The sequence below is a fragment of the Musa acuminata genome, chromosome BXJ1-3, assembly GCF_036884655.1.
Source record: "Musa acuminata AAA Group cultivar baxijiao chromosome BXJ1-3, Cavendish_Baxijiao_AAA, whole genome shotgun sequence".
Classification (NCBI taxonomy): Eukaryota; Viridiplantae; Streptophyta; class Magnoliopsida; order Zingiberales; family Musaceae; genus Musa; species Musa acuminata.
The window spans coordinates 28,856,792-28,928,880 of record NC_088329.1 but is presented as its reverse complement, the minus strand read 5'-3'; the positions used below and the strand labels follow the sequence as shown (position 1 = coordinate 28,928,880).

The following is a 72,089-nucleotide window of genomic DNA, read 5'->3' as shown; positions in this document are numbered from 1 at the left end:
TGGTTGCACCGCTCAGCCAGTGCTCGGAGACCGAGCCCAGGCGGTGCCACCTCCTGTCAGGGGAGGTTGCACCGCCTAGTCTCGCTCGGAGACTGAGCCCAGGCGGTGCCACCGCTTGGCTAGAGCGGTTGCACCGCCCAGTCTCGCTCGGAGACTTAGCCCAGGCGGTGCCACCTCCTAGCTTGGGCGGTTACACCTCCTGCCAGAAATCAGGGTCCGAATGGGTTGATCCATTCGGCCCAATTTGGGTTTTTCAAGGGCCCAATTGCCCCAAGATTAAGTTAATGGGATCACCTCCCATTTCCAACTTAATCATTGTGCTAACTACGATATTTCCTAAGACATTTACTGCAACTTGCTCTTGTGCGTCAATCGCTTCTTCCGGCGAGCTTCCGGCGAACTTCCGTCGATCATCCGATGAACCCTCGGTGATGCTCCTGCGGACTTCCGGCAAACTCCTGGACTTGTGACGATCCACTTGGCAAGTTCCGACGAGCTTCTTTGGCCAGCTCATGGACTTCTCGGATTTGTTCCCGTAGAACCTCCGATGACTGTCCGAACTTCCGTCGAACTCTCGAACTCCCAACGTGATCATTGTCTTGACTCCGGCGCAACTCCTACTGCATGTCTTACTTTCATCGTAGTTAATCCTACACACTTATCTCAACATATAGATTAGATAACAAATGACAATTGACTTCATCATCAAAATCCGAGATTCAACAATCTCCCTCTTTTTTACGATGACAATCAATTGATAATGGAGTTAACCTTAACTCCCCCTATCTATATGCCATACTTGAGATAAGTCATTTTAGAATTCAAAACCTTTGAATTCAAGAGACATATTGATAAGTTAAAATCATTTAAACTTATCAATACTCTCATCATGATTCCCATCATGATGTATCTCTCTGAAGATGATGTCAAGGCTTGACATTCATTTTCAAATTTTACATGACAGGTTTGAATGATGGTAATAGTAGCAATTCATCAAATTATAAGATATCAACATGTAAAACTGTGAAGTAAGATTTTGATATCATTACAAGATACAAACAAGGCATTATGCAAATTATAGCAATCATAGCATCAATCCATATATCTCTTGGTGATGCAAGCATGGCATTAATACTTATATATTTCTCGGTGATGCAAGTATGGCATTAATACTCATATATTTCTCCCCCTTTGTCATCAACAAAAAGCATGGTAATTGTGATAGCAGGAGAACAATAAGCGAATTTTGAGCATAAGTGTGATAGTCGTTCATGCCTTTACTAGGTTCAAGTTATTTTCCAATAGTAAGTGATAGGAAATCAATTGTACAAGCATGATATGTAGATCACTTTGAATACTTCTTCCTTTTTATTTGTTATAATCTTTTTACATGAAGGAGGAAGGTCATTTGTGATACCAGCTATTTGTGAGTTTACTCTGAGTGAAGTTAAAACCGATGAGAGATTAAATCATGCTTCAGATATCAAGATACGTATGTGAAGCAAATCTTTGCAAGTAAAAGCACTATCATCCATATTTCAAGATGGAATTCATAAGCAGGAATCATTTCATCAAATCCATTTCAGAAAAATATTTTTCACATATAAGTGTATGAGAAAATCTGATTTTTAGGATACCAATTGTTAAGCGAATCCAAACATGAAATGAGCACTTTCATGCATTCGGACAAGACTATGCTACAGATTTTCAAATACAATCAAAACATGCTTATTGTTATGGAAATTTTTGTATTCAGCACATAATTTCCAACATGTTATTTTGGCATGTAATGGAAATCAAGTGATTTGATCATTCAATTAAGTCCGAAAGATAATTTTAACTAGTTTATGTACTCGGACACATCAACATTCCTAACTCTCTTCTTATGAAATCAAATTGTTCTTCACTTAGAGGTTTTGTAAAAACATGACGCATCAACTGCATTGGTATATCATTTTCACAAATCATATTTATCATGGAAATCAAGACACAAGGTTTTCAAAAACATTTAGTTTCGATGTAAAATCCGATAGTGAGTAACGAGATTAAACAATGAGTGATGTTTGTGACTCTGCTCACAAATAAATACATCAGGTAACCAGATCAAGGATCAAGGCACAAGGCATTGTGATCATAGTGAGTAACATAAAGAGTTTACAATACACAAACAAGCTCATTCAGGAGGTGGAAAATTAAAATGCCTAAATAAAGAGTCAAATTGTCGATGAATTTGCTGTAGCTCAGATAGGATTTGATCTTGTCGATGTTCAAGCCGTTCTTGTCTTTGTTCAAATCAGTCCATCCGAATCCCAATATCTTCGACAGATGATGTATGAGCTGGCTCAAATGAATGTGTTTCCTCAAAGGGATAGATCGAAGGAGATTGAGTACCCCTAAAGACTGGTGTTTCCGGTTCTGGTTCAGGTTGAGAGGGATCGGTTCTTCTAGGCATTCTAACCCAGTTACCGTTTCTATAAACACATCTTAATCAGTGAAGTAGATTTTTATTTATTATGCTAAACCTATCTACTTTTATTACTTCTTCCGGTGGTATTAGAATATCGTAGGCTTTCAGTATTCTGGTGATTATACCACCATATGGAAGCATCATGTCTTTCTTAGATAGTTCTAACATGTTTTGTTGGATAAGATAATCAAGACAGATGTCATGTCCTTTCATGATCAAATACATAGTTCCTAATTCTAATTGGCTTACTTCATCATGATGGTATTGTTTAGGGAGAATGATGCTAGTTAGGATATGATGAAGTACCTTAGTGTTTAGTGGTAGTAGATGTTCACAACTTTTAGGAACAAATGTTAAGTTGGGATTGGCGAAAATAGTTCCTAAGGCTTCAACATATGTTGTCCCAACAGTTTCATCATCCCATGATCCTCTAAAGTAAAGTCCTCTACTTTTTATCGGAATGCCTATCATGTCGCAAATGAATTTATCCGTAATGGAGATGTGTTGTCCTAAGAGATAGGTAGACATTCTTCCTTCTTCATCTACTTGTATGTTGTTGTAAAACAATCTAACTAGTCTTGGATAGATGGGTTCATTAATTTGTAAAATAGGGAGTAGATCTAAGTTTGCAAACCATTGGATTGTCTCTAAGTATCTTAGTTCATTTAAATCAACATGTTTTCCCTTATTGACACTCCTAAGTTCGAAAGAGGAAAACTTTTCAACATGATATTTTGAATCGAAAAGGGTAAGATCAAAATCTTCCACTAATCTCCTCTTCTCTTTGTCCCTTGAGGATCTTCTAGACCCCATAACTACTACTGTTTAGGAGGATAGTAATGAGCAAGAGTAAATGAATCAAAAACAGAATTTAAGGGCTTCTTAGAGAATACCTTAGTGAGATCTTCAAGAGGGGGAAAGATTGTTGATCTTTTGCTTCGAAATGAGGAGTATTTGGTATGCTATGAGAGGAGAAATGGAGGTGGAGAAGCTTTGGAAGAGTAAAGAGGGGAAAGGAGTGAGTTGGGGTCGGTTCCACCGCCGGCCCTAGCTCGGTTTAAAAAGGGGCAGAGTTGCGGGCGGTTGCACCTCTAGTTGGGGCAGTGCAACTGCTTGCAACACGTGGCAGTCGGAGGTGCTACCTCCAGCTAGGGCAGTGCCACCACCTGCAGGCGGTGAGCACTTGTTCTGACCGCAGTGTGATATGATTTGAAAGTTTTTGACTTGAGAAGAATTTTCATTCAACGCAATCAACTTTACATAATTACTTACGTAATTATGTAAGAATTTTCATTGTAAGATAAGAAATTTTGCATGATCAAGATAGATCTTGTGACGTGCCTACATGTTTGTGACGGATTGTTCAGATTGGTAAGCTTTCCAAGTTCATGACAACCTTAGTAAGTTCATGATATAGTTGGAATTGAAAGTAACGAACGAATGAAATCAATGAGTTTGAAAATCTACAGGATATGTGAAGTGAGAATCAAGGGTTTCCAATTCTGAGAGATCAAATAGGATTATATCTATATCACATTTGTAATTTTAACTTTCTAATCCTCTTCTGTTATTTAGGCTAGAGAGCATCGCGAGTTCTTTTTGGATCTCGTGTCATGAATATCGAGAATCCAAAGAGCGGGATATTATTTCTTGCTCTCAACTTAAGATGTTTTATGTCTTTACAAGAAAGGATGATCTTTAGGTACCCATTTGCTCTTGGGTGCCTCAAAAATAGATCTACATTGTTTATCATGTTGCATAGAATTTATCATGGTTCCTTTAGGAACCCAAATTAATTTGTTCGGACTAATTTTCTTGAATGGACAATAATGCGTTTTGTGTCCAAGTTTGCAACAAAAGTTGCATTTGCTTTGATGTCGAACATGTAAGATGGGGCCTTTTATGAAGGTGGTTGGATTTTGGTGAGGACTTCTCACAAATCCGATTCCACTTCTTTTGGGAATGTGACCCTTGTTTGCAAGGATCATGTTCAATGACTTGCTACCAACCTCGAATTTCTTCAAGGTGTCCTTAAGTAGCAAGTTTTCATTTTGGAGAGTTTCTAGATCATGGCATTTTATGCATGAACTTAAACTATCATGATATTCAGTTTTTAACTTATCAAAATTACAAGTAAGACTATTATGCTCCTTTTTTAGCAATTTATATTTTCTACTAATAATCTTGCATTCATCAAATAAGTCATGGAAGGCATTTAATAATTCATCAAATGATAAATCTGTATCTATTAAATTTGTTACCTCCTCTCCGATGGCCATTAAGGCGTAATGAGCAACTTGCTCGGTGTTGGACTCCTCTTCTTCGGACGCGTTCGAGTCATCCCATGTTGCTTTGAGCGTCTTCTTCTTTGATGTTCTCTTTTTGACTTGGGGACAATCACTCTTGTAGTATCTTGGCTTTTTGCACTCATAGCAAATAACTTGGTCCTTCTTGGGTTCAAGTTTGTTTTTTGTGTCATTCTTAAACTTGTTTCTTTTAATGAATTTTTTAAATTTTCTTGTTAGAAGTGCCAAGTTATCGTCACAGTCCTCATCACTTGAGTTTTCTCTCAAGTGGTCTTCTGAAGTTCTAAGTGTCATATCCTTCCTGTTCTTTGGAAGGATGTCTTCTTGCTCTTCATGAGCTTTGAAAGTCATCTCGTAGGTCATTAATGACCCGATTAGTTCTTCAAGAGGGAAGTTGTTTAGATCTTTCGCCTCTTGAATAGCAGTGACTTTAGGATCCCAACTCTTAGGAAGGGATCTTAGAATCTTATTTACGAGCTCAAAATCCGAAAAGCTTTTTCCGAGTCCTTTTAGACCGTTGACAACATCCGTGAAACGGGTAAACATGTCGCCAATAGTCTCACTCGGTTTCATCCAGAAAAGTTCGAAAGAGTGTAACAAAAGATTGATTTTTGACTCTTTCACTCTACCTGTGCCTTTGTGAGTCACTTCGAGTGTGTGCCAAATATCAAATGCGGTTTCACAAACCGAAACACGGTTGAACTCATTTTTATCAAGCGTAGAAAATAAGGCATTCATAGCCTTTGCATTAAGAGCGAAAGCCTTCTTCTCTAATTCATTCCAATCGATCATTGGAAGAGAAGACTTCGAAAATCCATTTTCGACAAGATTCCAAAGTTCAAAATCCATAGAAATAAGAAAGATCCTCCTTCGGGTCTTCCAATAGGTGTAGTCCGTCCCATTGAACATGGGTAGATGTGTAATAGAGTGGCCCTCTTGGTTTCTGGCATATGCCATCTCTCTTGGGTTTTAATCCGTTTGAGAGTTAACCCCGCTCTGATACCAATTGTTAGGATCAAGAGCACTAAGAGGGGGGGGGGGGGTGAATTAGTGCAGCGAAAATCTTTTAACGATAAAAAAATGTTCGAACGATAAAAACGATTTCGGTGTGAAAGCCGATTCTAAGATTACTTTAACTTAAGATCAAGCGAGATGACGTTAAAGTCAATCTATGAAGGCAGTTTGCAGTTATGATGAAAACCAGAATATAAGCGCAAACTGAAATACGACGTTCGTCCGAAGAAACTGATTTACGTCTAAATATTGATTCATAAATCACTTGATTAGGCGAGATGCCGTTTAAGCAAGGATATAAAGGTAGTTTGCAGTTATGATAGAAATCAAAACGTAAACGCAAACTGAAATATGATGATCGTACGAAAAAATAGATTTACGTCTAAACGCTGATTCGGAAAGTGCAAAGCTTGAAACCCGATCGTATATGCGCAGAAAGCAGTAAGCTTTAGAGGAGGTTTGCAGTAAAGATAATATGCTCAAAGTAAATGCAAACCGAGATTTAGAGTGGTTCAGTCAATCTTGACCTACTCCACTTTTGGCTTCCCCCACCGACGAGGTCACCGACGTCAACTAGAGGCCTTCCTTCAATAGGCGAAGGCCAACCTGTAACATCCCATTAGTCCCACATTAGAAGTGGGCAATATGTATGATTAGCTTATAAGGGCCTGATGCGTGTACTACGTTAACTCCCGCTTAAGCATTTTGGTCCGTGGTTGAAGGACCAAAATAGGAGTTATTGGCCAGTTGGCTCATCAGACTCGGGTCGTGACATTTGGTATCAAAGCCGACCTAGCATTTGGGCAGGGTGAGAGGGCTCGAGTAGGAAAGAGTTACCTGTGGATGGAGTCAAAGAACTCATCACGGCGTGAAGCCACCACTGAGTTAATCCTCACATGCACTATGCTAGGGTTCAATCTGGGAGCATTTTGGTCCATGGTTGAAGGACCAAAATAGGAGTTATTGGCCAGTTGGCTCATCAGACTCGGGTCATGACATTTGAGATATAGCATAAACGTTACACAATATGTTCAGGAATGGTAATAATTTATAGACAAGAGCAAACGAGAATTCAAATATTAATATAAGCCACAATTGAGTGAAGGGAACTGAACAAAATCTATTTCCAAACGAACGAAACGAAATCGATCAAATCTTGATTTCTGATAGAATTCGAGAGGCTCATTGGATAAATACTTCAGATTGTCAATTATGCTCCAATACCCTCAAGAAGGCTATTATCGAAAGATATATCAATCTATTTTCTATTGAAACAAGTTTCGTACGAATCATGGTTTCCAACTTATTGTAACATCCCATTAGTCCCACATCAGAAGTGGGCAATGTGTATGATTAGCTTATAAGGGCCTGATGAGTGTACTACGTTAACTCGCGCTTAAGCATTTTGGTCCGTGGTTGAAGGACCAAAATGGAGTTATTGGCCAGTTGGCTCATCAGACTCGGGTCATGACACAACCACCCTTTTATAGTTTCACTCTTTTTGACGGGCTTAGGAGACAACCCTTACAGAATTTTCTCTCCTCTCTTTACAGCTCAGAACTTGGAAGAAAAGAGGGAGAAGAACTTTTGGCCTTTACAACAATTTTGAGCTCTAAAAATCACAGAACAAGATCAAGATTTTGGTGTATGTTTAGTGCTCTTTCAGTGCTGAATGGGTGGGGTATTTATAGGCCCCAACCCAGTTCAAATTTGGAGCTCAAAACTGTCAATTCCTGGAATTCCGGGATCGGGCGGTTGCACCTCCTGACTGGAGCGGTTGCACCGCCTGGCAGAGCTCGAAGACTGAGCCTCTAGGCGGTGCCACCTCTTTTCAGGGGCGGTTGCACCTCCTGCCAGAGCTCGAAGACCGAGCTCAGGCGGTGCAACCTCCTGACTGAGGTGGATGCACCGCTCAGCCAGTGCTCTGAGACCGAGCCCAGGCGGTGCCACCTCCTGTCAGGGGAGGTTGCACCGCCCAGTCTCGCTCGGAGACTGAGCCCAGGCGGTGCCACCGCTTGGCTAGAGCGGTTGCACCACCCAATCTCGCTCGGAGACTTAGCCCAGGCGGTGCCACCTCCTAGCTTGGGCGGTTGCACCTCCTGCCAGAAATCAGGGTCCGAATGGGTTGATCCATTCGGCCCAATTTGGATTTTTCAGGGGCCCAATTGCCCCAAGATTAAGTTAATGGGATAACCTCCCATTTCCAACTTAATCATTGTGCTAACTATGATATTTCCTAAGACATTTACTGCAACTTGCTCCGGTGCGTCAATCGCTTCTTCCGGCGAGCTTCCGGCGAACTTCCGTCGATCATCCGATGAACCCTCGGTGATGCTCCTGCGGACTTCCGGCAAACTCTTGGACTTGCGACGATCCACTTGGCAAGTTCCGACGAGCTTCTTTGGCAAGCTCATGGACTTCTCGGATTTGTTCCCGCAGAACCTCCAACGACTGTCCGAACTTCCGTCGAACTCTCGAACTCCCAACGTGATCATTGTCTTGACTCCGGCGCAACTCCTGCTGCATGTCTTACTTTCATCGTAGTTAATCCTGCACACTTATCTCAACATATAGATTAAATAACAAATGACAATTGACTTCATCATCAAAATCCGAGATTCAACAAAGAACACACTGGAATTTATAGTGGTTCAGTCGTAGTGACCTACATCGACTTCCGATTACTCCTCCGTTGAGGTCACCAACATCCACTATAGATCTTTCTTCAATAGGCGAAGACCAACCACCTCTATATAGCACTTTCTTCTTTTCAGGGGTTTAGTAGATAACCTTTACAAGTCACTCTTTTACAATTATTCTCTCACACACCTCCCTTAGGATTAACTCTAAGCACTAGGAGGAGGGAACTCAAAGTTTTGGCAGAGTTTACTCAGTTTTTTCCTCAAGAATTCTTGCTTCTTTCTTGTTACCTAAGTGGGGTATTTATAGGCCCCAAATGGTTTAAAAAATGGAGACAAAAATTTAAATTTTTTGGTCTTTCGAGTACGGGCGGTACAACTACCTGCACTGGACGGTACCACCACCTATAGCCTGACATTGGGCGGTACCACTGCTTGACACAATGTCACTAGGTTGTACCACAGCCCTATCTAGCGGTACCACCGCCTGACAGACTCAAAGACTGGGTTTTCAAGTTTTCCAACTTACAATCAGTTCCACCGCTTGTTCTAGCGGTACCACCGCTTAACCCAACTTTTGGGTCACTAAATGGGCCTCCCAATGAGCCCAAATCAGTCCCAATTAGGGGCCAATTGGCCCCTAATTGAGTTAGTATGATTACACCAAAAGCTAACTCAATTAGCCCCCTAAACTACTTCTATCCTAGACAAATGATTACAAAGCATGAATCCTTTGTCCGACATGTCATTGGTTCATCCGGCGCTCAACCGATCCTTTGGCGCATCATCCTCTCCCTCGGCGTATTGCCCAATCGGCATGTTGACTCCCGTAACTTCCGATCTCCTTGGCATAATGTCCAATCCTTTGGCTCAATGCCCAAATTTATGGCACGAGCCTTCTGCCAACACGTCGACCGATCCTTCGGCCCGATGTCCAATCTTCTAACATGTTCACTCCGGTCCAATGTCCGATTCCTCTTGCTTTAATCAATTTATCTCTCCTTGATCGAAGCTAGTCCTACATTACTCAAAATGCAAATTAGATCACAAAATCATCAATTGATTTCAACATCAAAATCCGAGATTCAACAATCTCCCCATTTTTTATGATGACAACCAATTAATTGATGATAAAGTTTAAACTAAACTCCCCCTATCAATATGCCATATTGAAATAAGGCATAAATGATGACCTTTTATGTTAGGATCAAGAGCACTAAGAGGGGGGGTGAATTAGTGCAGCGGAAAACCTTCTGCGATTAAAATCGAAAACTGCTTTCGTTCGATAGAAGTGATTTTGGTAAGAAAGCCGATTCGTAAATCACTTCAACTTTTGACTAGGAGAGATGCTGCAAAGATATGAACGCAGTTTGCAGTTATGATGGAAATCAGAATATAAGCGCAAACTGAAATACGACGTTCGTACGATAAAAGCGATTTCGGTATAAAAGCTTATTCGTAAACCACTTTAACTTAAGATAAGGTGAGATGCAGTTAAGGCAAAGATATAAAGTCAGTTTGCAGTTATAATGGAAATCAGAACGTAAGCGCAAACTGAAATACGATGTTCGTACGATAAAACTGATTTGCATCTTAAATCCTGATTCGGAAAGCACTAAACTTTGAAACACGTTCGTAAAAACACAGAAGGCAGTAAGCTATTGAGGAGGTTTGCAGTAAAGATAAGATACTCAAATTAAATGCAAACCGAGATTTAGAGTGGTTCGGTCAATCTTGACCTACTCCACTTTTGGCTTCCTCCACCGAAGAGGTCACCGACGTCAACTAGAGGCCTTCCTTCAATAGGCGAAGGCTAACCACCCTTTTACAGTTTCACTCCTTTTGACGGGCTTAGGAGACAACCCTTACAGAATTTTCTCTCCTCTCTTTACAACTCAGAACTTGGAAGAATAGAGGGAGAAGAACTTTTGGCCTTTACAACAATTTTCAGCTCTAAGAATCACAGAAAAGGATCAAGATTTCGGTGTCAGTTCATACCCTTTCAGTGCTGAATGGGTGGGGTATTTATAGGCCCCAACCCAGTTCAAATTTGGAGCTCAAAACTGTCAATTCCCGAAATTCCAGGATCAGGCGGTTGCACCTCCTGACTGGAGCGGTTGCACCACCTGGTAGAGCTCGAAGACTGAGCCTCTAGGCGGTGCTACCTCCTGTCAGGGGCGGTTGCACCTCCTGACAGAGCTCGAAGACCGAGCTCAGGCGGTTGCACCTCCTGACTGAGGCGGTTGCACCGCCTGGCAGAGCTCGAAGACTGAGCTCAGGCGGTGCCACCTCCTGTCAGGGGAGGTTGCACCGCCCAGTCTCGCTCGGAGACTAAGCCCCAAGCGGTGCCACCGCTTGGCTGGAGTGGTTGCACCTCCCAGTCTCGCTCGGAGACTGAGTCCAGGCGGTGCAACCTCCTGCCTTGGGCGGTTCAACCGTATGGCAGAAATCAGGGTCCGAATGGGTTGATCCATTCGGCCCAATTTGGGTTTTTCAGGGGCCCAATTGCCCCAAGATTAAGTTAATGGGATCACCTCCCATTTCCAACTTAATCACTGTGCTAACTACGAGTTTTCATAAGACATTTACTGCAACTTGCTCCGGTGCGTCAATCGCTTCTTCCGGCGAGCTTCCGGCGAACTTCCGTCGATCATCCGATGAACCCTTGGTGATTCTCCTACGGACTTCCGGCAAACTCCTGGACTTGTGACGATTCACTTGGCGAGTTCCGATGAGCTTCTTTGGCAAGCTTATGGACTTCTCGGATTTGTTCCCGCAGAACTTCCGACGACTATCCGAACTTCCATCGAACTCTCGAACTCCCAACGTGATCATTGTCTTGACTCCGGCGCAACTCCTGCTGCATGTGTCACTTTCATCGTAGTTAATCCTGCACACTTATCTCAACATATGGATTAGATAACAAATGAAAATTGACTTCATCATCAAAATCCGAGATTCAACAATCTCCCCCTTTTTGATGATGACAATCAATTGATAATGGAGTTAACCTTAACTCCCCCTATCTATATGCTATACTTGAGATAAGTCATTCTTGAATTCAAAACCTAAGAATTCAAGAGACATATTGATAAGTTAAAATCATTTGAACTTATCAATACTCCCATCATGATTCCCATCATGATGTATCTCTCTGAAGATGATGTCAAGGCTTGACATTCATTTTCAAATATTACAAAAACAAGTTTGAATGATGGTAATTGTAGCAATTCATCATATCAACATGTAAAGCTGTGAAGTAAGATTTTGATATCATTACATGATGTACACATTTCAAATATTTTAGCAAGTATTGCATTTCTTCACATGGTAAGATATCAACTCAAGGCATAATGCAAATTAATGCATGGCATCTGTTCATATATCTCTTGGTGATGCAAGCATGGCATAATCATAGCATCAGTGTTTATAGCATCAATTCATATATTTCTCCCCCTTTATCATCAACAAAAAGCATGGTAGTTGTGATACCAGCAAATTATCAAGCATATAAGGGAAGCATGATACGTAGATTGCGTTGAATACTTCTTCCTCTTTTTTTGTTATAATCCTTTTTGCATGAAGGAGGAAAGCCATTTGTGATACCAGCTATTTGTGAGTTTACTTTCAGTCAAGATATGTGTGTGAAACAGCTTTTTGCAAGTAAACATACTATCATCCATATTTCAAGATGGAATTCATAAGCAGGAATCATTTCATCAAATCCATTTCAGAATTCAAATTGTTAAGCGAATCCGAAATATGAAATGAACTCTTTCATGCATTCAGACAAGACTATGCTACAGATTTTCAAATACAATCATGAAGACAAAACTTTTTTGTATTCAACACATAATTTCCAACATGTTATTTAGGCATGTAATGGCAATCAAGTGATTTGAGCATTTAATAAAGTCCGAAAAATAATTTTAACTAGTTTATGTATTCGGACACATCAATATTCCTAATTCTCTTCTTATGAAATCAAATTGCTCTTCACTCAGAGGTTTTGTAAAAATATCAGCTAGTTGATGTTTAGTATCAATGAACTCTATGGTTACGTCATGATTAGTAACATGATCTCGTATAAAGTGATGTCTAATATCAATATGTTTTGTTCTTGAGTGTTGTATAGGATTTTTGGTTAAGCATATTGCACTTATGTTATCACATTTAATGGGAATATTTTTAAGATGAACTTTGTAATCTTCTAAGGTGTTTTTCATCCATACAACTTGTACACAGCATGCACTTGCTGCAATATATTTAGCTTCGGTTGTTGATAGTGCAACCGAGTTTTGTTTCTTAGATGACCAGGAGACAAGAGCATGTCCTAAAAATTGACATGATCCTGATGTACTTTTTCTATCTAGTCTACAGCCAGCAAAGTCTGCATCAGCATAAGCAATTAACTCAAGATTCTCTAATTTCGGGTACCATAATCCTAGATTTGTGGTACCATTAAGATATCTAAGTATTCTTTTAACTGCTTTGAGATGAGATATCTTAGGGTTTGATTGAAATCTAGCACAAAGTCCTATACTGAACATGATGTCTGGTCTAGTTGTAGTGAGGTAAAGTAAACTTCCTATCATACCCCTATAAGTTTTTTGATCGAAGCTTTCTCCACTTTCATCAATTTCTAACTTAGTGGAGGTGCTCATAGGAGTGTTAAGAGCCTTTGAGCTATTCATATTAAACTTTTTTAATAAATTCATAGCATATTTAGTTTGACTAATAAAGATGCCATTGCTTAGTTGTTTGATTTGTAAGCCTAAGAAGAATGTTAATTCTCCCATTAAACTCATTTCGAATTCAAGACTCATAGTTTTAGCAAACGATTCACAAAGAGATTCATTCGTGGAACCAAAGATAATATCATCAACATAAATCTGAACAATGAGAAAATTATTTTCAAAATTCTTGATGAATAATGTAGTATCAACCTTGCCTTTTGTGAAATTATTTTCAATAAGAAAAGAACTAAGTCTCTCATACCAAGCCCTTGGGGCTTGTTTTAAACCATAGAGAGCTTTAGTTAATCTAAACACATGATTAGGGAGGCTATTATTTTCAAATCCAGGAGGTTGTTCAACATAAACTTCTTCGGAAATAAAGCCATTAAGAAAAGCGCTTATTACATCCATTTGAAACAACTTAAAATTATTACTACTAGCGTAGACAAGGAGCATCCTTATGGCTTCCAATCGAGCCACAGGAGCGAAGGTTTCTTCGTAATCGATACCTTCTTCTTGGTTGAAACCTTTGGCCACTAATCTAGCCTTGTTTCTAACCACGATACCATTTTCATCTTGCTTGTTTCTAAAGACCCATTTAGTACCAATAACTAAATGGTCATTTGGCCTAGGAACAAGCTTCCACACCTCATTTCTCTCAAATTGATTCAATTCATCTTGCATTGCGATAATCCATGAATCATCTTTCATGGCTTCGTCAACACATTTGGGTTCAGCTTCGCACAAAAATTTTTAAGAGAAGATCGTGTTTGAACTCCCTTTAATGTGTCTCCTAAGATTAGCTCCTTGGGATGAGCATCTACATACTTCCAATCCTTGGGTAAGGATGTTTCGAAAGTGGATGCATCCAAGTTGCTAGTTGGAGATGGGGTTTCATTTAAATTTAAGGAATCAAAATTAACATCATCATCAAAATCGTTTTTCCTGATTTCGGAAATCTCATTGAAAACAACATGAATGGATTCTTCAATAATTAAGGTTCTTTTATTGAAGATACGAAAAGCTTTAGAAACCGAAGAATAACCAAGAAAGATTCCTTCATCGGATTTAGCATCAAATTTTCCTAAGTTATCCTTTTCATTCAAGATAAAACACTTACACCCAAAGACTTTGAAATATGAAACATTGGGTTTTTTGTTGTTCCATAACTCATAAGGAGTTTTGGTGAGTAAGGGTCTTACCAGAACTCTATTCAAAATATAGCATGCAGTGTTTACGGCTTCGGCCCAAAAATATTTGGGTAAGCTATGTTCATTTAACATGGTTCTTGCCATTTCTTGTAAATTTCGATTTTTTCTTTCTACTACTCCATTTTGTTGAGGATTTCTTGGAGTAGAGAAATTATGGTTGTATCCATTGAGTTCACAAAATTCTTGGAAATCATGGTTTTGAAATTCTCCACCGTGATCACTTCTAATTGACGAAATCATAGATCCCTTCTCATTCTGAACAAGTTTACAAAACTTGGTAAAGTATCTAAAGCATTCATTTTTCTGTTTTAAGAAGTAAGTCCATGTATATCTACTATAGTCATCCACAATGACGAAGGTGTATTTGCTACCTCCTAGGCTTGATGTAGAGATTGGTCCGAACAAGTCCATATGGATCAATTATAAGGGCCTAGAGGTGCTTATTTGATTCTTAGATTTGAAACTACCCTTAATTTGTTTACCTAATTGGCAAGCATCACATACATTATCTTTGATGAACTTGATATGAGGAATTCCTCTTACAAGTTCTTTAGATGATATTTGAGTGATTAGTTTCATGCTAGCATGACCTAATCTTCTATGTCATAGCCAAGCATCCTCATTCAAAATCGAAAAACACATTTCATTACACAAATCATTGATGCCAATAGTGTATACGTTATTTTGTTTTAATACAATCATAGACATGTTTTTGTGTGATTTTTCAATGATGCAAGCATTAGATTCGAATCTGACAATGTATACTTTATCACATAGTTGACTAATGCTCAAGAGGTTATGTTTTAAACCATTAACTAACAAAACATCTTCAATAAAGAAGTTGGATTTGTTACTTATGGTTCCTTTGCCAATGATTTTACCTTTCTTGCTGTCTCCGAAGGTGACATAGCCTTCGTCTATGCAAGTGAGCTTAGAGAATTGAGATGGATCTCCGGTCATATGCCTTGAGCATCCACTATCAAGGTACCATCTCTTGCTCCTAGCTTGCGATGGTATAGGTTTCTATAAGAAAGGATGATTTTTAGGAACCCATTTGCTTTTGGGTGCCTCAAAAATATATCTACATTATTTATCATGTTGCATAGAATTTATTATGGTTCCTTTAGGAACCCAAATTAATTTATTTGGACTAATTTTCTTGAATGGACAATAATATGTTTTGTGTCCAAATTTGTAACAAAAATTGCATTTGCTTTGGTGTCAAACATGTAAGATGGAGCCTTTTATGAAGGTGGTTGGATTTTGGTGAGGACTTCTCACAAATCTAATTCCACTTCTTTTGGGAACGTGACCCTTGTTTGGAAGGATCATGTTCAATGACTTGCTACCAACCTCGAATTTCTTCAAGGTGTCCTTAAGTAGCAAGTTTTCCTTTTGGAGAGTTTCTAGATCATGGCATTTTGTGCATGAACTTAAACTATCATGATATTCAGTCTTTAACTTATCAAAATTACAAGTAAGATTATCATGCTCCTTTTTTTGCAATTTATATTTTCTACTAATAATCTTGCATTCAGCAAATAAGTCATGGAAGGCATTTAATAATTCATCAAATGATAAATCTGCATCCATTAAATTCGTTACCTCCACTTCGATGGCCATTAAGGCGTAGTGAGCAACTTGCTCGGTGTTGGACTCCTCTTCTTCGGACGCGCTCGAGTCCTCCCACGTTGCTTTGAGCACCTTCTTCTTTGATGTTCTCTTTTTGGCTTAGGGACAATCACTCTTGTAGTGTCCCGGCTTTTTGCATTCATAGCAAATAACTTGGTCCTTCTTGGGTTCAAGTTTATTTTTTACGTCATTCTTAAACTTGTTTCTTTTAATGAATATTTTAAATTTTCTTGTTAGACGTGCCAAGTCATCATCATAGTCCTCATCACTTGAGTTTTCTCTCAAGTGGCCTTCTGAAGTTTTAAGTGACATATCCTTCCTGTTCTTTGGAAGGATGTCTTCTTGCTCTTCATGAGCTTTGCAAGTCATCTCATAGGTCATTAATAACCCGATTAGTTCTTCAAGAGGGAAGTTGCTTAGATCTTTCACCTCTTGAATAGCAGTTACTTTAGGATCCCAACTCTTAGGAAGGGATCTTAGAATCTTATTTACGAGCTCAAAATCCGAAAAACTTTTTCCGAGTCCTTTTAGACCGTTGACGACATCCGTGAAACGGGTAAACATGTCGCCAATGGTTTCACTCGGTTTTATCCGGAAAAGTTCGAAAGAATGTAACAGAAGATTGATTTTTGACTCTTTCACTCTACTTGTGCCTTTGTGAGTCACTTCGAGTGTGTGCCAAATATCAAATGCGGTTTCACAAGTCGAAACACGGTTAAACTCGTTTTTATCAAGTGCACAAAATAAGGCATTCATAGCCTTTGCATTAAGAGCGAAAGCCTTCTTCTCCAATTCATTCCAATCGATTACTAGAAGAGAAGGCTTCGAAAATCATTTTTCGACAAGATTCCAAAGTTCAAAATCCATATAAATAAGAAAGATCCTCATTCGGGTCTTCCAATTGGTGTAGTCCGTCCCACTGAACATGGGTGGACGTGTAATAGAATGGCCCTCTTGGTTTCCGGCGTATGCCATCTCTCTTGGGTTTTAATCCGTTAGAGAGTTAACCCCACTCTGATACCAATTGTTAGGATCAAGAGCACTAAGAGGGGGGTGACTTAGTGCAGCGGAAAACCTTCTACGATTAAAATCGAAAACTGCTTTCGTTTGATAGAAGTGATTTTGGTAAGAAAGCCGATTCGTAAATCACTTCAACTTTTGACTAGGAGAGATGCAGCAAAGATATGAACGCAGTTTGCAGTTATGATGGAAATCAGAATATAAGCGCAAACTGAAATACGATGTTCGTACGATAAAAGTGATTTCGGTATAAAAGCTGATTTGTAAACCACTTTAACTTAAGATAAGGTAAGATGCAGTTAAAGCAAAGATATAAAGTCAGTTTGTAGTTATAATGGAAATCAGAATGTAAGCGCAAACTGAAATACGACGTTCGTACGATAAAACTGATTTACGTCTTAAATCTCGATTCGGAAAGCACTGAACTTTAAAACACGTTCGTAAAAACACAGAAGGCAGTAAGCTATTGAGGAGGTTTGTAGTAAAGATAAGATGCTCAAAGTAAATGCAAACCGAGATTTAGAGTGGTTCGGTCAATCTTGACCTACTCCACTTTTGGCTTCCTCCACCGACGAGGTCACCGACGTCGACTAGAGGCCTTCCTTCAATAGGCGAAGGCCAACCACCCTTTTATAGTTTCACTCCTTTTGATGGGCTTAGGAGACAACCCTTACAGAATTTTCTCTCCTCTCTTTACAACTCAGAACTTGGAAGAACAGAGGGAGAAGAACTTTTGGCCTTTACAATAATTTTGAGCTCTAAGAATCACAGAAAAGGATCAAGATTTCGGTGTCAGTACATACCCTTTCAGTACTGAATGGGTGGGGTATTTATAGGCCCCAACCCAGTTCAAATTTGGAGCTCAAAACTATCAATTCCCGGAATTCCGGGATCAGGCGGTTGCACCTCCTGACTGGAGCGGTTGCACCGCCTGGCAGAGCTCGAAGACTGAGCCTCTGGGCGGTGCTACCTCCTGTCAGGGGCGATTGCACCTCCTGACAGAGCTCGAAGACCGAGCTCAGGCGGTTGCACCTCCTGACTGAGGCGGTTGCACCGCTTGGCAGAGCTCGAAGACTGAGCTCAGGCGGTGCCACCTCTTGTCAGGGGAGGTTGCACCGCCCAGTCTCGCTCGGAGACTGAGCCCCAGGCGGTGCCACCGCCTGGCTGGAGCGGTTGCACCTCCCAGTCTCGCTCGGAGACTGAGCCCAAGCGGTGCAACCTCCTGCCTTGGGCGGTTCAACCGCTTGGCAGAAATCAGGGTCCGAATGGGTTGATCCATTCGGCCCAATTTGGGTTTTTCAGGGGCCCAATTGCCCCAAGATTAAGTTAATGGGATCACCTCCCATTTCCAACTTAATCAATGTGCGAACTATGAGTTTTCCTAAGACATTTACTACAACTTGCTCCGGTGCGTCAATCGCTTCTTCCGGCGAGCTTCCGGCGAACTTCTGTCGATCATCCAATGAACCCTCGGTGATGCTCCTTCGGACTTCCGGCAAACTCCTGGACTTGCGACGATTCACTTGGCGAGTTCCAACGAGCTTCTTTGGCAAGCTTATGGACTTCTCGGATTTGTTCCTGCAGAACTTTTGACGACTGTCCGAACTTCCGTCGAACTCTCGAACTCCCAACGTGATCATTGTCTTGACTCCGGCCCAACTCATGCTGCATGTCTCACTTTCATCATAGTTAATCCTGCACACTTATCTCAATATATAGATTAGATAACAAATGATAATCGACTTCATCATCAAAATCCGAGATTCAACATTTTAGTCCAAGTTGAAACTATTTTAATCACATCATATGCAATACATCATATACATCATCGTAATAAAATCATGAGTATTGCATGCATCATTCTAAAAGATAATATATATTTTTAAAATCATCATTACATGCATGATCATCATACATAATTTTAAATTATTATTTTAGGCATAATATGCATGATTATCATCATACTTTCTCTCCCTTTGTCATCAACAGAAATGAGAAGTGCAACAAGCAAATTTTTAGATATGCAAGCTAGTAAGATGGCAAGTTAGAATATACAAGCTAGCAAGTTTTAGAAATTGCAAGTTTAGCAATTCTTTGCTTCTTGAGATGGGCAAGATAATGTTTTTTACTTCTCTTTTAAGATATGCAAGCTAGCAATTTTGGTTTTTTTTGCAATGTTCAAGCTAGCAAATTTAGCAAGTTTTATATCATTTTCGAACATAAAAGCTAGCAATTTTGTTTTTTCTTGAATTGTGTAAGGTAATAATTTTTTGTTCTCTTTTGAGATGTGCACACTAGCAACAATTTTGTTTTTTTTCGATGCGCAAGCTAGCAAAGTTTTTCTCCCCTTATGTCATTGTCACAAGGAAAGGGAAGGATATAATAGTGTAAAATATTTCAATCATTACAAGGCATACAAGCCATAAATACAAAGAAATCATGTCATGAAAGATATAATATTAAAGATCATGAAGGATTAAGTCATGAATACTAAATGACATAATTTATTTTGACAAATCTCTCTTTTAGTAAATAACAAAAAGAAACATGGGAGTTCAAAAATAAGATCTTGATTCATAGAAAAATCTCATATATCAAATATCGAGAAATCAAGATCATAATTTGGATAAAAAATAAATGTTAACCAATAAAGTTTTCTCATAAGAAATGCCAAGTCATCATCATTATCACGTTGTGCATGATACTAAATCAATAAATTTTCAAATCAATATTATTTGGGCATGCATGATACCAAAACATAGTTTCAAGTCTTCAATATATAACATGCATAATTTTAAACCATAACATTTCATCCTTGCTTCATGCATGATATCAAAAATAAATCATTACTATGGGCATATCATACATGATACTCGAGTATTCATGATACATCATTTTGGGCATAACATTCATGATTCTAAGACAATAAAATTTTTAAGCATTTATCACTTCATGCATTAAATCAATATTTTGATCATGATATCAAGCATTTATCACTTCATGCATTAAATTAACATTTTGATCATGATACCAAACATTCATAATATGCATAATATGAATGTTTTAGGTATAATATACCAAACATTAAATCAATAGATCGCCTCAAATTATCATTTTAGGCATAATATGCATGATAATATACCAAACATTGATAATATACCAAACATTAAATCAATATATCGACTCAAATTATCGTTTTATGCATAATATGTATGATTATCATCATACCTTCTCCCCCTTTGTCATCAACAAAAAGGAGAAGTACAACTAGTAAATTTTTAGATATTCAAGCTAGTAAGATAGCAAGTTAGAACATGCAAGCTAGCAAGTTTTAGAGATGTGTAAGTTTAGCAATTCTTTGTTTCTTAAGATGGGCAAATTTAAAGATAGGCAAGATAGCACTTTTTGCTTCTCTTTTGAGATATACAAGCTAACAATTTTTGCTTCCTTTGCAATGTTCAAGCTAGCAAATTTAGCAAGTTTTATATCATTTTCAAATATACAAGTTAGCAATTTTGCTTTTTGTTGAATTATGTAAGCTAGCAAATTTTGGTTCTCTTTTGAGATGTGCACACTAGCAACAATTTTGTTTTTCTTTACGATGTACATGCTAGAAAGTTTTTCTCCCCCGATGTCTTTCGTTCAATTAAAACTGATTTTGGAAAAGATGTTAACTTGAAACACATTTGTAAGAGTGTGCAGCAAAAGTAATGAGGAGGTAAAGCAGTTTACAGTAAAGGTAAATTGCTTAAAACGAAATGCAAACCAGTTTATAGTGGTTCAGTCGTCGTGACCTACATTTACTCTACTGATTTCTCTTCCGTTGAGGCCACAGGCATCCACTAATGATCTTCTTTCAATGGGCGAAGATCAACTACCCTTTTACACCCCTCTTCTCCTTTTCACAAGTTTAGGAGACAACCTTTTACAAGCACTCACTCCTCCCTAAACAGAATTCTAAACTCAGAACTAGATGAGGGGATTACTCAAGTGATTGCAATAGTGTTTTCTTACTTTTAATCTCTCTATGCATATGTGTGTTAACAAGGGATGAGAGGGGTATTTATAGGCCTCAAGCGAATTCAAACTTTGAGCCTAAAAAGGTCTTATCTCGGGTCCTGGCGGTACCACCGCCTAGTCTAGCGGTACCACCGCCCAGTCTGGTGGTACCACCGCCTGATATCCTGCCACTGGATGGTACCACTGCCTAGTCTAGCAGTACCATCACCTAATAGTCTCTGGAAGATTGTGTTTGGGTGGTACCATCGCCTAACATAGTCTTGGAGATTGTGCCATGATGTTTCCACCTATTGGGTCACTATTTGGGCCTTTTCACTTGGGCCAACATAGCCTAAACTTAGTCCCAATTAGCCCCTAATTGAGTTGGCCCAATTCCAACCCAATTATGTACTAACTATAAATTTGAAGGCATACACTAAGTTAAGTTTGGTAAGTCTAGGTTTTATCCGGCGAGCTTACAGCGATCTTCCGGTGAACTTCTAACAATCTCTCGGCAATGTTCCAGCAGACTCCCGATAAGCTCCTGGACTTCACGACGATCTTCTTGGTGAGTTCTGATGAGCTTCTTTGGCAAGCTCCTGGACTTCTCGGTTAATTATGACAAAACTTCCAACGAACGTTCAAACTTCCGACGAACTCTTGAACTCCCAAAGAAGTCTCGTTCTTGCCTCCGGGACTTTATTTTGCTTTATGCCTTGATCACTATTGTAGTTAATCCTGCACACTTAAAACCTACTTTGATCTAGACAATTATTACAAAGTTTGAATTAAATGTTGTTCGACATGTTATTGGTTCATCGACGCTTAGTCTGTTTCTTCGACGCATCGTCATCTCTTGCGGCCTATTGCATAATCGACAAGTTAGCCTCTACAACTCTAATTTTCTTGGCACAATTTTTGCTCTTCTTGGCCTGATGCCCGAACCCAAGGCCCGAAACTTTCTACCAATCCTTCGGCTCGACGTCCAATCTTCTGATATGTTTCTCTTCCACCCAACATGATTCTTCCTGCTTTTAATTATCTCTCCCTGATCAACACTTCCTATGTCACTCAAAACACGGATCAAATTATAAATACTATCAATTGGTTTCATCATCAAAATCTGAGATTTAACAATCTCCCCCTTTTTTATAATGATAACCAATTGATGACGGAGTTAACCTTAACTCTCCCTATCAATATGTCATATTGATATAACTTTGAATTTAAAATGAATTCAAGTCAAGGAAATTTTAATCATTAATATTCATAATATGTCATCATAAAATCATGCATAATCAAAATTTCAAAATATCATTCCATGCGTGATTGTCATCATAACTTCTCCCCCTTTGTCATCAGCAAAAACGAGAAGTGCATCTAGCCAATTTTTGAGATATGCAAGTTTTACAACCTACAAGCTAGCAAATTTTTTCATCACTTTACAACATGCATAATTACGAAATCATCATTAATTTTAAAGATGTGTAAGATGACAAATTTTGTAACTTTGCATTTTTAATTCTTAAGATAGGCAAGATAGCACTTTTGCTTTTCTTGATATTGCAAGCTAGTAATTCTTAGTGATGTTCAAGATAGAAAGTTCTTTCTTCACTTTTGAGAAGTATAATTTTTTGCTTCCCTTGCAAAGTACAAGCTAGCAAAATTTTACATCATTTTACAACATGCAAGCTAGCAATTTGGCAAGTGTTACTTCTCTTTGAAGTATGAAGGCTAGCATGTTTTTGAAAAAGAATACAAGATAACAAGCTAGTAAGATAGTAATGCATCATTTTAGAATATGCAAGCTAGCAAATTTTACTCCCCCCTTTGTCATTGTCAAATACAATGTTGTAATTCTTTTCCCTTTACTTCAATCTTCAAATCATGACAAAGATAAAGTATCATTCTTAATTCAATATGTTTGTTCATCATTATAGTTTCAAATTAAAATGTGCACAATTTCAAAATCTTACATTTCATCTTTACTTCATGCATGATACAACAAATAAATCAATCATCACTATAGGCATATCATACATGATACTCAAGCATTCATGATACAACATTTTATCAAAAAAATCATAGTATTACATATATCATTCCAAATCATAAGTATTTCATGCATAATTTCATATCATTACATTAAGAATATCAAGAAAAATTTGGTGATAAGATATACTTCATGAATACAAAAAAATCATATTATGAAATATAAGATCACGTGAGATAAAAAAAAATGATTTATTTTAATAAATCTCTTTTTAAATAATCAAAAGAAAATCTTAGGAGATCAAATAGTAAAAGATCTTCAAAAGAAAGTTTAAGTCATGAATTCTGAAAAAGATATTCTCTTTAGTAAATCGTAAAAAGAAACATAGGAGAAAAAGATTTCAATTCATGCATAAGAAATTTTATGATTCATATAGAAAATATCCTCTTTAGTAAATGATAAAAAGAAACATAGTAGAATAAAAAAGAGATCTTGATTCACATAAAAAAGAAGATATCCCAAGGGAAGATTCATGATTCGATTGGAAAAATCTCATTTAGATTCAAATAATCAAAATTTTTTTCATAGTCTAAGAGATTCATACAAATAGACTCATCAATCTTTTTTTGAAAACTCAATAAGATACGGATTGAGAAGTTTTCAAGGGAAAAATGTATTTCCTTTTTTTGTTTCAACTTATGCGATTGATGCCCTTTTCTTTTATGCCAAATCCATTCATCATTGATGACAAGCGAAACATAAATTTTATCATCAAAATCATCATGACCAATCACATTAAACATAAGGCTTCTTTTAAACAAGCGATTTGATTTATCATGTTGATTCCAATGATACTATATTTTTCTTTTTATGTGTTTCATTTTATGTGATTGATTTCACATAAGTGTGCTCAAGTTTTTTTCGTATAAAAACCATCTATCATATTTAAAACCAAAAAGCAATACAAAATCATCAAGATACACATAATTGTTTCTTATAACATACAAGGAATTAATCTTATTTGATGTATAAGTATTATTACAAAACGTGCAATTATCATGATCTATCTATATATATATATATATATATATATATATATATATATTGATCATGACAAGCACTAAGTAATTTCATGGTAAGGAAAATGAGATTTGATTGAGTTGCTTACCTTATTGACGAAAGTCGTCAAAGTGCAGTTCGCCACCTTGCCATTGTTGGTTTTCTCCTCGTCTTCAGATGAACTCGATTCGTCCTTTGGCAACTTCTTTAGTTTTATGTACTCATCTTTGGAGTGACCCGGCTTCTTACATTCATAGCAAGTAATTGTATTCTTTTTACGTTTGCTTTTATTCTTTGATTCTTGTTTTAAGAACTTTTTAAGTTTCATTATGAGAAGTTCAAGTTCATCATCACTTGAGTTTTCGCTCTAGTGGTCTTCTTTTGTTCTAAGTGCAAAATCTTTTCTGTTCTTTGGAAGATTGTTCTCAAGTTCGTCATGTGCCATATAAGTTATTTCATAGGTCATCAATGACCCAATAAGTTCTTCAATTGGAAACTAGTTCAAATCCTTGGCTTCTTGAATTGTTGTTACTTTAGAGTCCCAACTATTTGGAAAGGATCTCAATATTTTATTAACAAGTTCAAAATTTGAAAATTATTTGTCAAGAGCTTTTAAGCCATTGACGATATCCGTAAAATGGGTATATATGTCAACAATGGTTTCACTTGTCTTTATTCAAAATAGTTTAAAATCATACATTAAAAGATTAACTTTTGAGCCTTTAACTCTACTAGTGCCTTTGTATATGATTTCGAATGTGTGCCAAATGTCAAAAGTCATTTCGCAAGTAGAAACCCGATTGAATTCATTTTTGTCTAAGGCGCAAAATAGAGCATTCATAGCTCTAGCATTTAAAGAAGAAGTCTTCTTCTCTAACTTATTCTAATTGTTCATTGGAAGAGAAGACTTTTGAAAACCAAATTCGACTATATTCCATAAATCGAGATTCAACGAAAGCTAGAAAACTCCCATTCGAGTTTTCCAATATGTGTAGTCCATCCCATTGAACATGGGAGGATGAATGTTAGAAAAGCCCTCTTGAAAGCCGAAAAGAGTTATTTCTCATGGGTGTTAAACCAAATGAGAAATAACATGGCTCTGATACCAACTGTTAGGAATGAGTCGGCACTAAGATGGGGGGGGGGGGTGAATTAGTGCAGCGGATAAAAACGTCGGTTCAAAAAAAATTTTCATTCGATTAAAATCGATTTTGGAAAAAATGTTAACTTGAAACATGTTCGTAAGAGTGTGCAGAAAAAGTAACGAGAAGGTAAAGCAGTTTGCAGTAAAGGTAAATTGCTCAAAACAAAATGCAAACTAGTTTATAGTGGTTCGATCGTCGTGACCTACGTCCACTCCACCGATTACTCTTCCGTTGAGGCCATCGGCATCCACTAATGATCTTCTTTTAATGGATAAAGATCAACTACCCTTTTACACTCATCTTCTCCTTTTCACGGGTTTAGGAGACAACCTTTTATAAGCACTCACTCCTCCCTAAACAGAATTCTAAACTTAGAACTAGAGGAGGGGATCTCTTAAGTGATTGCAATAGCATTTTCCCACTTTTAAGCTCTCTATGCATGTGTATTTTAACCAGGGATGAGAGGCATATTTATAGGCCTCAAGTGGATTTAAACTTAGAGCCTAAAAAGGTCTCATCCCAGGTTTCCTGGGTCCTAGCAGTACCATCGCCTATACTGGGCGGTACCATTGCCTACAGCACTGACACTATGTGGTATCATCGCTCAGTCTGTTAGTACCTCCGCCTAACATAGTCTCGGAGACTGTGCCACGATGGTTCCACTTGTTGGGTCACTATTTGGACCTTTTCACTTGGCCCAACATAGCCCAAACATGGGCCCAATTGGCCCCTAATTGAGTTGGCCCAATTCCGACCCAATTATGTTCTAACTATGAATTTTAAGGCATACACTAAGCTAAGTCTAACAAGTCTAGGTTTCTTTCGGAGAGCTTTCGACGAACTTTTGACGAACTTTCGACGATCTTTCGATAATGTTCTAACGGACTCCCGACAAGCTCCTAGACTTCACAATGATCTTCTTAGTGAGTTCCGACGAGCTTCTTTGGCAAGCTCCTAGACTTCTCGGTCAATTCTAACAGAACTTTTGACGAATGTCCGGACTTCTGATGAACTCTAGAACTCCCAACGAAGTCTCATTCTTAACTCTGGGACTTCATTTTGCTTTATGCCTTGATCACTATCATAGTTAATCCTGTAAACTTAAAACCTACATCGATCTAGACAATTATTACAAAGCTTGAATCAAATATTAACTACCATATTATTGGTTCATCGACGCTTCGTCCGATTCTTCAGCGCATCATCCTCTCTTGCGGCCTATTACCCAATCTGCTAATTGACCCGATTTTCTTAGGTACAATTTTCACTCTTCTTGGCCCGATGCCCGAACCCATAGCTCGAAGCCTTCTGCCGATACGTCGACCGATCCTTCGGCTCGACGTCCAATCTTCTGACATGTTTCTCTCTAGCCCAACATGATTCTTCCTACTTTTAATTATCTCTTCCTGATCGAAGCTTCCTGTATCACTCAAAATGTAGATTGAATCATAAATACTATCAATTGGTTGCATCATCAAAATCCGAGATTCAACAAAGGGAAGGATACAATAGTGCAAAATATTTCAATCATTACAAGACATACAAGCCGTAAATACAAAGATATGATGTCATGAAAGATATAATATCAAATATCATGAAGGATTAAGTCATGAATACTAAAGGATATGATTTATTTTGATAAATATCCCTTTTAGTAAATAACAAAAAGAAACATGGGAGTTCAAAAATAAGATCTTGATTCATAGAAAAATCTCATGAATCAAATATCGAGAAATTAATATCATGATTTGGATAAAAAATAAATCTTAACCCATAAAGTTTTCTTGTACGAAATGCCAAGTCATCATCATTATCACGTTGGGCATGATACTAAATCAATAAATTTTTAAATCAATATTACTTGGGTATGCATGATGCCAAAACATGGTTTGAAGTCTTCAATATATAACATGCATAATTTCAAACCATTATATTTCATCCTTGCCTCATGCATGATACCAAAAATAGATCATTAATATGGGTATATCATATATGATACTCAAGCATTCATGATAAATCATTTTAGGCACAACATTCATTATCCTAAGATATTAAAATTTTTAAATATTTATCACTTCATGCATTAAATCAACATTTTGATCATGATACCAAATATTAAATCAATATTTTTAAACATTTATCACTTCATGCATTAAACAAAGAGGGAGATAAAAATTTGTTAACTTGCATGATGTAAAACTTGTTAAAAGTGCTATCTTGCAAATCTCAAGAGAAGTAATGTTTGCTAGCTTACACATTTCAAGAAGATACAAAAACATGATATCTTGCACTTCTCAAAAGAGAAGAAAGAATTCACTAGCTTGCATGTTCTAAAGTGATGAAAAATTTGCTAAATAGCTAGGCTTTCATATCTCTAAAACTTGATAGTTGTACTTCTTCTTTTTGTTGATGACAAAGGGGGAGAATATATGATGATATGAGAATCATACATGGTAGGATGTAATATATTTTGATATTTTTAATATCATGATGATTTGAAATATTTATGATGATGACAGTCTCGGAGATTGAGTTTTTCGAGTTTTCCAACTCACAAGCGGTTCCACCACCTGTTCTAGCGATGCCACCACCTGACCCAACTTTTGGGTCACTGAATGAGCCTCCCAATGAGCTCAAATCAGTCCCAATTGGCCCCTAATCGAGTTAACATGATTACACCAAAAGCTAACTCAATTAGCCCCCTAAACTACTTCGATCTTAGGCAAATGATTACAAAGCATGAATCCTTTGTCCGGCATGTCATTGGTTCATACAACGCTCGTCCAATCTTTCGACGCATCATCCTCTCCTTAGGCATATTGCCCAATCGGCATGTTGACTCCCGCAACTTCTAATCTCCTTAGTGCAATGTTCGATACTTCGGCCTGATGCCCGAATTTACGGCATGAAGCCTGCTGCCAACACGTCGATCGATCCTCCGGCTCGACGTCCAATCTTCTGACATGTTCACTCCGGCCCAATATCCGATTCCTCCTGCTTTAATCAATTTGTCTCTCCTTGATCGAAGCTAGTCCTACATTACTCAAAACACAGATTAGATCAAAACTCATTAACTGAGTTCATCATCAAAATTGAAAATTCAACAGTAATAACATTCCTTATCCTTGTGACACCATCTATATGAATCTCAAAATATTTATAAATCTTTCTTGTGGACTTATTCTCATGGCAATATTTCTTATCCCGGTGACAATAGTTTTTGAAATTTTAAAATGCTCACTAGAAATGAGACAACGCTTGTGCAAGTGTTTGATTTTGCTCTTTCTTATTAAGACCTTTTTTTTTACTTAAAAAAAAAAAAAGAGATTTACTCGACGTAGAAGATGAGAACAATAGTTTCAAATCGAGTGCTGCCACGTGTAATAAAAGAGCTATCCCGCAACAACGTTGCAGATGCACCGACCTCATTCAATTCGTGGGGAAGAAGAGGAGACGAGAGGAGGAGCAGAGACCGGTCAACCTCAACTTAATCCAGCGTCATCGTGATGGGCCGAATCAAGCGGCGAATCAATCGTTTTCCACGCGGCGGTGCACTTGCGTCCGATGCTCCTCATCTATCATCCGTCCGTCGATCCAAGTACCGAGTACGGATCCCATCCCCTCCCCATCTGCGCAACTTCGTCGACGTAACTGCCCATATTGATGAGTCTCTTCCGACCGATGGAGTACCTGCCTGAGCTAATTTACAGACAACGGATGTTCTTTCCTCCCTTGGCTCGCTACCCCTCACAACCGCAGAAATCCCATCCCGACCCGAAGTTGTGGTGGTGGTGGCCATGGTGGATGATCAATATGTTATTTTTGTCCGGAACAGATCATCTAGCAAAGACGCCACCTCTCGATCTGTTATTGCCGCAATCCTCCTCTTGTTGTACCCAATCATGATCGGTCGCGCAAAAGGACTACCGGAGTCGTCCTCGCTCATACAACTTCCCCGCTCGGCAGACCACAAGACAAAGGTCGTCATCTCTGTGAATGAATTCGGAGCCAAAGGCAATGGATTCGACGACGACACCCTGGTATGTATGTTCTTATCTAAAATCTAGAATGATGCGTTTAATCTGAAACTCAACCTAGCTAGACAATCGATAGATTTCACAGAAATTATTGATCGATTGTTTTCTTTTACGCCGATTCTCCAGCTATTGTTTTCCTATAGATTAATATATAGGTAGCTTTGGTAGTTCGGAGGAGTGAAAAGGAAAATGCCCAATTCTGTGAGTTCTACTAAAAAGGACTTCCATTCGTTCGTTCATTCGTCGACAGTCAGTAAGGAACCGACGATTGATTCAGGAAGCAGCAATACGCAAGAAATTTACTAATGCCATGATTGGATGGTAAGCCAAGATGATGCCCCACTGCGTGAATGGTGGAAAAAAGAAGGGTAGGCTACACGCGATAACAGGAAAAACCATTACATTGAATCTCGCTCAACACAGTACGAAAAACAGAGGAAGTCCTTACATCAATTTGAACATCTTATTCTGACAATGCGCACACTAAGACAATAAATAAGACAAGTTTGATATTTTGTCTTCTTTAAGATGAAAGAGGATATGGGAGCTCCTCTATATGCATTTCAGGTGTTTGATGAAACTAAACTGAATCAGTTCTGCAAAGCTCATATATTCTCATTAAAATGTTCTTCAATAAGTTTTTGGTCTCTTGTCATCTTTACTTGAGATTCCAAATACATTCAAATGGCTTTTATTAATTACACTTTCTGTTGAATATTAGGCCTTCAAGTATGCATGGGACTATGCTTGTTCTTCACCACTGCATGTAGAAATTAAGTTTCCTGCAAGAAGAGTTTATTTGATCAAGCCAATTAACTTAGCCGGCCCTTGTAACTCAAAGATTACAGTGTCGGTAGGTCTCTGGGTTTGGAAAGTGGTACTGCCGCAGGGTTTTCTTTTCTTTCTTTTGTTTTTTGTTTTTTGTTTTTTTTGTTTTTCCTTGTTGAATGACTTGACTAATTTGGTGCCTTCTGTAAGTAGATCTCAGGAACTATAATTGCTCCTTCAGATCCTGACATTTGGGATGGGCTGGATCCTCGTAAGTGGATTTACTTCCATGGGATTAAACAAATAGTAGTACGCGGTGGTGGAACCCTTGACGGCAAGGGACACAACTGGTGGTCACGATCTTGCAAAAGGAACACCACATATGTAACATATACATTCCTTTCTCGCTCATAATATTAGTTATCATGCATTTGTTACTTAGACAAGAGAACCTAAATCTATTTCATATTATATATGCAGCCTTGCCGACACGCCCCAACGGTTAGTTCCTCTTCGATTCCATTGGATTTGCGAAGTTGGTAGCATCCCTTGCGCTAATTCGCTTACCTTTTTCACTAGAAAAGAGCAATCACATTTATGATGATGCAGGCAATTACTTTTCATCGGAGCAAGCACGTTGCCATCCGTGATTTGACTGTATTGAATGGTCAACAGATGCATATTGCATTCACCTCATGTTCTCATGTTCGTGCATCTAGGTTGAAGGTGACTGCACCTGCTGAGAGCCCTAACACTGATGGAATCCATATAAGTGGATCCATTGCCACCTTGGTTGAGGACAGCACTATAAGGGCAGGTCCGTTCCACTGTGTCTATTTGCAGTGTTACCTTCTTCTGCTTTTTTTTTTTTCCCTTTCCTTTTTCTGTTCATCTTCGAGTTTCTCGCCTTTCAGATGGTACATCGAAAGACCAAACATTTTCAATAACATATATTCCATTTTTTTTATTCTGGGTTAAAATTGATCGGACATATTATTGTTCTGTTATGAATAATTAACATGATATTCCATCCAGATCTTTGAACGGCGCATCTGTCTTGAGTTGCGTGCATTGGGCTGTCCTATACTGTCTTGAATAGCTTAGCTTTCGTGCTCTGATTCATCCATTGTTGTAGTTTTGTGTTGATCCTAAGTTGAGTTTTGCTAATTCACAAGCCATCACCATGCATTAGGTGTAAAGGAGAAAAATCATAAGTTGAATATTGTCAACTGATATAAGTACTGATCGATAAACAAATTATCAACTACTAGGAGTCAGTGTAAACAGAACATTTATCGTGCTCATTGGCGAACTCACGGCCTCAGTGAACCTTTTATCTTAATCTTCTTTTCCAATAATGAGTTATGTTATATTTTCAACCAACAATTATTGTCCGTAGTATTATCGTGTTTATTTTCTTTTAAACATCATGTCATTGACCACCCGCTGGCAAACGCAGCACTTATATTTTCATTTCAGGGGATGACTGCATCTCCATCGTCGGCAATTCTTCCAATATCCGAGTGATAAATATCATCTGTGGACCTGGTCATGGTATTAGGTAAGATCAGAAAAAGTAGCTTGCCATATTTCAGTGTCAAACATTTCATTGTTACTTGCTACTTGCCATCAGTATCGGAAGTCTTGGCAAATCAAATTCTTATTCCCAAGTACATGATGTAAAAGTGGAGAATAGCTTGATTTCAAACACCGAAAATGGTGTAAGGATCAAGACATGGCAGGTAGCCTCCTGGTCCTTCTGACTTGTATGCAAATAAGTATTCAGCAGCATTCAAACATGTATTACGTTACTGAATAGGGTGGTAGTGGTTATGCTCGCAAAATAGTTTTCCGTGGTATCCGGATGAGCAATGTTTCCAACCCAATAATAATTGATCAGTACTACTGCGATTCTTCACGTCAGTGCCAAAATCAGGTATGGGAATCTGAGTTTCAAATTTTTTGCATATTATGATTCAAAGAAACTAGTGATGAAGATTGATGTTCGATGAATGCAGACGTCTGCTGTGAAGGTGCATCAGATTTCTTTCATTGAAATTAAGGGAACATCGACAACAAAGGATGCAATAAAATTTTCTTGCAGCGACAGTTCTCCATGTGAGAAAATATATCTACAGGACATTAACATGTCACTGGAATCCGGCGGCAATGCATCGGCTTATTGTTGGAAAGCATCAGGCTTCAGTTCTGGTTTGGTGAATCCACCTTCTTGTCTGACGAGAGCTGTCGTCGGTCTCATCAATCAGAATGTTGGTTCGAGCAAGAAAGTGGAGGTTGCATAGGGAATGTTTTGATCATTACAGCATTGAAGGGAAAATCTAATTCATCCATATATGTTTGTTTATAAAAAGAAAAACACATTTAATTTGCTGTAAAAGTCCTCAAAGAAAAGAATACACATGGAATGCACCCCAAATAACTTGACCATTCAAGCAAACGAATTCTTCATTCTTTCTCTTTTTCTGGTTATATATATCAGAGCAGTTGGTCGGGAGTTATTTCTTGTGTATTTAAATGCTACAGTGACATGTATTTTATCAACTCTAAATATAGGAGGCAGAGAAAGCGGATCTAATTTGGCTGCATCTCGTAATTTGGACAGAATAACGAGGTTTGATTTCGATGGGAAAGTATTAACACCTAACAATGTATCAAGAGCTATGAGCTTTTCATTCTGTATAACGGAGGGATCAAACCATTCCATTTTTTTTTCTTTTAGAAAATGGTAATCATAATGAAAGAACCTTTTTTGTATTTCGTATACTAATAGATTTCACTTTTTATATAGAGAGAAAAAAAAAAAAGAGGGTCATAAATGAGGCATTTGCTGTGGAAGAGAAAGGTGTGGCTGGAGAAAGTGAACGAACTAGTTCTCCGACCTCATAGAAATTTCAACGTCAGTATATAACGAGGATCTACATGGTTGACCAACGAATAAAAAAAAAAGATCATGTTTTTTTTATTATGATCTCATATAAAGAATTTAAATTATTTACCTTGACTTACATGTTTCATTATGCATTTAAATAATAAATAATTTGATTTGATAGTGATATATCTATTAAAGATTAAAAGTTTAAAATCTCATTTCATATATTTTAAAAATATTAAATAGTCTAATCTCATTTAATTTTTTTTTTAATCATAAATAATTTAAATCTACTTACCACATTGAGTTTTTGGTTGACGAGGATTTTTGAATTTTTGTAAGATCATATTTAATTTTGTGGATTCAACGTACACATCGTTACACGAGGTGTATCCACGTGATCTTGGATTCACACATCCACGCCATTCCCGTGGGATGCCCCTCCCCGTCAAACAGCTACCTCACGTGCAAGTGCAGCCTGTCCAAGGCGGCAAGCCCGCGCGGGCATGTGGAGATGAACGGTGGACCGTATGATCTCCAACGCGGTGAATAAAGGAGCTGTGGTTGCGCTGGAGAAACCATAGAAAAAAGATCAAAGAGAGGAAACCATATCGTGAGCGGTGTGTTGATGCTGACGGCAGGGGTCGGTCACCGTACCACACATCTCGAAACATCGACACCACACACTTGTGCTTACTCCCTTCCCCCTCCTTTCCTGTTTTCTGGATCATATAATTGATCGTCTGGTGAGTAGATATTCTAACCCACCCCCCCCCCCCCCACCCCTTGCGCTTCTGAATCCATAGCCACCTCCCGACACGCTTGCTCGCGCCATGGTGGCGATAGTTGGAGAGAGATTTTGCAGCGAGGAGGAACGGGAGTTGACGGTCCGGAAGACATCCCTCTTCTTTCCTGGAGACGGATTCGCCGTCTACGACCACATAACCGGAGATTTGGTCTTCCGGGTGGACACCTATGCCCGAGGCGGACCCGCTTTCGCCGACCAGCCGCTTCTGCTCATGGATCCATCCGGTGATCCCATCCTTACTCTCCGCCGCAAGGTAGGTGCACGGGTAATCAATCCCCTCGATTAACTCTTCGCCCTCACTCCTCCTCTACTTCTTGTGTGCGATCATATGGGGGTTTCTTCTTGCGAGACGCCTGCAGTGGCCGAGCTTGCATCACCGGTGGGAGGCATTCCTGGGGGAGAGGAGCGAGGGGCAGAAGCCGCTGTTCGCGGTGCGGAGGTCCTCCATTTTCGGCAGCGACCGAAGTGGCTTTGCGGTGGAGGTGCACTCCTGCGGCGGTTCGGAGGAGGAGGGGGAGGACGAGGAAGAGGAGTACCGCATCGAAGGGTCCTTCCCGAAGCGGTGCTGCCGCGTGTTCTACGAGAGTGGTGGAGGGGGGAAAGGAGCGGTGGTGATGGTGGCGGAGATTAAGCGTAAGGTAGACGCATGCTCCCACGTTGTGCTGGGGAGGGATGTGTTCTCTCTCTGCCTTGGGCCTCGCTGCGACGCAGCGTTTGCTATGGGTCTCATCATAGTACTCGACCGGATAAGCGGCGACGATGACGACGTAATCGACGATGCAATGGCCAGCCCGTCGCCATGATAAAGCAGCCAAAGCCAGCCGAGCATTAACGAGCTATAATTATTAGAGTGGGCGTAATAAATTCCTGATTGATTTCTCCGAAACTCCGTTGTTAGTGCTATTTTGATTTCTGTCGCAAACATATGTGAAACAAACTTAAGACTTTTTTCTCTTTCTCCTCTATAATAGTCGGTTAATATTATCTTTTTTGGTCTGTTATATATATATATATATATATATATATATATATATATATATATATATATATATATATATATATATATATATATATATATAGGTAGATAGATAATTGGTGTAAGAGGTAGTCAAGGCAATCCATAGGCACTAGTAGCCGACCTGACGTGTCGCTGAAGGTAGCCAAGTGATACCAATTATGTCAAATGTAGTTACGGGATGGACAGATGATATCGACCGCATGGGTTGATTAGAAGAGTCTCGCTCGTACAAACCAGTTACGTCAACGTCTGCACTCGTAAATAATACTTACTTATTTCTTGTGTTGAATGCCAACGTGTGCATGCATCGAAGAGTCTCCAAAATGGGTCATAAGCCCGATGTGCATATATACATATGTATATATGTACATATATACATATGTATGTATATATGTATGTATATATGTATATATGTATGTATATATGTATATATGTATATATGTATGTATATATGTATATATGTATATATGTATGTATATATGTATATATATATGTATATATACATATATACATATGTATATATACATATACATATATATATATGTATATTCATAAATTGAGATTCAACGAAAGCAAGAAAACTCTTATTCGAGTTTTCCAATATGTGTAGCCCGTCCCATTGAACATAGGAGGACGAATGAGAAAGTGACCCTCTTGAAAGCCAAAAAGAGTTATTTCTCTTGGGTGTTAAACCAAATGAGAAAAACACGCATATTTTACAAACTATTAGGAATGAGTCGATACTAAGAGGTGAGGGTGAATTAGTGCAGCCGTAAAAACGTCAGTTCTGAAATTTTTTCGTTTCGTACGATAAAATCGATTTCGAAAACTTGAAAGCATATGCCAGTATAGGCATAGTAAAAGCATAGTAAGGATGGGAGGCAATGCTTATAAAAGTAAATTGCTCAAAATAAAGGCAAACCGGATTTTTATAGTGATTCGATCGTCGTGACCTACATCCACTCCACCGATTCCTCTTCCGTCGAAGCCACCGGCATCCACTATCGATCTTCCTTTAATAGGCGAAGATCAACCTCCATTTTACACCCCTCTTCTCCTTTTCACAGGTTTAGGAGATAACCTTTACAAGCACTCACTCCTCTCTCAAACTATTTTAATACTTAGACTAGAAGAGAATGATTCTCACAAGAGATTACAACAACATTTTTCCCTTTTTAAATTCTCTGTGCTTGTGTAGTTTAATCAGGGATGAGATGGATATTTATAGGCCTCAAATTGATTCAAACATGGAGTCTAAAAACATCTCATCCCGGGTTTCCTGGGTATAGGCGATATCACCGCTTGGGCTGGGTGGTACCATCGCTAGTGTCAATCTGACACTGGGTGGTACCATTGCTTGACAAGGGCGGTGCCATCGCTTGGCACCCTACCACTGGGCGATACCACCGCCTAGAATTCCTAGGGTGCTGTTCCCCAGGTGGTGCCACCGTCGGCCATAGTGGTGCCACTATTGGCTAGGCTTTTAGCATCTTAGTTGGGCCTTGAATCCAACCCAAACTAGCCCAACTTCGGGCTCAGTTGGCCCCTAATAGAGTTGATGGGATTATCTCCCAATTCCAACTGCTAACTATGATTCCTAAGACATATACTAAGCAAAATAAGTCTGGTTTCTTCCAACGATCTTCTGGCGAACTTCCGACGATCTCTTGGCAATGTTCCGGTGGACTCCCGGTAAGCTCCTGGACTTCACAACGATCTTCTTGGTGAGTTCCAACGAGCTTTTTTGGCAAGTTCCAGGACTTCTCGGTCAATTCTGGCAGAACTTTTGATGAACGTCCGGACTTCCGACGAACTCTAGAACTCCCAACAAAATCGTGTTCTTAACTCCGGGACTTCATTTTGCTTTATGCGTTGCTATCGTAGTTAATCCTGCATACATAAAAACACACTTCGATCTAGACAATTATTACTAAGCATGAATCATGTCATCCGACATGTCATTGGTCCATCGACGCTTCGTCCGATTCTTCGGCATATTGTACTCTCTTGCGGCCTATTGCCCAATCGGCCAGTTGACCTTCGCAAATTATCAGTCTCTGCTTGTTAGAATTTTATGATAGGTATTGGATATCAATAATACTTATTATATATGTATTTCATTACAGGTTCTAATAAGACCTTGGAGCTTGACGAGAGATAAGATGTACCTCAAGTTGAGCAATGAAGCAAAAGTTATTGTAGTGGCTATTAGCAAGGTCACCATACATCTATCTGGTGGAGCTATTATTGCATTGGATGCATATTATTTTATTACTTCTATTATCAAAAATATTATTTTCATTTCATATTTATAATTAGTGGATATAAATTAGTTTTTAAGAATAATGGTTGTTCAATATTATTAGATAATAAGATCATCACGAAAGGAATTATTGCATAATAATTTGTTTATACTAGACACCGCTCCATATATCCTGAATGTAAGTGAGTCTAAGAGAAAACTTGATGAGATTAATAATGCATATCTATGACATTGTAAGTTAGGTCATATCCATGAGGAAATGATTCAAAAGTTACTAAAAGATAGATACCTAGATCTATTCAACTACGAGTCATATGCAACTTGCGAGTTTTACCTTCGTGGGAAACTAAGCAACTCTCAATTTAGTGATACTGGAGAGAGAGCCACAGAGTTGTTGGAACTCATACATAGTAATATATATGATCCCATGTCAACTCATAACATAGGTGGTTACTCCTATATTCTTCCCTTCTCTTTGACGATAATAAAGGGGGAGAAAGTCTTGCTAACTTATATATTTCAAGGAAAGAAAACTTGCTAGCTTACAAAAGGAAGCAAAAATTGCTAGCTTGCAATCTTAAGAGAAGCAAAGTGCTATCTTGCCTATCTCAAGAAGCAAAGAATTACTGAACTTGCACATATCTAAAACTTGCTAGCTTGTAAGTTCTAAAATGATGTAAAACTTGCTATTTACTATCTTGCATTCTTTTATGAAACTTACTGGCTTGAACATCACAAAGAAAAGTAAATATGCTATCTTGCACATCTCAAGAGAAGTAAAATTTTACTAATTTTTATATCTTAAAAACTGACTAGTTGCATTTCTCCTTTTTGTTGATTACAAAGGGGGAGAAGCTATGATGATAATCATGTATGGTATAATGAAATTTTATTATATATGATGGTTTGGATGCACTACTTGAACTTATGATGTAAGTAATGATATGATGTATTGCATATAATTCATGATTGAAATTATGACATATTGATAGAGGGAGTTTAGTTTAAACTCCATCATCAATTGGCTATCATCATCAGAAAGGGGGATATTATTGAATCTCAGATTTTGATGATGAAATAAATTGATAAGTTTATGATCTAATCTGTAGTTTAAGTGACGCAAGACTAACTTGGATTAAAAAAGAAAAATCAATTAAAGTAGGAGAAATGAGATGTTGGGTCGAAGTGAAACATGTAAAGAGATTGAACGTTGAGCCGGAGGATCGATCGACGTACCGGTAGAAGGACTTCGTGCCATAAGTTCGGGTATCAAGCCGAATGATCAGACATTATACTAAGGAGATTGAAAGTTACGGGAGTGAATATACCAATTGGGCAATATACCGAAAAAGAGGACGATGCGCCCAAGGATCGGATGAAGCGTAGGATGAACCAATGACATGCCGGACAATATAGGATTCATGCTTATAATCATGTGTCTAGATTAAGTTATTTTAGGTCTAATTGAGTCGGTTTTGGGGTGAAACAATATTAATTCAATTAGGGGCCAATTGGGCCTGAATTCTGGTTGTTTTAGGCCAAGTGAAAGACTCATTCAGTGACCCAAAAGTTGGGTTAAGCGGTGGCATCGTCGGTCCAGGCTCTGGAACCACCAACGGCTCAGTCTCCAAGACATAGTCTCCAAGACTATATCAGGTGATGGAACCACCTAGTGTCAAGCGATGGTATTGCTCAATGTCAGAGAGTACTAGCAATGGTACCACCTAGCATAGGCGGTGGTACCACTAGTATCCCAAAATCTCAATGATTTGAATTTTGGTTCTAATTTTTGAAGTCATTTGGGGTCTATAAATACCCCAATCTTTCATACTTAAGGCAACAAGAAAGTAGAACAAAACTCTATGATTCTAAAGTTGTAAACCCTTGTAAGGTGTAGAGTCTCTCCTCGTAAAATTTAGATGATATTCTAAGGGAGAGTGTGAGGGAAATTTTGTAAAAAGGGCTGTAAAGGAAATTTAGAGGCTATTCTCCTAAACCTATTTAAAAGAGAAAAGAGTTATAAAAGGATAGTTGATCTTTGCCCATTAAAGGAAGACTGTTAGTGGATGCCAGTGGCCTCAACGGAGGAGAAATCGAGAGTGGATGTAGGTCACGATGACCAAACAACTATAAATCTGGTGTGCTCTTTTTGTTTGCTATTTACCTTTATTGCTTACTTATTTTATTACTCATTATATTCTACGAACATTTTCAAGTTAAGCATCTTTCCGATACGAGATTTATCGAATGAGGTTTTCCTAAATCATTATTTTTACAAAAGCACTAATTCACCCCTCCCCCCCCTCTTAGTGTCGATTTCGGCCCTAACAAACATGTCAGAAGATTGATTATCGAGCCAGAGGATCGGTTGACGTGCTGGCAGAATGACTTCGTGCCATGAGTTCGGGCATCATGCCGAATGATCAAACATTGCGCCAAGGAGATCAGATGTTGCTCAAGATCAATATACCGATTGAGCAATGGGTCGAAGGAGAGGATGATGCGTCGAAGGATCGGACAAAGCGCCGGATGAACCAATGACATGCCGAACAATATAGGATCCATGCTTATAATCATTTATCTAGATTGAAATAGTTTAGGGGGCTTATTGAGTTAGTTTTTAGTGTAATCATGCTAGCTCAATTATGGGCCAATTAGGCATAAATTAAGACTATTTTGGGCCAAAATGAAGGCTCATTCAGTGACCCAAAAGTTGTGTCAAGCAATGGCACCGCCAAACTGGTGGTGGAACCGCCTATGAGCTAGAAAAGTCAAAAGCCCTATCTCCGATGCAGTCAAGTGGTGGTACCACCAGTACCCCGAAAACTCAAGGATTTGAATTTTGGTTCTAATTTTTTATGTCATTTGGGGTCTATAAAACCCCACAAATTTTTGCTTGGGTATAATAAGAAATTGGAATAAAAACTTTATACTTCTAAGGTTGTAAACTCTTTTAAAGTATAGAGTTTCTCCTCCTAGAGCTTAGAGATAATCCTAAGGGAGGTGTGTGAGGAAATACTTATAAAAGAGGGGTGTAAAGGTTCTCTCCTAAGCCTGTGAAAAGGAGAAAGAGTTGTAAAGGTATTTGATCTTTACTTATTAGAAAGAAGATCGATATTGGAAGCCGGTAGCCTCGAGTGAAGAGAAATCGGGAGTGGACATAGGTCACGATGGTTGAACCATTATAAATCTAGTGTGCTCTTTTCCTTTGTTGTTTACCCTTATTGCTTACTGATTTTATTACTCACTCTACTTTACACTTACTTTTAGTCAAGCTCACTTTCATTATCGATTTTTGTTGAATATAATTTTTCAAATCGATGTGATTTATCGAAAGCATTAATTCACTCCCTCTCTTAGTGCTGATACGGTCCTAACAGCAGTAAACTTAGTAGCCCCATTTTGGTTAACTTTTTATATCCGTTTTAGTCTTGTAAACTTAGATTATGTATAATTATTATGCAGAGACAAAACTACCTAAAAATAGATCCTTCAAACAATCATTTTAGGGATTAATAAGCTCCACATATTAGTACGGAGTATCAGCAATGGAGCACCTTAGAGCTCGAGTGATATATAACTAAATGAGCTTTTGGGATAATGTTTAGGATATTCGGTGATAATAATACATGAGGGCTTGAACAACAGTTTAGAACTTATAAAGTTTATGTTTATAATTTATATTTTCTATCAAGTGCTTATTGAAATATCTGCTTCTAAGATCTTAAGTTAAATGCTTCATCTATTTTTTTTTTTTTTTAATCCTAAGGAACTATACAAACTTTCGAAGAAATTAATTTTTTAGGAATAAATATGCAAGAGTACCATTGATGTCATATCACGCAATTGTTTCTGAAGATGCAAAAGCGCCTTATACGCGAACAACAGGTACATAAAACATCGATGGATGGTTTTAAGTTCAAAACCAATAGGTCGTCTTAATGGACGACTCCTACGAAGCATGGCTTAGAACGCTAAAGAAGTAGGAGATCAAAGATGTAATGCCGACATGTAGCATGGCTTGTTTATTTTTCTGAATTAAGAGGATAGAAACGAGACTAGAAACGGGTCACATGAGATGCATAGGATTGAGCCGAGAGCGAAGGTTATTGCAACGCAACTGAGAACATGACCCACCCAAGAGACCACATCAGAACGTAGAACAGAAGTGGAAGCCGAACTGGTTGCGTAATACCCTCGTTGATGTACTACTTGGCTTGGCATAACTTCGAGACATAATCGAGTAAGCACGTCAAGTTCTCCTGAGACGATCCGCCCTCTTCGTCTACAGCCTTCCTTGCTTTCTTCCCCAGTTCCTGGGCTCTCTTTCTCCTGCCTTCCCCTTCCTCCCCTCCATCCATCACGCTGCGAACCGCCTTGCTCACGTCTTCCCGCTTCACTAGCGCCACAGCCTTGTCGAAGACATAGGTTATGGGCGCTTCAACCCCGATGGGCACAGCAGTCTTCAGCACCTGCACCAGCAGCTTCTCGTTGAGGAACTGGTCGGCGAAGTGGGGCCACGTGATCATGGGCACGCCGGCGCTGACGCCCTCCAACGCGGAGTTCCATCCGCAGTGCGTCACGAAGCCCCCGATGGCTGGGTGCGACAGGATCAGGGCCTGCGGCGCCCACCCCGTGATCACCAGTCCCCTCCCCTTGGTCCTCCCCTCTAATCCCGACAGCCACGTTTCCGTCGCGGGGGTTCTCTCCCTGTCCTTGATCACCCAGATGAACGGGCTTCCGGACTCCTCCAGGCCTTCCCCGATCTCCGCTAGTTGCGAAGGCTGCGTCTGGGTCAGGCTGCCGAAGCTCACGTACACCACGGACCGCGGCTGCATGGAGTCCAACCAGACCATGCACCCGTCCCCGTCGACCGACGCCTGGCTCCCTCTTACCGCCTTGCTCGCCCTGTCCCTGTTGCCGAGGCAGAAGGGGCCGATGGCCCAAACCTTCTTCCCCGTCGCCTCCCGGTACTTGTCGATGTATGACGGCTCCAGGTCGTCGAAGCTGTTGAGCACCAGCCCGTCGGCCGTCTCCTCTGCCTCCACCGACTGCGCATAAATATCATCCCACCCGAAGGCGTCGAAAAAGCCGGGCGCCTGCGCCCTCGTCGTCACGATCCGATCGGGTAAGCCGGGCACCACGAAGGGTTCCGAGTCGTCAGATATGCTCTCGCGTACCCTCTGCCGGCGGATGTTGTGGTAGCAGAGCACCGCGAAGCTGGATATCCAGTGGCAGACCAGCCTGGGGACTCGGAGTGCTCTAGCCACCTCCATGGTCCACGGAAGCCACACGTCGGCGACTATGCAGCTCGGGCGGGGGTGGTGATCCCGGAGATAGGATTCCAGAGGGAGGCGGAGCAAGGCAGTGGCTCGGAAGAAGTTGGCGAAAAGGTGGGGCGGCACCACGTCGACGTGCTCGCAGCCCTCGGGCAGGCCCACTTGGGCGCAGGGGAAGGGCAGCTCCACGAACCGGATGGGAAGGCCGGATTCGTCGATGCCGCGGATTACAGCCCTGATGCGGGACGCGTTGACGGGGGTGGTGACGACGCTGACCAGGATTCCGCGCTCCGCGAAGAGGCGGGCCATGTCGATGGCGGGAATCAGGTGTCCATGGGCCATCAGCGGCACCACCACCAGGTGTAGCCCGCTGTCGCCGTTCATGGTGGTAGGACGAACGATTGTTGCAGACCACGGAGCACTAACCAAATTCAGGAAGGAGAGGCGGAGTCTTCGTTTTTGTATCAGGTGGGTATTTCCAAGGGGAAGAAGACTTTGCAGGCTCACTGCTGCACGTGAGTTCACGGGTAAGAGTAGCAGACAAGGCAAAGGGCCGACAACCCACGTGGCCACCTCGATTCTCCAACCGATAAATGGCTCTTCTTTTTTATCACGTTTGAAACAAACAATAATAAAATGTTTTGTAGCTGCTGTTACCGTTAGAGGCGCGTCGGGCACTCCTGTATACTCGCAAGACCAGCATCATACCACGCTTCGCTTTATCATCATCGATTAGCACAAACGCAATAATGCTCCAAATTATTATTATTATTATTAATATATATATATATATATATACATATTTTAAGTATTCTTTAAAGAAAACCCTCTGTATTGGGTTTTTCGTATAACATTCCCAATTTAAAGCAGGAGATTTCTGAGGACCTTTCCTTTCTTTCATAATACTTTAATATTTTTTCAGAAAGAAAAGGCAGTCTGAATGAGAACAAAGTGAAATGGGAGTGCATTCTACGGGGAAAAAAATAGAATCGAAATAAAAATATTTTTCAAAGGAATTAGTCCTTAGAAATTAAGTGAAGATTCGTTAAGCAGAATCGACTATTAATGCTTGACAACTTATCCTGCCGCGTTGATATCATAACCATCCTCACAAGCGTTACATGCAAGACGCTAAGATCAAGAATGTGCGAGCTCCAGCAACCCTGAGCATTGGGTCCGGCTCCAAGCTAAACACCATGAACATGAAAATGGCGTCAACCCCACCCACAACCAAAGAAGAAAATCCCAAACAGAAAAAAAAAAAAACGAAAACAAAAACAAAAAGAAACAAAGAAAAGCCCCAACGGGTTAGATCTCTAATCCTCGTAATAAAAAGAGAAAAATGAGGGAGACAATATTTGATTGAAGGCATCAGACGAAAACTAGATGCTACCGGCCGTGCAATGCAAATGGCGAGGATAGCAGTCTAGTTATAAAAGGTGAGAGAGCCGCGAGTAACGCTTTGGGGCACTCCTCGTGGGGTAGATGTCCACAGCTTGATATTGCGACAAGTCTCTGCAAAGCAGCACCAAAGAGGAAAAGGGAATTAACCAAACTGTCTGAAAATCGTTCAAAAGCCCACAAAACAGTTCATGGCGCAAAAGAAATTGCCTAACAAATGAGCAATTCCTTATATATCCAATTGCAGACAAATTGCCATAAAAGATAGGTCTGTTAGGTGTTCCCTGATGTACCAGTTTCTTTTTTTTTTCTTTTCTTCCTGAACTTGCAAACCAGATAGGCATGATATGAGAATGTGTAGATCCAACCAATAAAATTTTCCATTGCTTCAAATTGGGACAAGGAATGTTATAAGGAAGTGGCTCAAGAACATCAAATAAGAAAATGTTCAATTCTCTTTCTAGAACAATATTTCCAATAAGAACTAGTTCAAGATTTAAAAGCTAACTGCAGTGCATCACCATTCTTCATTAGTTATAGGCCCATGCACTAAACACTGTATTTTCGAAATACTATTTAGATTTTACATCTCAAGTAAGCATTTAATTATTGTCAAAAAGAAATATTAATGAAACAAATGATTAACTTAAGAATTCCATTTTAGATAATTAAAAATTTACAATTGAGATGGAAAGCTACATATTTTTCTCTACCATGTCTAAACCCTTCAATCTCATACTACAATTAGCTACCATTTCTTTTCACCTCAACTTTCTTTTAACTTCTTGCCCAAAAACAACAAAGGAAATGACAAATCTGCAGTTTATATCTTGATAAAGGGCATACAATTAACACAAAAATATAGCATAACAAAATGTAAATTCATTAATTTATTTCTTTAGAAGCAATAATTATTTTGGCTTATCAATCTACTAATATGGTGATTTGAAGTTTTAATTGTTCAAAATATATTAAGATGGTGATTTGAGTTTTATGGACAACCTTCAAAAGCTTATTATTTAATTGGTCTACAGCAATTATTTGGATAGGTAAATTGATGCTGCCTCTCATAAATATACTAGCTTTAAGAAACTTCAAAAAGGTATAAAAGGATAAGCATGCATATCTATGGTACAAAGACTATTATGTTAAGGAAAATCATCACTTAAGCACCATTTCGATCGAGAGAAACATTATTTATCATGAAACAGAGGCAGTAAATTTCTTTAAAACAAAGGTATTCAACTTTCTACATCTAAATGGAGAACTAAAGTAGGGATAACCCAGGCCACCTACCGAATTTACAAACTTTGACGCCATAGCTTGAGAAGACTTCAGAGGCACGAGTGCATCCTCAGCACCAGCTACTACAAGAATTGGGAAGTCTTCAACTGATTTCAGCAATGCTGCTGCATTCTGTGGAGAGAGGACTGTTGCAAAGGATAGTCGCCCTATTTCATGTAGTGCTTCATCCCATCCTTCAACAAATAACGGTGCCTGCATATAGACCAACAATGGCTCTAAATAACATGCATACAGAAGTTTATAATTACATCAAATACCAGAAAAATTCAGTTCTGACAACTAAAAGATGGACAAAAAAAAAGCACGAGAGAATTTTCCTTATGGTTGTTTTGTTTAACTACATAGATAAGCATGCATTTGGGATTTTTCACTTGTTCTTTGGAATAACACATTATTCTTTGGAATCTAAGAACAAGGTTGTCAAAGGAGACATGAACTTCTAAAAGGCAAGGAACCACCCATAATAATTCAATCGACAGATGCCATAGCATATATAAGTTATTCACAATTAAGCATGAAATATGGATGATACCTTATAGAGGTTCGTAACTTCAGGTGTCAACTTGGTAGCATCATACCATGCATGGCGGTTAATGACTTGAGTAATTTCAGTACGTAGCAAAGGGCGGACCAAGTGTTTCTTCCCTAGTGAAGTATGCAGGAGGATTCGAGCAAAGGCAGGAACAACTTCTCTTGATAAACTGACACTAACAAGTACCACTCCCTTGACTTCAACCTAAATATTGCACACATCAAGTGAAAATCAAAATCACAAAAGGGACTTTCATAGACATGGAACTTTCAAAAGGAACATCAAACCAAACCAAAATTTGAGAAGATTGATCAAATTTGACCATCAAGAAGAGGCAAATACATGGAATGTTAACATAGGATACAAGCTAACGAAAATACAAACACACACACAAATTATATATGTTTAGATAAAAAAAGTTCTCATGTGCTCTACAGCAAAAGAGTTTGCAATAATAGAAATTACAGACAGTTCCTCACATTAGCAGAACCATTGGATGCCCGGATCTTCTCTGCTGCTTTTAGAACAAGGAGGCCGCCATCATCATGACCAACAAAGATGACAGATGAAAAGCCCATCTCCAAACAAAATGCGATAAGAAGATCCACCTGCAAGACTTTGCAAAAACTTCTTCAAATGTTCTAAGATCAGTCAAATAAAACTGGCCGAATCAAAGACCAAAAAACCATTAAAAAACAGGAGATGCATGGTTTTTTCCTCGACAAGGTGTAATTGAATATTTGAGTAGAGAGGATCTTGAGTATGTCAGCAAGCATGTGGACTAAGCAAGTGTGATGCATCCCCTGGTTAGCTTTTCTTAACATATATCTGATTGCCCAAGTGAAAAATAACATGCATGGCTCTGATTAATCAAAGTACAAGCAGAACAGTTGGCCATTCAACCATGATGTCTGCTTTTTTGGAATTGCAATGAAACATAAAAAATGTGGTTCTTCTTGTTGCATGAGCCAGCAGATGAAATGTCACCAATTTGCACTAGAGCTACAATCAACCAGTTAAATATGCATGTAAAATACATCATGGCTCCAACACTAGTTCACATGGCTTCAGGAGCATCACATTAATTTTTTTTTTGAAAAAACAGCCAATGGCCAACCTGAGAACAATATTCCTGGTTGTCTGTCATGCAAATTAGGGTTACAAAGGCAACATATCATGATTATGAATGCAATATATGCAATACTACAAATAATTTCAATGATTAGTTAATGATAAACATGCAAGAAATTTGAAGAGCTCTTGTTCCTCTATATACAACATAAACATATATTGGCAGAAAAACCAAGGTGCATCTGATAAGCCAAGAAATCTTTAGGAATTGGATAATCCTAAAACTAATTTTCTTCAACTGGATTATATATTGCAAGTTAAAATTAAAAAAAAACAAGAATTTTTTCTTTAGTAACTAATATGTAATTTAGGCACTGGATAACCTTTGACTTACATAGAAAATAAAATATCCATCAGAAGCATTATGAAGAAGAAGCATTTACAAATTGTGGGGGGAAAAAGATTGTTCTACCTATCCAATAAAAAAAAACAAAGGGATCTAATTGAAGTTCTAGCATAAGACAAAGAATCCTCAAAAATTAAAAGTTATGTCTGTTATCAATATCGGTAATAAGAAGACGATTGAGCAATGCTCCAAAAAGACCACTTCCATGAAAACCATACAAAGAAAATTCTTAAACTTTTAAGGAACTTAAATGTCTATAATGGACTACAGATTATTAGATCTGTGAAGGAAACTTATGACAGTACTTCATATACTTCGTGAGGAACAAGAGAATCACCTGTGATTCAAGCTTGTATGGGTTTGGCAATTGCTCATCTTCCCAATCCTTTCTACGAGGGCGAGTTGTTAATCCCCAACCAGGCCTATCAAAAGCAACAACTGGAAGTCCAACCTGCCTAGCCAATGCACTCATCACATATCTCCACGAAAAAACCCCTCCTCCAAAGCCATGCACCAAGACTATGGCAACTTTGCCCCTTTCATCAATCCCATGTTTCAAGCTCATGAATTTAGTTGAACATACATCAGTATAGCCATCATCGAGACTAAAACTAGGTATTGAATCTGAAGAAAAATTGGGTGAGTTTGTAGCATCAGCCAATAGTGGTGCATACAGGGAGGAATTCTGAAATTGGTTACTGAAGCTCCTACTAAGATGATGACTTGTTTTAGATGGAAGTATCAAAGGCTTCTCAAGTTTAAGCCTACCAGATGAAATGCCCCGAGGACTTGCATTAGGGCTAGATTCATGGGAAGGCGACAAGGCCAAAGACCATGAAATAGGTGATTCAAAAAGGCTAATCTTATAATGAACAGTAATCCCTTGGCAAGTAATGAATAAACTATCCACATCAGCAAGAAAGTTAATTGGAAGTTCACACTCATGATGAACTATAGCCTTTCTTTTGATTTCACCATCAAACTTTGAGTACTTCCCCGAGCATGGTGTGGGAGATCGAGGGACCTTGTATCCAGAGAATACATTGCAGGCCAGAACCTGAGATAAAATAAGCAAGGTCATAAGAAAGTGCCACTAAATTTGTTATCTTTAACAATATGCAAACGGTATGGCAACCTGCTAATAGACAACTGAAGACAGCACAAATGAGCATTTGCACATATAACTGTAATACGAGACATACCGCTTCAGGATCTGCACGATGAATCAATAGCTTTCTCCGTGCTCTACAGCTCGTTCTATAAGCAACCACGGTGTGACCAAGTGCAAAGACTAATGAAGAAAGGAAAAGTATGGGCATCCCACACGATATCTTCAAATGAAGCCTCTCTCGTACCGATGAGGGTGAAGCATCAGTTTCAATTTCTGATATAGGACTAAAGACACAAGCTTTAACTGACAAGATGATAACTGAAGCCAAGGAACATAGCAATGCCGTTCCAAGAAATGGTCCACTAGAAATGGCTGGACTATCACAAAGAGAATACACACCTGCAAATGAAGAAAACAAATTCACAATCTAAAATTCTCACGAGCATGGAGCATTGCTGAAATCAAAATTGATCACTGCAAAAATCATAAGAAAGGCCTATGACATTCTCTGATCATAACTGTGGATTCAAAGACAAATAACTCTCAAAGAAACTGGATATGATTTCTTTCCTCATCACAAATCATATATGCATTCAACTACTCCACTAGGGCACCACATTTTTAAGTGACCAGCCAACTTATTTTACTTCAAGAAAAATCAGCAGAACCTTACAAAAATGCTCACCTCATCTGGCCAGTTGAAAACTTTACTGAAAATAAATCAGCAGAACTATTCTTACATAAATGTTCACCTCACCTGGCCTGTTGAAAACTTTGGAATCAGTTGCAAAGATTGTGCTTTTTAATTGATATGACACCTAATTTAGGTGAAAATTTTTTGTAGTCAGTATCTTGTGACATTTTAACCAGAAAGCAGATAATTCACTGAGATAATTATTTCTTTAACCATCACAAAAAATGAAATTTAATGAAATGGTTAATTGGGTGAGGTCAACATTGAGGTAACTTGCCCAAATTCATATTGCTGTCTTAAGAAAGTTTAAAGGAAGGGAAAGCTCCTGAACAAGCAAAAGAACTAACCCCATTACATACAGAAGTAGACAAAAATATAGCAAACTTAGAATCGCTCATCATAAAAGTGTAACACAAATTTGATTTCGAACACAAAATCTAATTCCTAATGAGCAGAAGAACATTTCCTTTTCCTAATTGCTTCTGCCAATTGATTTCCGAAAGAAGTAAAACGTGATAAACGAAAAAAAACATCAAAGGAAAAATAGGGAACTAGAATGAAAGAAAATAAAAAAATAGAAAACTAACTTTTTCCTCTTATTCGAAGAAAAGGTCAAAAAAGCAGTCACTTCAAAAATTGTGCAGAGCTTTTCTTATTCTCCGTCTCCCCGGTTGTTGCAGGAATAGGAAAACAAAAGGCGGAGAGCTCACCTTCATTTTGAAAGTCTACACAATTTCGATAGTCGAATCTAGACAACATATGCTATAGAAAAATGCCGTAAACAGAAACTAGAAAGAAGAATGGGCAAGACAAAGGTCCGATCACGCAGCACGCAATAGTTCAGAGGGATGAAGAATAAATGACAGATTAAAGGGGAGAAAATTGATGTGATCGAGGAAATAATAGCGCTACATGTGATTATGAGGGATCTGACGACGGAAACAAGAGGTATATCCATCAAGGAGCTCCGGAAACTGTATCCGTCGAGGTGCCCTCTGAATCCATGGCACCTCACGCAAGCGAACGTCGACGCCAGCGCCAGCGACACGGAGACATCCCCGAGCGCCACAAGCAAGGGAGCCGATAGCACAAGCAACGAGGCCACCATCGTCACCATGAACAAGGCAGTCCGGAACCCCCTCCGAATCGTCTCCAAGCTACCCTTCCCAGCGGTGGCCATGACCGAACTCCCCTCCCCTCCCAGTCAGAAGTCGCCACAGACCAACTTTCTCTCCAGAGGTCGTGGGATCGGTGGCTCGTGCGTTCGATGGATCAGTCCGCCTTGGGGCACGGCGGCGGAAGAAGCAGCGATGAGGCCTTGGCCGAAGAAGAATCGAAGACCGCGATCGTCGATGCCGACGGCACTCTGGCCATCCCCGTGCGAGCTCCACCTCAATTAGGCAGCGGATGCGCCACCGAATCGATCGGGGAGGCCATAGGTTAGGGTGAGGGGCGGGGGAGCGGTGGGGAGCGGAAACGGGGTAAATAACAATGAATAAAATAGCTTGCGAAATTGAAAAGCCTCGGAATGGCTCGAGGAGCTGTAAGGGTTACCAAACTCGAGTCGAATATATGTGTTATGTCTGTATCGATCCTCATTAATTAACTCAACTGGGGTTGTGAGGAAATGACGAGAAGACCCTCGCCAGCCACTACGCCCAAAATTCCTTCCTACCCGTAGGTTGGGGTCAGACCGGAGACGGCGTGCAGCCTGGAAGGTAGAGCATCGCGGGGCCTGGCCGAACTGGTGGTGGACGATAGGAACGAGGTGAGACCTGCGTGCTTGGTTCTATCTGTAACGGGAATCTATTGGGAAAAGGGAAAACAAGAAAGCAAGAACGGAACCAAAGACAAACAAAAATTGGTAAGGAAATGGGGGGAGCGTACTGAGATTTCCAACTTTAGTTTGTGCGTTACTTAAACAGAACCCAAAAGACGGTTTTTTTTTTTTGTTTTTTTACTTTTCCTGAAAGAACGAAGAAGTCAATACCATTTGGTTCGGGGCCGGCGGACAGACGGCGGACGGCGGTGGGGCCCCGTGGCCTCCTCGTGACAGCGCGAAATGATCGGAAGTTGGGCCCGCCGGCGTTCGGGAAATGGACGAAGCCAACAGCGGAGCGCAGCTCACAGCGAGGCCCGGTGCGGGACGGGGGAGTGATTGAAGCAAATGTGTTTAGCTGTCGAGGTCGTCGTCAACAAAGATGAGGCGGCCGGGCGGGCGAAACCAAACTCCAGGAGGACGTGACCGACCGTTGCGTGGCTGAGAAGGAAGGCCATGTGGTCGAAACCAACGAATGTGGAACGGAGGTGTGTTCGATTGGAGATAGGAGTCGTCGACGTGGGCGGAGGCCACTGATGACGGTCGGATTATACGTGAAACAAAATTATTTACGTACGAGAGAGAGATTAAAAAAATACCGAGAAAATAATATTATATTATTAAGAATTTAAAGAATAGCACTATATATATTAAATTCGATTCGTAGCTTAATCAGACTTCGCGTTATAGCCAACATCTTACAATAAATGAAACCATGCAATATATATATAAACCATCTTATATATATATATATATATATATATATATATATATATATATATATATATATATATATATATATATATATATATATATATGAAAATTTTTAAAAAATATTCTTAAGTTTAAAAGATTTTCAAATAGCACATTTGAAAATTTTTTTATGGTGTTTTGTTCGTAAATAATCATTCTACTTCCATTGGCTATTGCCTTCCGTCTACTCAATTGTTCCCCTCCGTGCCAAAGATGGAGATGTAATTATCCCTATTGGACCCCATTAAATATGCAACAAAGGTATAGCTTTCATGAGCAACAATGAAGGGTATGGGCAAGAGATGTTAGAAGACCATGCTAGGGAGGAAGAGGCAACCCCTTCATAACAATCAATGAAGGTGGGGTAGGGAAAACCCTCTTGTAAAGATTGCAAGAGATGGTTGTAGACCCTCACGCGACCACCAGACAAATGTAGGGTGACCTCGCCAATAGCTACTGCACCAATTTTTACTTCATTGCCTAACCTGAGGTTCATCTCGTCTCTCGTCAATCTCTCAGGTCTTACTAGAACATACAACGAATTGTAAATATGATAAACACTACCGGTATCTAATATCCATGTGTTATCATAAGAGTATAATAAATTGAGACTGATCATGAATGTACTTGAAGCTTCTCCAAGCTTTTGTTTCGCCCTCTCTGCAAGGTACTCTTTGCAGTTTCTCTTCTAGTGCTCATCTTTGCCGCAATGAAAGCAATAACTATTTCTTAGCAACATTTGCTTTACTCGGTCTGCCCTTACTCTTGTCATTCTTAAGGGACTTTTCTGTTTTTCTTTTCTTTCTGGTCTCACTAGTATAAAGAATTGGCTTCTCTTTCTTGATAGTGCTCTCTACCTCCCTCAACATATTGTAGAGTTAGGGAGAGTTATCTCAAGCTTGCTCATATTAAAATTCATTATGAACTGTGAAAAGGAATCTAGTGAGGACTGAAACACAAGATCCACACACATGTTATCCTCTAGGACCATTCCTAGATCTGTGAATTTATATATCCCCTCAATCATCTTTAGGATATGATTTTGAACTGGTGTCCCCTCAATAATCCTAGCACGAAAGAGGCTCTTGGATATCTCATATCGTCAAGTCCTTCCCTGTTCCTCAAACATTTTGCGGATATGTAGATGACTGGATCTGGCATCCATCGTTTTATGCTATCTTTGTAACTCATGAGTCATGGAGCCCAACATGTAACATTGAGTAAGAGTAGAGTTATCTATGTACTTCACATAGCGAGTAATCTCATCCTCGCTTGCCCTTTCCTTGGGCATAGGCATCACTATATTAAGGACGCATGTGATTTTCTCTACTATGAGAATAATTCTCAAGTTGTGGAGCCAATCCATATAATTTAGACCAATGAGACAGTTGACATCAAGTATGTCCCGTAAGAGATTTGAAAGTGACATATTTCTGAAGATAAAGATGTAGAAGAAATAAATAACATGTAGATTTTGTAAAAAACTAAACAATCAATATATGAACTTATATCTTAATATTCTCCCACTAATTTACTAGCGAGTCACGTGACACCCTTAGCACATGAAACAAAAATCTCCGGCAGACTTCTAGTGGGGATCAGTATCCAATCAGCATCTTAGTGTAATCTCGAGGGGCTCGACTAATCACACTAAGCCCAAAAGGTAGGCAACTCTTGCCAATCACAACTCCTTGTGATTCCTGTCCTATTCAGCCTCCGAACCACCATGGTCTCGAGGGACTCGACCAACCATAATGTTTGGTTAAGTCAATACCATAATTATAAGATGAGTTTGATTCGATGATATACCCTCGAGGGCGCCCCCTCAGGCGGGTGCCCCTATGGGTGGCGTTGCCCCCACGAGCGCTATGCCCACAGGTGCAGTGCCCATAAGCGCTGCGCTTACGGGCAACACCCCCTCTTGCGGGCGTTGTGCCGTGTTAGAACCCTTGCAGATTCTAAACTTGGGGTTGATCTCTTTAGGGGATCGGCCTCCTTGGAACTCTATAGGGGTTCCTCCCTCCAAGTTGCTGCTCAAAGGCTGCAGAAAAGATTCATCTATTGCCTTTCAAAAGAGAAGGAATACATGGCTATTTATAGGGCTTCTAAACCCTAACTCCTAATAGGACTCCTACTTAAGACTCTTACTTCTAACCAACTCCTAATAGGACTCCTAGTCAAGACTCCTATTCCCTTACAACTCCTAATTCTTCTCTAAGAAAACACCTCCTACATGAATGCCCCTCTCAATTAGGACTCTCCTAGCTAGAGTCCTAACAAAATGTCCCTCTCAATTAGGACTCTCCTAGCTAGAGTCCTAACAGTTTTACATGAATATCCCTCTCAATTAGGACTCTCCAAGCTAGAGTCCTAACAGACCCGCCCTCTTCAAATCAGCCTTGTCCTCGAGGCTGATGATTCATGAATTCTGGGAATTTGATCTTCAAGTCGTCATAGTTCTCCCAAGTGGCATCTTCTATTGGTAGGTTCGCCCATTGTATTAGAACTTCATTAGTGGGTCGTCGTCGTCGAGTCACGATCCGTCGATCAATAATGGCACTTCGCTGGGTCTGGAGTTCTCTTTGGGTAGTCATATTTGGTGGGTGGCTTTGGGCTGTCTCCAAGCACCTATTTACAATTGTCTCGCCATCGATTTGTGGGTGATATGCCATACTCCTTTTCAATTTAGTACCCTTATAGTGTAATTCTTTGGAGTCCCAATTGTAATGAGCCACGGAGCTTGGTGCTTCCTCCAATTTTTTTATAATCTTACTAGTCTCTGAATCTTCCTGCCATTCCATCTTAATATCCTCAAGGAAGTCGCTGGTCGGAAGTGAAACGGTCGAAACTTCAACTTGCTCGGGTAGCTGCGAAAGCGCATCTGCAAGAACATTCTCTTTCCCCTTTTTGTAAGTTATTTCAAAATCAAATCCAAGAAGTTTTGTTACCCATTTTTGCTGCTCGGGGGAAGATATCTTCTGCTCCAAGAGATATTTTAGGCTTTTATGGTCGGTCTTGATTTGAAAGTATCGCCTGATCAAGTACAATCTCCACCTCGTTGCTGCGCGCACAATGGCGAGCATCTCCTTATCATATGTTGACATATTTTGATCTGAGGGAGATAATGCCTTGCTAGTGTATGCGAGTGGTCGACCATCTTGCATGAGAATGGCTCCAATTCTGACTCCAGATGTGTCGGCCTCAATAATGAAGGGTCGGTTGAAATCTGGTAGTGTTAGCACCGGCGTCGTCGTCATGGCTGCCTTAAGTTTGTCGAAGGCAGCGGAGGCTCTGTCCAACCATTGGAAGACATCTTTTTCTAGTAAGGAAGTAAGTGGTGCACTGATCTTTCCATAGTTTTTCACGAACTTGCGGTAGTAGCCTATTAAACCCAGAAAGCCATGTAGCAATTTTATGTTTCTCGAGGTCGGCCAGTTTTGCATTGCTCCAATTTTGAAGGGGTCCACTGCCACACCTTCCTCTGATATGATATGCCCAATATATTCCACCTTTTGTTGAAGAAAGCAAAAATTCGTGGTTGTTGTGTGTTCAAAAGGTGGTTTTCCGTATGTCTTCTTCGCATGCTCGTATTTGATGATACCTGGATCAAAGGTCCAGCTTTGTAAAGATTTGTGCTCCCTTTCATTTAGCAATTCATCTACTATTGGAATAAAGTATTTGTCCTTGATGATTATGCCATTGAGAGCTCGGTAATCAACACATATTTGCCTTGTTCCGTCCTTCTTGCGTACAAGTAGCACCGGCGAAGAGTAGAGGTTGCAACTTGGCCGAATAACTCCTGTTTCGAGCATCTCTTTTATAATCCTTTCTATTTCATCATTCTGGAGATGTGGATACTGATATGGCTGAGCATTTGCTGAAGATTTGCCTGGAAGAATCATTATACAATGATCATGCCGACAGGTAAGAGGTAGGTTGCGCGGTTCGTCAAATATATTTGAAAATTCAGCAAGCAAAGGAAGTAGATTTGGATCTTCAAATTCTGTTGGCTCTCCCTTAGTTTGCTGCTCAAGTTGTATCAAAAAGCCGCTACATGCTTTATGCAAAACATTCTCCATTTGTTGTGTGCAAATCGTTGTTATGTCACCCCCACGTTTCCCGTGCAATGTCACCTGTTTCTCCTTACTGTAAAATTTCATAATTAGTTTCATAAAATTCCAAGAAATATCACCTAATGTTGTCAACCATTTAATTCTGAGCATGGCCTCATGATTGTTAAGAGGGAGAATGAAGAAATCTGCAATTATCTCTTGGTCCTGCAGCAATAGTTTCTCCTGCAAGCGCCTATGATCACAATTCAAAATCCGTCCGTCGGTGACCTTAACATCAAACCTGCAGCGATTCTCGATAGGTAATAATATCCGAACAGCAAGCTTACTATTTAGGAAGTTAGTAGTACTGCCCGTGTCGATGAGAACAGTGATTGGTTGTTGTTTGAGAAGGCCTCCAATTTTCATCGTTTGCGGGTTTGAGTAGTCAGCTAGTGTATGTACCGTAACTTCGGTCGGTTGTGACTCTTCTTCTGCATCTTCTTCTTCATGTTCAAGGCTCTCTTTTGGATGTTCAATGACCTCTTCTTCTATCGGATCAATCATAAGAAGTCCCCCTTTACGACAGCGATGCTCACAGCTCCACGGCTCGTCACAATGCCAACATAACCCCTTCGCATATCGCTCCCGAAGCTCTTCTCCTATTAACCTCTTTGGTGCAGGGACTTGGTCAACAGTAGGGGGGGCTGAGGGCTTCAATATTATTGCTTGAGGAGTGACCCTAGTCCTTCGAGCTTCATGGTTCAATTGCTCCTCTTGATGTCGTGCGAAAGAGATGGCTGCCATAAGCGTATACGGTTGTCGCACTTTAACTTCTCCTCGGATCTCCGGCTTCAAGCCCTCAATGAAGGTCCTCAATAGCTGTTTTTGAGACCAATCACGAGTTTGATTAGATAACCTTTCAAACCTGGTTTGGTACTCCTGAATGGTGGAGGTTTGTTGGATCTTTGCTAGTTGTTCGTCAATATTCTCGTAATCGGTTGGTCTGAAGCGAATCAGCAGTCCTTCTTTGAATTGACGCCATGAAAGGACTCCATAAGTATGTTCAAACCAGTCAAACCACTGTATAGCATCCCCTTCAAGATGTATAGCTGTAATTTTCACCATAGATACATCCGCGGTTTTGTGGTACCGAAAATATCGCTCCGCGCGCGAGATCCAACCAATCGGGTCTCCTTCTTCCCATCTAGGGAAGTCCACTCTCATGCATGGATAGTTGGGGTTGGTCATAGAGTCTACCCTCCCTTGGAAGTCATCTCTTCGGGCTTGGTATGATTGGGCAAAGCTCTCTCCTTGATATGATTTCTTCGGGCTTAGTGGTCGGCCCAATCTGAGTTCGGTAAAGAGCGTCCGAATCTTATCCTCCATTCGCGCCTCCAAGGCTTCGAATTTAGCATTGATTGCCTCCTTAGATGCCATAGTATATAGCTCCAAATCAATGATGTTAAGATCTCTCTTTTGCTGTTGGGTTAAAGGCATGTATAGGTTGAGAGAAGTGATGGTCGAAAGTGTTGGTATATTGGTGGATGTAGGCTGCGGTTTAGGCTTGTTTTGTGGCTGTTTTGGGTACAGTTTGAGGGTGTGGTTTGGTAGAGTTTTAGGGCTGTGGATGAAAGTTTTGGATCTGTGGTAGATGGTAGCAAAGGTTTGACAGAAATCCGTGGAAGTTGCAGCAAGTATGTGCTGTCTTGTAAGAGCAGAATTGTCGTCGAAGAAACAACGGTTTCTCAACGTAATTTCCACCAAAAACTTGAGAGAATTGAGGAGGGAATTGATAGCAAAATTATAGTTTATATGACAGTAAGGATATCTAATTTAATCAAGAAAATTTCGGCAGTATAACAGCAAAGAAATTGGTGCAAGCTGCAATTGCAGAATTATCGTCGAAAAATTTCAGCGGGTTACGATGAAAATTTGCAGCAACATAAAATCGTTTTTAGAGATGAATTTCTTAATAGATCAATCTTAGATGGAAGCCAAGATAATCTATGAAGTGTATAAGAAATTTCATTCAAAAAAGATTGCAAATAGATGGGTTAAGGCAACGATATGCAGCTGAAATTTTCTGCAGCATAGATTTTCAAGTGCAGCAGATTGGACATAAAAGATCAGTAGTTTATATTGAGAATTTTTCAATGAAACTAAAGGAAAATCTACTGTTATGAAGTGTCAAAGATGTCATAAAAATTTCGTAGAAATTTGGATAGAAAAAGCACAGTAGCAAGATCAAACAGATGGTGCTATGCGGCTTGAATTCTATAATTCAAGTGCAGCAGATTGGACGTAAAAGATCAGTAGTTTATATTGAGAATTTTTCGATGAAACCAAAGGGAAATCCACTGTTAAGAAGTGTCAAAGATGTCATAAAAATTTCGTAGAAATTTGGATAGAAAAAGCACAGTAGCAAGATCAAACAGTTGGTGCTATGCGGCTTGAATTCTGCAATTCAAGTGCAGCAGATTGGACATAAAAGATCAGTAGTTTATATTGAGAATTTTTCGATGAAACCAAAGGGAAATCCACTGTTAAGAAGTGTCAAAGATGTCATAAAAATTTCGTAGAAATTTGGATAGAAAAAACACAGTAGCAAGATCAAACAGATGGTGCTATGCGGCTGGAATTCTGCAATGTATCTTTCGTCGTAGAGATGAAAACTTTGTGACGAAAAGTTTATGCAGCAATATAGGAACGTTTTTTTTTTTTTGGATTTTCGAATAAGGATAACTAAATTGCAGCAATTGTGGAGATGATGACGGAATTCGGTGACGATCTTTTAAGCAATTGTGGGAATTGCTTTGGATGGTTGTAGAGGGTTGATGGATGGTTATGGAAGGGCAGCGAGACGCCAAGAACGCTGCTCTGATACCAGGTGTTAGAACCCTTGCAGATTCTAAACTTGGGGTTGATCTCTTTAGGGGATCGGCCTCCTTGGAACTCTATAGGGGTTCCTCCCTCCAAGTTGCTGCTCAAAGGCTGCAGAAAAGATTCATCTATTGCCTTTCAAAAGAGAAGGAATACATGGCTATTTATAGGGCTTCTAAACCCTAACTCCTAATAGGACTCCTACTTAAGACTCTTACTTCTAACCAACTCCTAATAGGACTCCTAGTCAAGACTCCTATTCCCTTACAACTCCTAATTCTTCTCTAAGAAAACACCTCCTACATGAATGCCCCTCTCAATTAGGACTCTCCTAGCTAGAGTCCTAACAAAATGTCCCTCTCAATTAGGACTCTCCTAGCTAGAGTCCTAACAGTTTTACATGAATATCCCTCTCAATTAGGACTCTCCAAGCTAGAGTCCTAACATGTCGCCTGCAGGTGTCGCCCTTGCGGGCAGGTCACCTGCACGTGACTCGCCCCTGTAGGCAAGTCGCCCACGGGCAATGCCACCCCAGTGAGCGCTGTGCCAACATGCTGCGCCCGTGGGTGGGGCACATGCAGGTTGCCAGCCCCCCGCCGACCGCAGGCCTACTACAAGCAGGCCACCAACTGATTGCTGCGAGTGTAGCGCTTGCTCGTGCATCGGCGCTGTGCCTCCTACCTACGACCACTACACTTGCGACTACCGGTACAGGCGACTACACACACGCAGATGGTAGTAAGATCTGCGAGAGTAGCAAGGGCAACAACAGTTGCTACACTTTCTTGCTTTTGCGTCAACGATTTTGACGTCAAAAACTTCTCCAAAATATAACACACGTAGTTCAAAACCAATCTTTCACATGAACAACCTGGCTCTGATACCACTGTAGGGAAATCTAGGGGTGACATCACATGCTCAGCGGAAGAACATTAAAAACAAAATCCCCAATTTTCCAAAGATGTGTTCATCATCGTGCGAAGATTGGTGTGTAAAAACCACGAGACTCAAAACTGCGTATATGAAAGATTGCGTTACCTAGGGAGATCGTATATCCCTAAATCCCTGCAGATCTCTAGGAGAGGGTGAAGGAGGTTAAGCGTTCTCCTCTCTAGTAGTGATCCACACAAAAAGGCTGCGACGATGCTCCTCGAATCTCTAGGCCTACTATCTAAGGAGGAGAAGGGGAGGAGAATATATGAGACAACCCAAAAAGGCTTTAGCCTATGAACCATTGGTTCCCTCCTATTTATAGAGGTCCCATATTAACTTAACCCTAATGGATCCTACCCTATTGGGTATTGGATCTCCATCCAACTACCCAAGCCTATTAGATTAATGGATCTCTATCTAATAATCTCTCATTGGCCCTTATTGGATCTCATCCATAGGATCTGATAATTCAGAAGCTTATCAGATATCCAATAAGATAGGGGCTCCAACGGATATCTCATATCTGAACCTCTACTAATTACAATGCCTATCATATGTGTGTGACCCTTTAGGCCCAATATTAAGCTGCCCGTGAGTTATATATATTAGAACTCTTTCTGGATCAGTGAATTATTATCTCCATAATAATTCACTCGACTCATCGACTATGGACGTACTAAGCCACTATATCATAGTCCCCAGATGATATATGAGAATCCAATCTATTGGACCTATCTATCCTCGAATGAGAGTTTTCTTACTTTCAATGGATTTGAATTTATGGAATATTGTCGAAAGCGGTTTTCAAAGATCTTCTCTTCCAATGAACGATTTAAATGATTCGGAGAAGAAGGCTTTTTCTTTAAATGCTAGAGCTATGAATACTCTATTTTGCGCCTTAGACAAGAATAAATTCAATCAGGTTTCTACTTACGAAACGACTTTTGACATTTGGCACATACTCGAAATCATACAGAAGGCATTAGTAGAGTAAAAGATTATAAGATAAATCTTTTGATGCATGATTTCGAATGAAGCCATGCGAAACCATTGTTGACATGTACACCCGTTTTACAGATGTCGTCAATGGTTTAAAAGCTCTTGGCAAATGTTTTTCGAATCTTGAACTTGTTAATAAAGTGTTATGATCTCTTTTTAAAACTTGGGATCCTAAAGTAACGACCATTCAAGAGGCCAAGGATTTGAATACTTTCCCTCCCGAAGAACTTATCGGGTCTTTAATGACCTATGAAATGAGTTGTATAGTATAAAATAAATATTAGAATAATCTGTTAGGAACGAGTCGACATTAAGAGGGGGGGGGGGTGAATTAGTGTAGCAGTAAAAACGTTGGTTCTAAAAATATTTTGTACGATAAAAATTGAACTCGGAAGATAACTTTAAATTCAATGCTTGTTCGTAAGTATAGGCATAGTAAAAGCACGGTAAGGATGAAAGGCAGTTTGCTACAAAATTAAATGCCAAGAAGGAAATACAAACCAGATTTTTATAATGGTTCGGTCGTCGTGACCTACATCCACTCCACCAATTCCTCTTCCGTCAAGGCCACCGGTATCCACTATTGGTCTTCCTTCAATAGGCGAAGACCGACCACCTTTTATAACTCGATTCTCCTTTTACCGGGTTTAGGAGATAACCCTTACACCCCCACTTACTTCTCTCTTAAACTATTCTAACACTTAGAAGAAGGAGAGGAGTTCACACAAGATTGTAGCAGTGTTTCTTTCCTTTTTTACTCTCAGTAATTGTTTATTTTAACCAGGGATGAGAGAGGTATTTATAGGCCTTAAGTTGATTCAAAGTTGAAGCCTAAAAATATCCCATCTCAGGTTTCTTGGGTACGGGCGGTTCCACCGCTTGTGCTAGGCGGTACCACCACCAGTGTCAGTCTGACACTGACACTACACTGGGTGATACCACCGCCTGACACTCTGCCATTGGGCAGTACCACCACCCAGTCTGGGTGGTACCACCGCCCATAATTTCTAGTGTGTTGTTCCCCAAGCGGTGCCATCACTGGCCAGGCTTTTAGCATCTTGGTTGGGTCTTGAATCTGGCCCGAACCAGCCTAACTTCGAGCCTAGTTGGCCCCTAGCAGAGTTGATGGGATTACCTCCCAATCCTAACTCCAATTATATGCTAACTACGATTCCTAAGACATATTCTAAGCAAAATTAGTCCGGTTTCCTCCGGCGAACCTCCGATGATCTCTCGGTAATGTTCCGGCGGACTCACAACAAGCTCCTGGACTTTACGATGATCTTCTTAGTGAGTTCCGACGAGCTTCTTTGGCAAGCTCCAGGATTTCTCGATTGGTTCCAATAGAACTTCCGATGAACGTTCGGACTTCTGACGAACTCTCGAACTTCCAACGAAATCACGTTCTTGACTCCGATACTTCATTTTGCGCTATGCCTTGCTATCGTAGTTAATCATACACACGTAAAACATATTTTGATCTAGACAATTATTACTAAGCATGAATTATATTGTCTGGCATGTCATTGGTCTATCGACACTTCGTTTGATTCTTCAGTGCATCATCTTTTCTTGTAGCCTATTGCCTAATTGGCCAGTTGACCTCCACAACTCCGATATCCTTGGCATAATATTCACTTTTCTTCGCTCAATGCCCGAAACCGTGGCCTGAAGCCTTCTGTCGATACGTCGACTGATCCTTCGGTGCGACGTCTAATCTTCTGACATGTTTCTTCGGCCTAACATGATTCTTTCTGCTTTAAATGTCTCTCCCTAATCGAAGCATCATACGTCACTCAAAACACATATCAAATCATAAATACTATCAATTGGTTTCATCATCAAAATCCGAGATTCAACACAACCTTCCAAAGAACAAGAAGGATTTGACACTTAGAATAAATGAAGACCACTCGAGCAAAAGCTCAAGTGATGATGAACTTGAACTTCTCACTATAAAACTTAAAAAGTTCTTAAACAAGAATTAAAGAATAAGTATGAACTTAAGAAGAAGCTGCCAAAGAAGAAGAGAGCAAAGACGAGGAGTAAACCAACAAAGGCGAGGTGGCAAACTATGCCTTAACGACTTTCGACAATGAGGTGACCAAAACCCTTTTGCCTTATTTCGAAATTACTTGATGCTTTTTCATGAGTTATTTTTAAATTAATTAGTAAAAAATTAAAAATAAAAATTATAAAAAGGTTATATCATGCTTCTTTTTATTTAAAAATAATAATCATGAAAATTACATATTTTATGATAAAGGAATAAAATATTATATTTAAATCTAATGATTAATCTTATGTATGTTTTTAAGAAGAAATAATATGTATCTTGATGATTTTCGATTTTGATTGAATATATTTTATGTCCAATGAAACCATGCTTGATGTTTTAATGAAAATGTTAAGAGGTTTGATATCATACTTAATGAGTTTATAGTTTAAAATGTGCATGTTATGCCTTGAAAACTTGAAACCATGTTTTGATGTCATGCCCACAGTAGTGATGCATAAAGATCATGCTTAATAAGCTTATATTTCAAAATTATGCATGATGATTTTTGTAATTCATGGCTTATGGATCTTTGTTGCAATGAAAGTTGCTTTTTCAGTTTTAAATAAGATGGATAGTTTTCATATGAAAAACTTGAGCATATTTATATGAAATTAATCACATCAAATAAAACACATAAAAAGAAATATATATTATCATTGTAATTAAAATGATGAATCAAATCTCTTGTTTGAAGAAGCCTTATGTTATACTTTTTTTTGGTCTTGATGGTTTTTCTGACGAAATTTATTTTTTTTCCCAAACGTTGATGCATATTTTTATTTGATATAAAAAAGACAAAGGCATGCTTGTATGAAACAAACAACTTAAAATGAAACATCTATATCTTAATGTTTTTCGATAAAAGATTTATGAATCTATGTATATTATGCTTTTGTGAATCTCTTGGACTATGGGAATAATTTTGAATGAATTTTATCAAAATCATAATTTCTTGAGATTTATAACATGAAATCTTTTATGAATCAAGATCTCTTATTTGATCTTTTATGTTTCTCTTTATCATTTACTAAAGAGAAAAATAATCCAATTCATGATCTTGATTTCTCGATATTTGACACTTGAAATCTTTCTATGAATTAAGATCACTGTCTCCTTGTTTCTTTTTGCTATTCACAAAAAAAAAAAGGAGACTTATCCTAACAAACCATGATATGCTACTTAGACATCTTGAGAATTTATGACTTGAGTTTTGTTATGCATTTCTTCCCTTCTTCGTTCTTGTTTACAATGACAAAAGGGAGAAAGAAAATCGTTAGCATATCAAGAGATTGATAAATCAATTAATGTCATTTTGAATCTCTTATGATTTTGATGATTTGATGATTTGAATCTAAATAAGATTTTTCCAATCAAATCATGAACCTTCTCTTGATTTCATAATTTGAGATTTTCTTTTATGAATCAAGATTTCTTACTCTTTATTTTCATATGATTCTTGCATTTTGTTTAAGAAAAAATTTTCTATATAAATCATGTCTTTTGATATTCACATGATCTTATGTTTCATGATATGATTTTTATAATTTCTTGTATTCATGAAGTATATCTCAACACCAAAATTCTCTTGATATTCTTCATGTGATGATATGAAATTATGCATGAAATACTCATGAATTTATGTTGATGCATACAAATGAGAAGTTACGATCATGCATGGTAGTATGTAATGTAATTTGATATTTTGATGCCATCATAATTTGAATTATTTATGATTTGGAATGATACATACAATACTATGATTTGTTGCTAAAATGATGCATCATGAATGCTTGAGTATCATATATGATATGCCCATAGTGATGATTTATTTTTGGTATCATGTATGAAGTAAGGATGAAATGTAAGGTTTTGAAATTATGTATATTTTAATTTAAAACTATAATGATGCATAAATATATTAAAATAAGATTGATACTTTACCTTTCTCATGATTTAAAAATTATTGTAAAGGGAAAAATAATTACAAAATTATTTGCTTCCATTCTTTTTGACAATGACAAAGGGGGAGAAAGAACTAGCTTACATATTCTAAAATGATGTAAAATTTGCTAGCTTACATGGTGTAAAATTTGTTAGCTTGTTTGATGTAAAACTTGCTATCTTACTAGCTTACATATCCAAAATTGCTAGCTTGCACTTCTCAAAAGAGAAGAAAAAACTTGTTATCTTGAACATCACCAAAAATTGCTAGCCTGCATGATGTGGAACTTGCTATCTTGAACATCACCAAGAATTGCTAGCTTGTAATCTCAAAAGAAGCAAAAGTTCTATCTTGCCTATCTCAAGAAGCAAAATATACTAACTTGCTAATCTAGCAAAATTTACAAACTTGCAAAACGCAAAATTATTGCTAGCTTGCATATAAAATGATGTAAAATTTTGCTACCTTGTGCTTTGCTAAGGAAGCAAAACGTTGCACTTCTTAAAAGAGAAAAAAGAAAATTACTTACTTGCATGATGATAAAATTTGAGATTATATTTGTAATACATTGAATTAAAACATGCTAAATGCACTTCTCCTTTTTGTTGATGACAAAGGGGGAGAAGTTATGATGACAATCATACATGGAATGATATATTGAAAATTTGATTATGCATAATTTTATGATGACATGTTACTTGGATTAATAATTAAAATTGTCTTGACTTGAATTCATTTTGAATTCAAGGTTCATCTCACATATGCCACATTGATAGGGGTAATAGGGGTAGTTAAGGCTCCTCAAATCATTGCACGATCTTCCTCTTCACATACACTATGTGATTAAGAAGAGGCTGATCCTTCTTATTGTCTATACATCCTCAATTAGGGCTATCGATTGAGAAAGAGAGGAGAGGGAGGAGAATATGAGGGGCAGCCAAGAGGTGAGTAGCCTATGACATCTTTTGGGCCCTCTTATTTATAGAGGTTTCTACCACTTAACCCTAATAGATCCTGCCCTATTGAATACTAAATCTTTATCTAATTATCCAAGCCTCTTGGATTAGTTGATCTCTATCTAATAATCTCTTATTGGCTCTTATTAGATCTTATCTATAAGATTCAATAATTTAGGATCTTATTAGATATCCAATAAGATAGGGGCTCTAACAGATATCTCATATCTGAACCTCTACTCATTGCAATTCATACCATATGTGTGTGACCCTCTAGGCCTAATATCGAGTTGGCTATGAGTCATACTTGTCAAAACTTCTTTTGACTCAGTGAATTATTATCTCTATAATAATTCACTCGACTTATCGACTACAAACATGCTAGGCCACTACGTCGTAGTTCCCAAACGATACAGGAGGATCAAATCCATTGGACCTGTCTATCCTTATTTACCATGCCTCTATGATCCCTCATTCATCTAATTATCATAGTTAGAGCGTAAATTAAGTTAGGATTGAGAGATAATCTCACTAACTTAATTATGAGCCAATTGGACCCTTAACAGGGCTGAATTAGGCCGAATTAAGTACCCAATTTAGCCCTTGAAAATATGGCCGGCGGTGGCACCACTTAGAAGGCAATGCCCTTGGATTTCTGGGCAGTGGTACAGCCCAGACTGGGCGGTGATACTGCTCAGATTAGGCGATGGTACCACCGACAATAGTGCTACCAGCGGTGGTACCACCCAATGTCAGATCAGCGGCGGTAGTACCGCCCAGTGTCAGATCAACGACGGTAGTACCGCCAGTACCCCGGATTCCGAGGATATGATACTTTTTTGCTTCAATTTTGAAGCCATTGGGGCCTATAAAAATCCCACCCTTTTATGTATAAAAGGGCATGAAAGTATTAGCTTAATCATGAATTCTTGAGTCATAAAAGTGTTGTAAAAGTTAGAGTTCTCCTCCTTCATCTCTTAGCTTTGTAACCATCCAAGAAAGAGTAGTGAGACTTGTAAGGGTTGTCTCCTAAACCCGGGAAAAAGAGAAAGTGCTATAAAGAGGTGTTCGGTCTTCGCCTATTGAAAGAAGGCCTTTAGTGGACGCCGGTGACCTTATCGGAGGAGGAATCCGAAAGTGGATGTAGGTCATCTTGACTGAACCACTCTAAATTTCGGTTTGCTTTTCATTTGTGTACTTTACTTCATCAGAATCAGCTTTAAACGAAACGAACATTTTTCTGAAATCACGAAAGTTTTCCGCTGCACTAATTCACCCCCCCTCTTAGTGCTGCTATTGATCCTAATAATTGGTATCATAGCAAGATTCACTCTCATTTAGTTTTAAACTCAAGAGAGATGGCATTTGCCGGTAACCTAGAGGGCCATTCAATTACATGTCCGCCCATGTTCAATAGGACGAATTACATATATTGGAAGACTAGAATGAAGATCTTCCTAATTTCAATAGATTTCGAATTATGGAATATTGTAGAAAAAGGCTTTCAAAAGACTTCTCTTCCAATGAACGATTGGAATGAGTTGGAGAAGAAGACTTTCGCTTTAAATGCAAAGGCTATGAATGCCTTGTTTTGTGCATTAGATAAAAACGAGTTTAATCAAGTATCAATTTGTGAAATGGTTTTTGACATTTGGCACACACTCGAAGTGACTCATGAATGTTGAATATCAGATTTTGATGATAAAGTCAATTGTCATTTGTTATCTAATCTATATGTTGAGATAAGTGTGCAGGATTAACTATGATGAAAATAAGATATGCAGCAGGAGTTGCGCCGGAGTCAAGACAATGATCACGTTGGGAGTTCGAGAGTTCGACGGAAGTTCGGACAGTCGTTGGAGGTTCTGCGGGAATAAATCCGAGAAGTCAATGAGCTTGCCAAAGAAGCTCGTCGGAACTCGCCAAGTGGATCGTCGCAAGTCCAAGAGTTTGCCGGAAGTCCGCAGGAGCATCACTGAGGGTTCATCGGATGATCGACGGAAGTTCACCGAAAGCTCGCTGGAAGAAGCGATTGACGCACCAGAGCAAATTGCAGTAAATGTCTTAGGAAATATCATAGTTAGCACAATGATTAAGTTGGAAATGGGAGGTGATCCCATTAACTTAATCTTAGGGCAATTGGGCCCCTGAAAAACCCAAATTGGGCCGAATGGATCAACCCATTCAGACCTTGATTTCTGCCAGGTGGTTGAACCGCCCAAGCCAGGCGGTGGCACCGCCTAGGCTCAGTCTCCGAGTGAGACTGGGCGGTGCAACCGCCCTTGATAAGAGGTGGCATCGCCTGGGCTCGGTCTCCGAGCTCTGGCTGAGCGGTGCAACCGCCTTAGTCAGGCGGTGGCAACGCCTGAGCTCGGTCTTCGAGCTTTGGCAGGAGGTGCAACCGCCCCTGATAGGAGGTGGCACCACCCAGAGGCTCAATCTTCGAGCTCTACCAGGCGGTGCAACCGCCTCAGTCAGGCGGTGTAACCGCCAGATCCCGGAATTTCGGGAATTGACAGTTTTGAGCTCCAAATTCAAACTGGGTTGGGGCCTATAAATACCCCACCCTTTCAGCACTGAAAGGGCACCAAAAAAACCACCGAAATTCTGATTTTACTTTGTGATTTTTAGAGCTCAAAAGTGTTGTATAAGTTGAAAGTTCTTCTTCCTCTTTTCTTCCAAGTTCTAATCTATTAAGAGAGGGAAGGAAATTCTGTAAGGGTTGTCCCCTAAGCCCGTCAAAAGGAGTGAAACTGTAAAAGGGTGGTTGGCCTTCGCCTATTGAAGGAAGGCCTCTAGTTGACGTCGGTGGAGGAAGCCAAAAGTGGAGTAGGTCAAGATTGACCGAACCACTTTAAATCTCGGTTTACATTTACTTTGAGCATATTATCTTTACTGCAAACCTCCTCAAAAGCTTACTGCTTTCTGCGCATATACGATTGGGTTTCAAGCTTTGCACTTTCCGAATCGGCGTTTAGACGTAAATCAGTTTTATCGTACGATCATCATATTTCAGTTTGCACTTACGTTTTGATTTCTATCATAACTGCAAACTGCCTTTATATCCTTGCTTTAATTGCATCTCGCTTAATCAAGTGATTTACGAATCTGTATTTAGACGTAAATCAATTTTTTCGTACGAATATCATATTTCAGTTTGCACCTACTATCTGATTTGAACCATAACTGCAAACTGCATTTATATCTTTGCTGCATCTCGCTTAATCAAAAGGTAAAGTGATTTACGAATCAGCTTTCTTACTGAAATCACTTTTATCGAATGAACGCAGTTTTTTTTAATCGTAGAAGGTTTTCCGCTGCACTAATTCAACCCCCCCCTCTTAGTGCTCTTGATCTTAACAATTGGTATTAGAGCGGGGTTAACTCTCAAACGGATTAAAACCTAAGAGAGATGACATACGCCGGAAACCAAGAGGGCCATTTTATTACACGTCCACCCATGTTCAATGGGACGGACTACACCTATTGGAAGACTCGAATGAGGATCTTTCTTATTTCTATGAATTTTGAACTTTGGAATCTTGTCGAAAATGGATTTTCGAAGTCTTCTCTTCCAATGATCGATTGGAATGAATTGGAGAAGAAGGCTTTCACTCTTAATGCAAAGGCTATGAATGCCTTATTTTGTGCACTTGATAAAAACGAGTTCAACCGTGTTTCGATTTGTGAAACCGCATTTGATATTTGGCACACACTCGAAGTGACTTACGAAGGCATAAGTAGAGTGAAAGAGTCAAAAATCAATCTTTTGTTACATTCTTTCGAACTTTTCCAGATGAAACCGAGTGAGACTATTGGCGACATGTTCACCCGTTTCACGGATGTCGTCAACGGTCTAAAAGGACTTGGAAAAAGTTTTTTGGATTTTAAGCTCGTAAATAAGATTCTAAGATCCATTCCTAAGAGTTGGGATCCTAAAGTCACTGCTATTCAAGAGGCGAAAGATCTAAACAACTTCCCTCTTGAAGAACTAATCGGGTCATTAATGACCTACAAGATGACTTGCAAAGCTCATGAAGAGCAAGAAGACATCCTTCCAAAGAACAGGAAGGATATGACACTTAGAACTTCAGAAGACCACTTGAGAGAAAACTCAAGTGATGAGGACTGTGACGATGACTTAGCACTTCTAACAAGAAAATTTAAAAAATTCATTAAAAGAAACAAGTTTAAGAATGACACAAAAAATAAACTTGAACCCAAGAAGGACCAAGTTATTTGCTACGAGTACAAAAAGTCGAGACACTACAAAAGTGATTGTCCCCAAGTCAAAAAGAGAACATCAAAGAAGAAGGCACTCAAAGCAACGTGGGATGACTCGAGCGCGTCCGAAGAAGAGGAGTCCAACATCGAGCAAGTTGCTCATTACGCCTTAATGGCCATCGGAGAGGAGGTAACGAATTTAATAGATGCAGATTTATCATTTGATGAATTATTAAATGTCTTCCATGTCTTATTTGATGAATGCAAGATTATTAGTAGAAAATATAAATTGTTAAAAAAGGAGCATGATAGTCTTACTTGTAATTTCGATAAGTTAAAAACTGAATATCATGATAGTTTAGGTTCATACATAAAATGCCATGATCTAGAAACTCTCCAAAAGGAAAACTTGCTACTTAAGGACACCTTGAAGAAATTCGAGGTTGGTAGCAAGTCCTTGAACATGATCCTTGCAAACAAGGGTCACGTTCCCAAAAGAAGTGGAATCGGATTTGTGAGAAGTCCTCACCAAAATCCAACCACCTTCATAAAAGGCCCCATCTTACATGTTCGACACCAAAGCAAATGCAACTTTTGTTGCAAACTTGGACACAAAACGCATTATTGTCCATTCAAGAAAATTAGTCCGAACAAATTAATTTGGGTTCCTAAAGGAACCATGATAAATTCTATGCAAAATGATAAACAATGTAGATCTATTTTTGAGGCACCCAAAAGCAAATGGGTACCTAAAGATCATCCTTTCTTGTAAAGACATAAAACATCATAAGCTGGGAGCAAGAAATAATATCCTGCTCTTTGGATTCTCGATATTCATGACCCGAGATCCAAAAAGAACTCACGATGCTCTCTAGCCTAAATAACTGAAGAGGATTAGAAAATTAAAATTACAAATGTGATATAGATACAATCCTATTTGATCCCTCAGAATTGGAAACCCATGATTCTCACTTCACATATCCTCTGGATTTTCGAACCCATTGATGTCATCCGTTCGAATCCAACTATATCATGAACTTACTAAGTTTGTCATGAACTTGCAAGGCTTACCGACTTGAACAATCTGTCACAAACATGTGCACAACATTTAGAGTATGCACATCACAAGATCTATCTTGATCATGCAAAATTTCTTATCTTACAATGAAAATTCTTACGTAATTACGTAAGTAAAGTTGATTGCTCTAAATGAAAATTCTTCTTAAGTCAAAAACATTCAAATCAGATCACACTACAGTCAGAACAAGTGCTCACCGCTTGCAGGCGGTGGCACCGCCCCAGCTGGAGGTAGCACCTTCGGCTGTCACGTGTTGCAAGCGGTTGCACCGCCCCAGCCAGCGTTGAACCGCCCGCAATTCTGCCTCTTTTTAACCCGAGCTAGGGCCGACGGTGGAATCGACCCCAACTCACTCCCTTCCCCTCTTTACTCTTCCAAAGCTTCGCCACCTCCATTTCACCCCCCATAGCATCCCAAATACTCCTCATTTTGAAGTAAAGATCAACAATCTCTCCTTCTATTAAAGATCTCACTAAGGAGCTAATCTTAGGAGACACATCAAAGGGGGTTCAAACACGTTCTTCTCTTAAAAATTTTTGTTCCAACGCCGCTTTTCTCTCCCAAATTGAACCCAAATGTATTGACGAAGCCATGAAAGATGATTTATGGATTATCGCAATGCAAGATGAATTAAATCAATTTGAGAGAAATGAGATGTGAAAGCTTGTTCCTAGGCCAAATGACCATTTAGTTATTGGTACTAAATGGGTTTTTAGAAACAAGCAAGATGAATATGGTATCGTGGTTAGAAACAAGACTAGATTAGTGGCCAAAGGTTTCAACCAAGAAGAAGGTATCGATTACGAAGAAACCTTCACTCCTGTGGCTCGATTAGAAGTCATAAGGATGCTCCTTGCCTACGCTAGTAGTAATAATTTTAAGTTGTTTCAAATGGATGTTAAAAGCGCTTTTCTTAATGGCTTTATTTCCGAAGAAGTCTATGTTGAACAACCTCCTGGATGTGAAAATAATAGCCTCCCTAATCATGTGTTTAGATTAACTAAAGCTCTCTATGGTTTAAAACAAGCTCCAAGGGCTTGGTATGAGAGACTTAGTTTTTTTTTTTATTGAAAATAATTTTACAAAAGGCAAGGTTGATACTACATTGTTCATCAAGAATTTTGAAAATAATTTTCTCATTGTTCAGATTTATGTTGATGATATTATTTTTGATTCTACGAATGAATCTCTTTGTGAATCTTTTGCTAAAACTATGAGTCTTGAATTCGAAATGAGTTTAATGGGAGAATTAACATTCTTCTCAAGCTTACAAATTAAACAACTAAGCAATGACATCTTTATTAGTCAAACTAAATATGCTATGAATTTGCTAAAAAAGTTTAATATGAATAGCTCAAAAGCTATTAACACTCCTATGAGCACCTCCACTAAGTTAGAAATTGATGAAAGTGGAGAAAGCTTCGATCAAAATACTTATAGGGGAATGATAGGAAGTTACTTTACCTCACTGCAACTAGACCAGATATCATGTTCAGTGTAGGACTTTGTGCTAGATTTCAATCAAACCCTATGATATCTCATCTCAAAGCAGTTAAAAGAATACTTAGATATCTTAATGGTACCACAAAT

The 72,089-nt window shown here is 39.2% G+C and overlaps 4 protein-coding genes across 5 annotated transcripts; 2 read left to right on the top strand and 2 right to left on the bottom strand.

Moving 5' to 3' along the window:
* The first annotated feature begins 28,824 nt into the window (after positions 1-28,824).
* On the top strand, positions 28,825-32,545 carry LOC135624371 (probable polygalacturonase At1g80170). 2 transcript variants are annotated; one of them, XM_065127890.1, is made up of 9 exons: positions 28,825-29,261; positions 29,980-30,111; positions 30,240-30,410; positions 30,507-30,527; positions 30,636-30,843; positions 31,506-31,587; positions 31,660-31,768; positions 31,846-31,962; positions 32,045-32,545. In XM_065127890.1, exons 1-9 carry the CDS (start codon positions 29,019-29,021, stop codon positions 32,327-32,329), a joined length of 1,368 nt encoding a protein of 455 aa, XP_064983962.1. In that variant the 5' UTR covers positions 28,825-29,018; the 3' UTR covers positions 32,330-32,545. The 2 variants fall into 2 exon arrangements, with proteins under 2 accessions (XP_064983962.1, XP_064983972.1); XM_065127900.1 differs by lacking the exon at positions 29,980-30,111 and having other exon boundaries at positions 28,874-29,261.
* Positions 32,546-33,677: 1,132 nt separating this feature from the next.
* On the top strand, positions 33,678-34,708 carry LOC135624363 (protein LURP-one-related 5-like). The gene is made up of 2 exons (XM_065127879.1): positions 33,678-33,977; positions 34,084-34,708. The coding sequence occupies exons 1-2, from the start codon at positions 33,750-33,752 to the stop codon at positions 34,525-34,527; spliced, it is 672 nt and encodes a 223-aa protein (XP_064983951.1). The 5' UTR covers positions 33,678-33,749; the 3' UTR covers positions 34,528-34,708.
* Positions 34,709-41,004: 6,296 nt separating this feature from the next.
* On the bottom strand, positions 41,005-42,771 carry LOC135624357 (UDP-glycosyltransferase 73C6-like). Its single transcript, XM_065127872.1, has one exon. It carries the CDS (start codon positions 42,666-42,668, stop codon positions 41,214-41,216), a length of 1,455 nt encoding a protein of 484 aa, XP_064983944.1. The 5' UTR covers positions 42,669-42,771; the 3' UTR covers positions 41,005-41,213.
* Positions 42,772-43,329: 558 nt separating this feature from the next.
* Positions 43,330-50,519, bottom strand: LOC135624353 (uncharacterized). The gene is made up of 7 exons (XM_065127863.1): positions 49,717-50,519; positions 48,202-48,509; positions 47,337-48,056; positions 46,002-46,130; positions 45,523-45,726; positions 44,982-45,182; positions 43,330-43,799 (listed from the first exon to the last, which is right to left on the bottom strand). The coding sequence occupies exons 1-7, from the start codon at positions 49,982-49,984 to the stop codon at positions 43,674-43,676; spliced, it is 1,956 nt and encodes a 651-aa protein (XP_064983935.1). The 5' UTR covers positions 49,985-50,519; the 3' UTR covers positions 43,330-43,673.
* Between the last annotated feature and the right edge of the window lie 21,570 nt (positions 50,520-72,089).

Bases quoted from the DNA above. Each gene is read 5' to 3' on its own strand.
- LOC135624371 (XM_065127890.1), top strand. From the start codon at position 29,019: ATGGTGGATGATCAATATGTTATTTTTGTCCGGAACAGATCATCTAGC. The intron at 29,262-29,979 runs GTATGTATGTTC...GTTGAATATTAG, and splicing joins GATTCGACGACGACACCCTG to GCCTTCAAGTATGCATGGGA. The intron at 31,769-31,845 runs GTAGCCTCCTGG...GTTACTGAATAG, and splicing joins TAAGGATCAAGACATGGCAG to GGTGGTAGTGGTTATGCTCG.
- LOC135624363 (XM_065127879.1), top strand. From the start codon at position 33,750: ATGGTGGCGATAGTTGGAGAGAGATTTTGCAGCGAGGAGGAACGGGAG. The intron at 33,978-34,083 runs GTAGGTGCACGG...AGACGCCTGCAG, and splicing joins TCCTTACTCTCCGCCGCAAG to TGGCCGAGCTTGCATCACCG.
- LOC135624357 (XM_065127872.1), bottom strand. From the start codon at position 42,668: ATGAACGGCGACAGCGGGCTACACCTGGTGGTGGTGCCGCTGATGGCC.
- LOC135624353 (XM_065127863.1), bottom strand. From the start codon at position 49,984: ATGGCCACCGCTGGGAAGGGTAGCTTGGAGACGATTCGGAGGGGGTTC. The intron at 45,183-45,522 runs GTATCATCCATA...GTCTATATGCAG, and splicing joins AAGTTACGAACCTCTATAAG to GCACCGTTATTTGTTGAAGG. The intron at 43,800-44,981 runs GTAGGTGGCCTG...GCTGCTTTGCAG, and splicing joins CGTCAAAGTTTGTAAATTCG to AGACTTGTCGCAATATCAAG.